This window comes from Henckelia pumila, chromosome 2 (assembly GCF_033568475.1).
Source record: "Henckelia pumila isolate YLH828 chromosome 2, ASM3356847v2, whole genome shotgun sequence".
NCBI classification, from domain to species: Eukaryota; Viridiplantae; Streptophyta; class Magnoliopsida; order Lamiales; family Gesneriaceae; genus Henckelia; species Henckelia pumila.
Genome location: NC_133121.1, coordinates 113689966 through 113748282, shown reverse-complemented (window position 1 = coordinate 113748282; position 58317 = coordinate 113689966). Strand labels below are relative to the sequence as shown.

Genomic DNA, 58317 nt, shown 5'->3' with positions numbered 1-58317 from the left:
ATTTAAACTTTAAATCTTGATGATTTATCACAAATAAATGGTATGATATATAATTATTTTTAACTAATTATGTTTTCAATTGAAAAAAATTACACTAATATCCTTAATTTACTTCCCAAATAAAAATAATATATGAAAACCCCATTTAAAAAATTATATAACATGGATATAAATTTTAAATACTTTAATATATATTAATACATTTCATTTGATTTTATCCTTATTCATGAGAAAATTTTTTAACTCAATTTATTTATTTTTGTTTTAAAACATAAATAATACTTATACTTAATAATTTTGGTCAATTAAAATAATTTAAATGTGAATTAATAATATTTTACATTCTTCAATAAAAATCACAATCTCAATTTTACAAATAAAAACTAAAAATAAGATAATATATTATAAACAAAGAGTAAAATTGTAACTCGTCACTTAATCATATCAATCACAAAATTGATCCATCAAAATAAACATGTTATTATTTATGCATCATTATTCAACATACTATAAAATTAGTTTAATATTCTTAATATTATTTATCTCAGTGTTGTAAATGGCGGAAAGTGGTGGCGGGGCGGTCCGTGACCGCTGCCTAGGCGGTTGCATTTTTTTTTAGCATTTTTTATATGTAATCATATATAGTAATCATATTTATTACACAACATGCACCTCATAATCCCAAACATGCAATATCATTAGACTTTGACTTAAATTATGTAAAAATATTTTAAATATACAAAACCTAACATAAAGGCTCGTCGGCGGGCAGTGGGCCTAGTGGTTGATGGTGATAAGACTTGAAGCAAAAGTGAAAAACAAAAGAAAGTGAGTAGTGTTTTCAAATAACTAGGGTTTTAAAATTGATATACTTTGATTAGGTTTTTAAAATTGGTAGACTTTGACTAGGTTTTTAAATTTAGTTGACTCTGACTTTTGACTAAAATTTAAAATTTGTTGACCGTCCTGGCTCCTCACCCGCCTGAGCGCCTGCCACCGCCGCCTCGCCTACCTTGCCGCCCGCCTCGCCTGCCGGACAGCTTGAGGCAGCCTAAAGAGGCCACCTGATGCCAAGGCAGGGTAGTCGAGGGCCGCCTACCGCCTAGGTGGCCACCATTTAGGCCATCTCCAACTCATTACACTATCTTGGTATAACACTAACTTCAAGATGGTGTAATTTTCACACCAAATACAAAACTCATCTCCAACCCATTTACTCTAAAATTTACACTAAAAAAATATTCTCTATTATTTTATTCACAACAATTAATTTATTTCACCAAATATTTTTATATACAATAATTAAATATCATTAATATCTAAAATAATAATTTCTATATAAATATTTATTAGAAATATTAATAAATTAAAAGGTAAATATATTTTAATAATTATTTCAAAATATTTAGTTTTATTTATTTTATTATTTAAACATATTATTTATTTAACGATTTGTAATTTTATTTTAAATAATTAAACTTTACAAACTATCACACATAAATAATGTTTTGTTATGTTTTTTTATTTAATTTCATATCGTTTTTTTGGGTTCCATAAATTTTGGGTTTTTTTAATTTTAATTTTTTTTCTCAAAAATTTAATTACTGTTTTCATTGTAAATTAATTAAATCAGATTTTAATAATTTAAAAAATTTAAATTATTGTTAGATACATTACACATAAAAATAATATTAAGATAAACACAATTACACATAAAAAACATAATAATTACGAAATTAAAAATATGCAATTAAATGAATTGATAATATGATTTATAACCACAATAATATTATTAAAATATATCATATTATAAATAATCTTAATAAATATTACAAATTACAAGCAAAAAAAAAAAAGAAGACAACAACATAGTGTAGTGCTACAGTGTTGCACCAATTTTGGTGCAACACTGTAGCAACACACCAACCTAACACAGAAAATTAATAGCGTTAGGTTGGAGTGAAAAAGGCACACCAACATAGCGTTGCATTGGAAATGTTCTTAGAACACTGATTTATCTATATATAATTAATTTTATTAAGTAAACACAACTATAATGAATCTCAAACTATCTCGTGTTTTGCTTAGCTAGGCAGCATTAATATTGGAGCATCATCATATGAAATAAATTATAACAATGATTATCATCAATAAGAACATTATTTTATTAATTTGCATTATATATTATTAGAAAACGTGTCGTGCAAATAACAATTAACAGCTGCCAAAAGGAAATAGTACTGAAACTGAGCCATACAGCTTCATCAGCCATGCATGAAAGGAATTAACGAAGGTGGCTTAAAATAAATACGACAAAAATTTATTCAATACACATATAATAATTATTTAAAAACTTATTTCCCAAAAAAAAAAAATTATTTAAAAACTTTAGTTTTGTTGTGAAAAAGTAAAAATGTATGGTAAAAAGTAAAAACTCCAAAACTCAAAATATATCAAACTCTACACTTTATAATATTTTTCTCTCAACTCAATTATATTTTTCATCACAAATGAAGACTTATTTATAGATCCACATTTGAGATTAGTCCAAAAATAAATACATCATACACTAATTTTCCACATTTTACAACTCAATATTCAACATTCAACATTCAATATTCAATATTCAACATAATAATAATAATAATAATAATAATAATATATTTTTCAGCACTCCCCCTTGTGATGATGATCGTGATATGATGACTGTCTTCATTACGTATTTTATACTGCCTCGTTAAAAATCTTACTAGGAAAAACTCAGTGGGATAAAAACCATAGTAAGGAAAAAAGAGTGCAGCCACGTAAACTCTCCCTCATGTTAACATGAGTGGTTCTTCACATATTCCGCAAATTGCGCATCCCAATGTTGTATATATGTTTTATGAATATCGTCGTGAAAAGTGCCTTTGTGAAGAGATCTGATGAGTTCTCACTTGATTGAATATAACAGATATCAATATCTTTATTCTTCTCAAGCTCTTGAATGTAGGCAAAGAACTTGGGGGTATATGTTTTGTTCTGTCATTTTTTATGTATCCTTCTTTCATTTGAGGAATACATGCAGCATTGTCTTCATACAACGTCACAGGCTTCTTGTCTACTGATAATCCACAAGAAGTTGGGATATGTTGTGTCATTGATTTTAGCCAAACACATTCACGGCTTGCTTCATGTAGCGCAATAATCTCAGGGTGATTTGATGAAGTTGTTACGAGTGTTTGTTTCTGTGAACGCCAAGAAATTGCGGTGCCTCCACGAGTAAATACATATCTGGTTTGGGAACGTGCGTTATGTGGATCAGATAAATATCCAGCATCGGCATAACCAATGATACTTTGATTGGTGTCTTTTGAGTACAAAAGTCCCAAATCTGTCGTTCCTCGTAGATACGAAATATATGTTTAATTTCGTTCCAGTGCCTCTTTGTTGGATATGAACTGAATCTTGCCAATAAATTTACAGCAAAATATATATCTGGTCTAGTGCAATTTGCAAGATACATAAGGGCACCAATGACACTTAGATATGGTACTTCTGGACCAAGAATAACTTCATCATCTTCACATGGACGGAATGGATCATTTTCTATGTTTAATGATCTTACAACCATTGGAGTACTTAATGGATTTGATTTATCCATATCAAAACGTTTAAGGATCTTTTCTGTATAATTTTTCTGGTGAACAAAAATTCCACATTCTTTTTGTTCTATTTGCAAACCCAGACAGTACTTGGTTTTTCCAAGATCCTTTATTTCGAATTCTTCCTTCAAGTACATCATAACCTCTTGAATTTCTTTATTCATTCCAATGATGTTTAAATCATCAACATATACAGCAATAATTACACATCCGGATGTTGTTTTCTTGATGAAAATACAAGGGCATATTGGATCATTTACATATTCATTTTTCATTAAGTGCTCACTTAGCCGATTATACCACATTCGGCCGGATTGTTTCAACCCATATAATGATCTTTGCAATTTTACAGAATAAAATTCTCTGGGTTTTGAACTTTGTGCTTTAGGCATCTTAAATCCTTAAGGGATTTTCATGTATATATCACTATCAAGTGATCCGTATAAGTAAGCTGTAACAACATCCATAAGATACATTTCCAAATTTTCAGACACTGCCAAATTAATCAAATATCGAAACGTAATTGCATCCATAACAGGAAAATACGTTTTTTCATAATCAATTCCAGACCTTTGAGAAAAATCGTGTGCAACAAGTCTAACTTTATATCTGACTATTTCATTTTTCTCATTTCGCTTTCGAATAAAAACTCATTTGTATTCAACAGGTTTTACACCTTCAGGTGTGGGGACTATAGGTCCAAAAACATTACGTTTATTTAGCGAATCCAATTCAACCTGGATGACATCTTTCCATTTTGCCCAATCATGACGAGTTTTACATTCACCAAAGGATTTTGGTTCATGATCCTCGTTTTCATTTATGATGTCACATGCCACATTATAAGAAAATATCTCATCAATATCTTCTATATCTTTTCGTTTCCATATTTTTCCAGTATTAATATAATTGATAGAGATTTCACGATTTTCGTCAGTTTGTGGTTCTGACAGAATATTTTCATCATCGGGTGTTTCTTCTGGAACACCATTTTCTATTTTATGATCATCGTGTTTCTCTATGCCTTTTATTTTCCGAGGATTTTTATCCTTGGAACCGACTGGTCTTCCACGCTTCAAGCATTTTATGACATCATGAGTGTCTTCAATTTATTTCTTTAGAATTTCAATTCGAGCAGGGGCATTTACAACATGTATATATGATTTTGTTACCCCTTTTGTGTCTGCAAATGCATTTGACATTTGATTTGCAATTTTTTGCAAGTGCACAATTTGCTGTACATCTTTCTCACATTGTTTGGTCCTTGGATCCAAATGTAACAATGATGGTACATACCATGTGATTTCTTTTTCGATGTGTTTCTTTTCTCCCCCTAACATTGGGAAGATTTCTTTATTAAAATGACAATCAGCAAAACGTGCTGTAAACACATCGCCTGTCTGAGGCTCAAGATATCGAATGATTGATGGACTATCATAACCGATATAAAATACCGATTTTTCTGTGAGGACCCCATTTTTTATCGTTGAGGTGGTGCAACAGGCACATACACCATACATCCAAAAATTTTCAGATGAGAATTATTTGGTTCTTTACCAAATGCAAGCTGCAATGGGGAGAATTTATGATATGCACTTGGTCTGATGCGAATTAATGCCGCAGCATGTAAAATTACATGTCCCCGTATAGAAATAGGAAGTTTTGTTCTCATAATCATTGATCTAGCAATCAGTTGTAGACGTTTAATCAATGATTCAGCTAATACATTCTGTGTATGAACATGAGCAACATGATTTCAACAGTAATTCTCATTGACATACAATAATCATTGAAAGTTTGGGAAGTAAATTCTCCAGCATTTTCAAGTCTTATTTTCTTGATTGTATAATCGGGAAATTGATTCCGCAATTTTATTATTGGAGCCATTAATCTTGCAAATGTCACATTCCGAGTTGACAATAAGCATACATGTGACCATCTGTTAGAGGCATCGATCAATACCATAAAATATCGAAATGGTCCACATGGTGGATGAATTGGCCCACAAATATCACCCTGAATGCGTTCAAGAAATATGAGTGATTCTGTTTGGATTTTAGCTGGCGATGGTCTTATAATAAGTTTTCCAAGAGAACATGATTTACATTGAAACTTATTATTCTGAAAGATCCTCTGGTCTTTCAATGGATGACCATGCGTATTTTCAATAATTATTCGCATCATTATTGAACCAGGATGTCCCAATCGATCATGCCAATTTGTTAATATTGAAGAACTATTAACCACCATATTTGATTCGATTGGACTTATATGTGTATAATGCAACCCAGTAGGAAACATTGATAATTTTTCAACCACATATTTCTTTCCTGATTTATATGTGGTAAGACACATATATTTTTGATTTCCATCAGTTATCGTCTCAGTATCATGTCCATGAGAATATATGTCAATAAAACTCAACAAATTTCTTTTCGATTGTGGTGAATAAAAAACATCATTTATCAGAAATTTTGTACCATTTGATAACAAAAATTGTGCTTTACCACAACCTTCGATCAAGTCTACAGGACCTGATATTGTATTCACCATTGTTTTTGTTGGTTTTATTTCCAAAAAATATCTTTCATCTCGCAGAATAGTGTGCGTTGTACCACTATCCGGTATGCAAATTTTCATGGTATTATTTCCATGTTTTCTCATAGCATTTTCCATATCAAATTTCACAAAAATGCAATAAAAAAAAATTAAGTACAATACAAATGCAAAATATAACTTGCTTTATAATACAAGAATGCATGAAAAATACAAATTTGTTACAATATAGTTCCACCAATCGTTAATCAATGTCTTCGAAATCATTCATAAAATCTGCAGCATTGAAACCAGTTAAACCAATTAAATGGTCACTATTTTCAACAAAATTGGTCTCTTTTCCTTTCCCCTTTGTCGATTCTTTATAGAGCTTACATAGGTGCTCAGGGGTTCGACAAATATGTGACCAATGTCCTAGAGTGCCACATCTATAACAAACACTCTCAGTTCTTTTTGAGTGATTTTCATTTTTACTCGTATTTTCATGCTGCCTTTTTGGTGGGTGGTTCGTGACGTTCTTTTGAGATGAGTTATTGAAGTAACTATCTCGATTATTTTCATATCCACGGCCGAGACCACGACCGCGATCATTTTTACGTCCACGTCCACGTCCACGCCCTCGACCTCGTCCACGACCAAAATCTGGTCTATGCCTTTGATTTTGATTTGCATTTTTCATTACGACATTTGCTTCAGGAAATGCCGTTGATCCAGTGGGTCGGAATTGATGATTTCTTATTAACAATTCGCTGTTCTTTTCCGCCACAAGAAGACATGCAATGAGTTCAGAATATCTCGTAAAACCACGCACTCTATACTGTTGCTGTAGAGTTATATTTGATGCGTGAAAAAATGGAAAATTTTTTCTCAAGCATTTTCATCTCTGTGACGTCAAGTCCACATAATTTTAATTGCGATACTATTCGATACATCGCAGAATTATAATCACTGACTTTTTTAAAGTCTTTGAATCTCAACGTATTCCATTCATCACGGGCGGTCGGGGGTATCACTTCTCTTATATGCTCAAATCTTTCTTTCAACCTTTTTTTATAAAATTATTGGGTCTTTTTTCTGTGAGATACTCATATTTCAACCCTTCATCAAGATGTCGGCATAAGAAAATCATTGCCTTTGCTTTATCTTATGAGGTTGATATATTAATTTCTTTGATGGTATCACTTAGACCCAATGACTCAAGATGCATCTCAACATCAAGAGTCCATGACATATAATTTTTTTCAGTGATATCGAGTGCAACGAATTCAAGCTTTGCCAAGTTTGACATGGTGGTACTAGAAAAATAACAATGCATTTTATTAGTTAATTTTCATTAATATGACAATACAAAATAATGGAAAAATGAAAATTACAAGTGCGTATACAAATAGATAAAAAGTATGTGGTGAAAAATCGCTGGTGTGTACAAGACTTGTGAGCATGATGATCATAATCGTTATGAAAAATAGCCTTATAAATGCCATCATCTCCATCTTCGAAAAATCGAGTAAAAATATTTTGAGAGAAAGAATGAATTTTGGTGTGATTGAAAATAAGTTTGAGTGAACATATTTATAGGCAAAAAACTAGCCGTTTGTGACCGTTGAGGGTAAAGAAAAAATCGAGTATATGTTGAATAAAAATTCGTGATAATGATGCAATGCATATAATGATAATCATAATTAAATAATTATGTATATCATATCACATTATTATAAGGTCAGTGTCGTAGACAACCTTTTATATAATATTATGAAATTATACCAATATAGTTAGTATAAAGTCAAGTATAATATATCATATCACATTATTATAAGACCGATGTCATATACAACTTTTTATATAATAACATGAAATTATACAAATATGATTATATTGTTTAAGAACCTTAGAGGCTTTTATACTTGTCGTATCCCTTACCGGGAGTGTGAGATGTCATCTTAATATCCTCCCAGGATTTATAACAAGTTTTGAAAAAAACTTATTTTTTTTTCATAACATGATATTATATATTAATATATACACAATAAAAATATATAAACAGTAAAATAAAAATTCTTACTTGTTGAATATTTTTGACTTCTTCTTGTATTTTGGAGCGTCGAAAATTATAGAGAACCTTCGAGCGATCGTGCTGATAACGTGTTGTAAAAAAATAAAAATTTATGGTAAAAAGTAAAAACTCCAAAACTCAAAATATATCAAACTCTACACTTTATAATATTTTTTTCTCAACTCAATTGTATTTTTCATCACAAATGAAGACCTATTTATAGATCCACATTTGAGATTAGTCCAAAAATAAATACATCATCATCTACATCATCACACACTAATTTTTCATATTTTACAACTCAATATTCAACATTCAACATTCAACATTCAATATTCAATATTCAACATAATAATAATAATATATTTTTCAACAAGTTTTATTTTTTTAACAGCAAAATACTTTTGATTATTTTATTATTCCTATTGGTCTTGTCATAATAATTAAATAATTGAACAAGCCAATTTGGGCAGGTGTTTTCGCACATGAAGCCCAAGTTGCAGGTCAAAATTAAATGATGCGAAAAATATATATATATAAAAAAGAATAAAGGCAGTAAACGGTGTCGTTTGATTGGCTCAGCACCGGAGAGAATTTGATTTTGAACCCGCCGTTACCCTGCAAAGACGATACTGAACTCAGGTACCGTGGAAAGGTTCTACAATCGCTTCTGAAATATGTCTTCATTCGATTAAGGATTTTATTTTTTTTATTTACATATCAGATTTGAGATTTATACTTGCTAGTTACTGTTCACTTTGCGTGTTCTTGATTCAGGCTTAGTTGGAATCATCAGAGGATAGTTTTATTTTACTCATATTGGTTTCAAGATGTAAATCATTTGGTTATTCGCATGCGCTGTAAAATTATTGTTTTCTTTGCGGTTTTTAGTAACAATTAACCATTTGGAAGAAAATGACCATGGTGATGTGCGGAAACCTTCATTGGTTTATTATTCGTTAGCTGCATTCTTATTGTAAACATTGAATCTGAGTAATTAAATTATCTTAAAAAGGAACGGCTAAATAAGTTGATTGGGCGAAGTTAGTGTGTTTTAGTGTAACAAAGTAATTTGGGATTTGGGATTTGGTTGCTGCCTTCAGAATTGTAAAAATGAATTAAAGACACATGGCATTAAAGCATGGTGAAATTCTTCGATCTCAGACAGCTCCACTTTTGTCTTTTTTGGAAATGCATCTGTTGAAGGTGTTTAATTCAGGTCACAAAAGTTTCAAAAATTTATTTGTGCTTCATTCTACTAATCATGCGACTGCTTCATTGATTAATTTACAATTTTGATCCATCTAACCTTTTAGCATTGAGCGTGAGTGCTCACGATTATTTTGCAAGTTATAGAACGAGCACGCCTAGATTTCTATTTCCTTTTCTAACATCAGTAAACATTGTGGTGCTTTCTTAAATAGGACAGGCTTTATTCTAAAAATAATAATATATGCTGGACTTTAATAGGTGCAACGTTTATTCTGTGAAATGTCCAATCTAGTACGTGAACATTTATTCATTGGCAATATTGGAGATGCTGCTGACATTCTTCAGAATGGAGGCAATGAAATCACACATATACTATCAGTTCTTAGTTCCGCGTCCATATCTTTCTTCTCGGAATGGCGCAGTGGGATTTCTATTCCAAGCAAAGAAATTAAAAAGGTTTATGTTGGGGGATCAGGATCTGAAGATGTTTCAGGTGATGGGTCAAAGAGTTCGCTGTCACCAGACAAACTCCTATACGCACTGGAGTATGCAGGCAAGGATTTGAAGTTTGTGAGGATGGCAGTGCCTCTAAGAGACATGGAGAGCGAAAATTTGCTTGACTATTTGGAAGTTTGCTTGGATTTTATCGAAGACAGTAGGGAACAGGGATCTGTTTTGGTGCACTGCTTTGCTGGTGTGTCAAGGAGGTATATTTTAATATCTTTTTGCTAGTTTATGAATCTGTGCTTGGGTCGTGCGTACATTTTGTGTGAAACTGTCTTATGTCATTATAGAAATGATGTTAACTTTCCGGCAGATGGGATGATCTTGATTTTGCTACCCAAGTTCAATGGGAAAACAAATTCTTGCCTGGTGTTGAGTAAATGATTTTAAATGTATCTACTGGGATGAAATGAGCAGCTTCAGTGCCTGCAATTTCGAAGCTTTACTCAATTAATGAACATAGATGGCCTGCTATTATGTTCTTTATCTTTTCTCACCTTTCATTTACTTTTTCGTTGTACTGTGAGAGAATTAATTCTGGTAATTAATGAAATAAGCTATAAATGTTAGTCTATCACTTACATGTCAAATACATTGTAGGTCTCAATATATATTTTCCTTGAACTTGAGTATCACATGTACTCTAGGAAGTTCAATTTTCAACAATAATTTGCATTCCCTGAGGACTTGCATGTTTCTGGACTTGTCCAAAAATGTCCCTTCTTTCATTCTCTTGTCTCTAAGATTGACCATGATTGTTAGCCTTGGGCTGGGATACATTTGTTGCGGGATAAAGGCCGAGATTTAATTACACCAAGTAAACCTGGGTATTTTTTGAGAACTCGACTCAAAAGTATATTCAATGAGTTTTGGACGAATCCTATGTATTTAAGTACTTTTCTTTTCTTTTTTCATGGTTTTCAAATGTCTCTTTCTCCGTCACAGGACTCTAAATCACTTGCTGACTTGGCAAGTATTCAAGAAGTCTATGAAATTATAAATAAAGTGACAAAATATAAACAAATAGTCATTGTTGGCTTCTCATGATTGAAGTTGCTCTGGTGACTAGCTTGCTTGTGAAAGAATGAGTTGGATTCTTTCTTTATCATTAAAAATTTTGAGGACTCTCCCCTGATATGTACTAACTCGCGGTTTTGATCGTACTATTCATCTATATCATTTCAATTTTCTATTGTCAAAAGCCCATGTCGTTTACTCCTGATTATTTTCATGTTTCCTGTCAATTCATATCCAGCTTTTATTCAGAGAAGGCATTCATTTTAATTGATTTTGTTCTCTGATTTGTCAAGCCCTAGGGGTTTACACCCTTCTTTGCATGTGTTCGTTGCAGTGCAGCTATTATTACAGCATACCTGATGAGAAGTGAGCAACTATCACAAGAAGGTGAGCAACTGCATGCCATATGTTTTAGTAATTCAGTTCTTGAAATTGAGACGTGCAATTTCATGACAAGACATAAATGTCTTTTTTGATAAGTTAACATTTAATATTAATAATTATGTATATTCTTGATATTTTCTTTAACTTATTGTTTATGTTGCATCGATCTCCAGATGCCATTGAATCGCTACGGCGAAGCTGTGAATTTGTATGTCCGAATGATGGTTTTCTGGAGCAGGTGATATAAGATTGAATGGTTCTATACATACATTGATCCTTCAAAGATTATTCTTACTTTATGTCCCTTATGTTTATTTGAGGTTAACTCTCTCTCTTTTTCCAACACTTGCAGTTGAAAATGTTCGAACAAATGGGTTTTAAGGTTGATCATGCTAGCCCCACATACAAGCGCTTCCGCTTAAAAATTTTAGGTTGATTTTTTTTACCTGGACAAGATTATCTTTCAATTGATTCTTGATATGTGCTAGATGATCTAGATCAGTGTGTGCTACTAGTCGTTTATGTGTTCAACTGAATTACATTATTTGAAGGCAACGATGCAATGCTCAGAGGATAGTAGCATCCACAGAAAGTGTGATTTGTCAGTGAATGTTTATGCTTCCTGATTTATGCTTATTAATGCTTAGTGTCTGAATGCTGATGGGTTAAAAAATTCAGGAATGGAATTTATGGGAAGAAGAAAAGAAAGAGCAACATAAATTATGTATCAATGTCCTTTTTACTGATAGAAATGATAAGTAATAGCCTTCTTGCATTAAGGGAGACAGAGAAGCGGCATTTTTTATTATTATTATCACGTAATTATGATGCAAGTAGCTAGGAACACTCTCTCAGACAATACGTTCAAAAAATTATTCTAAATTTTATTGTTGCCGTCTCTTTCCGCTCCAAAAGAAAATAATATAGGTTGCAAAATGTGCTCATTATTAATCTACTATGATACGATTGGAAGACCCACCCTCTCTGTGAATGAGTGAATGAACAAAGCTTATGATCATTGGTGGCATGAATTACTTCTTTAGTCTCCCCTCTATGTGGGTACTTCTACTCTATGCGTTGTTGTTAGTTATTTATTTGTTTTGATCAGCAATGATAATATTATACAAATATAATGAGATGATGATTACAAAAAGCGGACCAGTGGTCCATGCATAGATGTTATTACATCTGGACGTCTCACATTTTGCACATCGCAACAGGTGAATCCTATAATCGTGGAGAAAATTTAGATGTTTCTAAGTTCAGTGCAGATCCTGGTTTGCGAGCTGAAAATGCCTCTTTAGAGGTGGAACAATCACTTGATAAGGAAGTGAAACCTACTCCTGCTTATCGCTGCACGAAATGCCGTAGAGTAGTTGCATTAAAGGACCATGTTGTGGATCACATTCCAGGAGAGGGCGAGACGTGCTTTGAATGGCATAAAAGGAGAAGTGGAAACCCTTTTAACAAATCTGATGAGGATGAATGTTCCTCTATCTTTGTCGAGCCACTACGTTGGATGACAACAGGTAAGATGGATCAGAACTTGTGATGCATATGTTAAGTTTATGTGTCAAGCTATTAGTCGTTTCAGCCCTGAATATGATTGTTTAAGCTTCCTATCGCAAGTGTGTGTCACTGACAAATTTTCAAAATAATAACTGAGTTTTTTGATCTGGGATTACACAGTTGTGGAAGGTGGACTTGAGGGTAAGCTGTTATGTGCCCACTGCGAAGCTCGTTTAGGTTACTTTAACTGGTCTGGAATTCAGTGCAGTTGTGGGAGCTGGATTACTCCGGCCTTTCAGCTTCACAAAAGCAAAGTCGACATCAGTAGCATCTAAACTTCCCTCCTCACAAACCATTTAAATTTCTGAGATATATGGTGCACATACTACATCTTTTTTTTATATATATATACATCTGACGGATCGATGTCGCTGAACTTAACAGCTTTTCTTGAGATATTGAGGTTGACATGATTTGTTGAATATGGGGGAGTCTGTTCGATCTCGTTGATGATGCGACACCAAATATTATGATAGTTAGATTCTAAAGGAGCTAGGTACACAACCCAAAGGGCGATATTTAGAAAAACATGTGCAATTATACCATCTCAATGATATTTTGGTTCCTGACAAATGGATGAATTACTTATTTATGCCTTGTAATTTAAAATGTTCACGTCTCATCAATAGTGTAATGATAATTGTTTTTAGATGAAAAAAATTCGCATTTAATAAATAATGTGCCAATGTGATTACCAATCTATCATCAATTAAAGATATTCTTAATTAATCGAACATGCATGGGTTCTACTGATAATATTTTCTTGAATGGAAGCCCAAATTTGTTTCAAATTGCAAGAATGTGTCATTCTTCCCAATGGTTTAATCTATCTAAAAATAGTTTTCACACCATTCTCACTTTCAAACTTCTTCTGAAATTTGCATCACTCAGTTTTTCTCCTATTCGGCCTCAAGCCTTGAGAGCATGTAAGGTTACATTGCATTAGAACGAATAATTTCTCGATACCACATTCTTCCACGGACAAATAAATGATCGATATCTTGAAAAAATAATAATTAAAAATAACATGAAATTGTTCATTCAGTCATTTTGATCGACTTGTGTCACTCTCTTTTTTATTGAAAAAAAAAATCGCCTTTTTCTATATTCAATATTAGCATGGTATCCATTATTTATACCACTCTAAGTGGCCCATTGGTTATGAAATTTAGCACAAGAAAACAAATGGAAATTAGGCCTGCGGAAAGGGTTTATTACAAAAACAAAATAAAGAAAGTGGAGGTGATGATGGTTAAGTGGATCTCCTCCCCAAAAAAGTAGAGAAAGATCAGGAAATATAGATAAAATATGACAGTTTTCACACCTAATTTATGCAAAGTCGACAGGTAATTTAATTAAACAAAGACAAAGAAAGAATACTAGTGGGTATCGACTGTCCATGACTCACTCGTGATCGATGATCATATATATATCATCAAACTTTTTTTTTCTGTGAAATAAAAACTTTTCCCTCGTGTACAATTTGAGTATAGAATCTTAGAAAGTGATATATCATCAGAAAAAGCGAAGATAAAATTATATTAATGAGATATTGTGTCTGAATCGTACGTATAGTAGCTAGCTAGCTAGCTAACATCCCACCCAAACATTTCGAACTTGTTTTGCCCTTATAAATATTGGGCGATATTGCAAACACAAAATCGTAATTAATAATATTACAATATGGGTGGCTTCTTCAGGCTGTTTTCAACTTTCTTGCTCGTGCTGATGCTCCTCGGGCCAGCTGGTACGTACTTCAATTTTACTAGTCTTAATTTCAATTCTGATCTTCTCTCTCATATTTTCTAATTCGTAATTATATTCCTGCATATATATCAAATCTTATGTTCCATATATAATGATGATCATGAATTCATGATAAAAGAATGTTTAATTTCTCGGACACTTTTCAAGATTTTAATAATTAGATTAGAATAGTCGTATCGACTTATATATCTTCTTTAACTTCCATTTTACAACCCTTTTCTCTTTGCATCTTGATCTTCTTCTTTGAAATAATATTGAAGATATAAATAAAGTAAAGATTTATTATTTGCATGCATGTTTAAAAGATTTTTGTTGAGTGTCGTGATTTTGATCATTACAGAAAAGCTGGTAGCAGAAGCAAGAACATGTGAGTCCAAGAGTCATAGGTTCAAGGGACCTTGTGTGAGCAAAACCAACTGTGCTTCTGTGTGCATAACTGAAGGGTTTCATGGTGGCCATTGCCGCGGCTTTCGCCGTCGATGTTTCTGCACAAAGCATTGTTAATTAAACAAGCCCACAGATCGATCTTTTTTTTTTTTTTTTTTTTACGACGGATGCATATGTTATCAATAATGTTTAAGTTGGAATCTTGTACTTGGAATTTATTTGTGTGATTGTTCTGCATGCGTGGAGTCAATGTGTTCTTGGCTTTCCACTTGGTACTAATTTTCATATATAAATAATACCCTTGGTCACTTTTTGGGAATCGGATTGTAATTAATTCACACATATATGCATTCGTTTTTGGTTATCTGATATTAACGACTGTTGAGAATATATAATAAAAATAATTTCATTCTTCTCATGAATAAATTAACTAACTAAATTTTCCCAACATATTTCCTAAGATGTCGATCTCATGCATGCAGCCAAGTTCAATTCTTAGGCTCATATAAAAATACTTCTTCACTTACTATTTACATAAATGATTATATATTTTTTATTTTTGGATATGAAGCACAAAATTTTATAAGAATTAAATCGTTTCACAACTATAATTTTGTCACAAGACACGATCCATAATCTAAACCAACCAGTAGGGTAAAAATGTAAAAGTATAATTTTATATTATATTTGGATAATAAATATATATATATATATATATATATATATATATATAGTTTTGCTATTTTGCCCACCCACCGTGCCCACCTAATTTGTCCACCATGAGTTGGCATTCAACTATTGGACGGACAATTCATCACATCTAATAGTTGAGTGTCACCTCATGGTGGGCACATTAGATGGGCACGGTGAATGGGCAGGATAGCAAAATTGTATATATATATATATATATAATAAGAGACAGGTTGACTTGTACAGTGACAATAATACGCAATGGAACAACACAGCACGGCCATGAAAAACTCCTATGACGGCCAAGAACCACCGCCTCCCGCCGGCGTCGAAAACCCAGAAACAACAAGGAAGAAGAGAAAAAGTTCCCACAATTTTGAAGCCATCAACAAGAAGAAGACGACGTTGAATTCCGAGTTTTCGTTCAGCCTCGACTGCGGCGTTTCAGAGTTTGTAAATACTACACCTGAATTGACTCCCAAATTTGGGTCCTTCGAAAACAGAAGGCCATAGCATAGCAGCGAATTCGAAGAACAAGCTAAGTAATTGGAATTAATTTGGACTTTGGAAATGGAAGAAATTAAAGAAGAAACCGAAGGAGTTTCTTGTAAATAATTTGTGCAACCAACTTTGGAGGTTAAATTTCTTCAGAAATGTATTGAAGACTTGTATATATTTTACAATAATAATAATAATAATAAATGGCTTAAAATTTGCTGCAATTACATACAGTAGCATAAGATAAATTCATGTACAGTCCAATTGAAAAAAGGAAATCTCCACCTTCTAAACTATATATGATAGGATGAAAAGGAAACTTGCAAAAACAGGAGAGGGGAGGAAAGGATGTCTTGTTGCCTATCACTTTTCCTCCCACATAACAAACTTGTATTGTATCTACAACATATTCTATGGTGTTAGTATACATGGTTACTACTTACACTTGATTCTTGATCTTCGGATTATCTCTTCAAAACTCACAAGAAGATCCCAATCTTTGCTTAGACAAGCACATAGACCTTCCCTCGAATGCCTCGGGCAAAAGTCTTTCAAAACTCTCCAAGAACAACAGCCATTCCTCCTCGTTCATTTCCTCGAAAGAAATGACCTGAACATCATGGCTATAGTTTGGTACAGCGCAACTCAGACTCCGCATCAATCCACTGGATTTGAGATTGTCGTCCTGCTGGTAGTCTTCATCTCCATTCAAAGAACTATTATCCGAATACGTGTTCTTCTCCAGAACTTTGTCGTGATCGTCGCTCTTGTTCAAATGAAACGATGAAGGAACATCTAATCCACTCATCGATGAGAATTTTGGAATTAGCGGTGGCGGCTTACCTTTTTGGGGGGATTTATGTAACATTTGGGGGATGCCTGAATCTTTGTTGAGGTCGTCATCTTTCGTTTCAACTTCATCATCGTCGAATTGGAACATCTCATTAACTTCTTCTACATTTTGATCATCACTGGTGTTATCATCGCAATTTCTATCAATCAGGTTGACTTTAGCATTTAAACATAGAATCTCCAACGTGCTCCAGTTCTCTTCTCCTCCATCAAATTCTCGAGTCATCATTTCACCTATATCAGCAAGACATAGCCCGAATTTGGTTGCTTGCTTCAGAAAGATCGTACAGAGCACAAGAACTCGGATGGAAGACTCTCGAATTAATGGAAGCTCAGTTCTTAGCAGCTCTGCATCTTTAAACGGATCGAGACCAGATATGTACTCAAGTTCGGACTCAGAAAATGGTATTGAGGATTGAGGCCAGTGCAGCCACTCGAAATATGGATCTTCGAGTGACTCGGGCAAGCAAAACCCATGGTCGATGGGAACTAACTCGGCTTTACCCCCAGCATAATTCTGTTTCTCTTGCTTCACCAGGATATTCCCCGCGTGTCTGTCAAGATTCATCAGCCTCACATCTAATATACCAATATGATGTACAGAAGTGACTGAGAAGCTGGAAGGGCCCAAATCTCCTGCATCAGAATGGTGCTTTACAAAACATTGAAGTGATGCAAATTTAAGGGGCGGGGACAAATCTGTTTCCACGTTATTCATGTTGAATCTGACATGAGAAAATTTAACCAATGCTGTTGGCGGGACACCGGAAAAACCATCATGATCAAGAAGATAAGCTGCTGCTTCACGAAGACCTGCTTCACCGATCCTAATGGAGTGTTTCATGCCAGGTTGGCCTAACATCCGTCCACCAAAGCATTTTGGATTGTTGAATGCTAGAGGTTCCTCGTCCATAGGCTTTGCAACAGCAATAATATCACCTTCTCGAGAGCGCATAAAGTAGGCACCGCCAAGCCCGTTAGATGCTGGCTCTGGATTGACACCAGAAGCTATGGCTATTGCAACTTCAACAACCAGAGAACGTACTCTTGGTGCATTGTGGCCACCGATTATTTCGATTCTGGCATTGGGACCAAAGTCGTCTTCTACCGTGGAAGAATTAGGAAGGCATGGGGTGGAAAAGCTTTTGTAGATGTTGGTAGACTGGAAGGCATGTTTCAAAGATTGTGCGAGTTTGGATTGACTAAAGTCGAGCATTTTGAAGTCGAGCTGAGTGAAGGATTGGAGTTTGTATCTTGGGGGTCGGGCGAATGGCTTGAATCCATGACCTTGATCAACGGCTACAGCCATTTTTACAAATACCATGCAGGCGATAATGGCTATTATACATGCTAAAGGTTGCTTGCTTCTTAAAGGATTTCTAGAGGGTTTGTCTTCCCTGGGAGATTAGACATCACATGCCTGTTTGAAAAAAAAAAAAGAAAAAAAAAGGGCAAAATTTAAGATCTCAAGATTCGTTCAAGAGTTGAATGAACTTATAATACTACTGTTTCATATAATTTGTTTAAAATCATTTTGCTACCGCCTTGATGGATTGAACATCATCGATTGCTATTCGTGGGAATAATCTATGTTACAGAGCCAATAATCATTCGATGGCTAACAGTAGTTATTTCAAACACAAACACAAACACAAACACAAACACAAATCAAAATTTGATGGAAGAAAGATCTCTCATAAGGATGTCTTACTTGAAATTCGGATAGCAAAAATCAACAACTCGAACCATGGTGCTAATCTCCGGACACCTACAAAAACATGAATCAATATCAATAATTCATAGATATAAAATGGATTAGGAATCAAAATCTCGCAAGAAAATGTTGAGATACATATATATAAATGAATTTTACACGTACCATCGTATTATTCCCTCGCTCCTCCGCTTAAAAGTCGCCAAAATAGACTGCAATATTGGAATAACAAAATTTTTAAACAAATCACAATCAATCAATGGAACGAAAACATAGAAATCATGAAAAAAGGATTGAAAAAACAGAGCATAAAAAAAAACGTGCGAACCCTGAACACTGGTGAGGCATTCAGGGAGACGAAACGGCAACGGCAAAGCGATTAATCCCGTCACCGAAATACTCTTAAGAAAATATGAAATGCCTTTTTTTTTTCGTCGGAAAAAACATAAACCAGTGGCTTCTTCCCTTTTTAAATTCTCTCTCTCCGCTTTTTTCGAGCCAAACAACCCAACTTTGTACCATTGCCTTAAAATAGGAAACCAAATCCTTTTTTTTTTAATTTATTTATTATCATTATTATACAATTGTTTGACACCAATTTATTTTCATTTTTTTGGTTCGACACCATTTTTTTAAAAAAATATATATATATTTATCAATCAGTGTATGAAAGTCATTATTATTATTATTATTAGTTATAAAATGACTCAATTTTTTTTTTGAGGTCGACTTAAAATGATATTAAAGATCGACAAATGACGTAAAACTTATTTTCAAAGGAAACATGTTACACCTGAAAATGAATGAAAATTGAAAACAGAGCTAAAGGATCGTTTCTAAACACTATAAAATCATATAAAAAGATATTAAAATAGATTTGTTTTTTAATTCGAATATTAAAGAGATTGAAATCCAAAAGTTTCTAAAATTTTATAACATATTGGAGAACAAAATCTTGTATTGGTTTTTGTCAGAAATAATCGAGTGTGTCCTCTTCACGATCGACTTTATTTTTCTTGTGATCTTTCTTCCTTAACTGCTAACCTTGTTACGATCTATTAATATTATCTATTTATCTAATGAGATTATCATTTTTTTAATTATTTATTACTCGTATATATAACCACACACATGGTTTGTGTATATAAAATAATATAATATATTTATCATTATATGCTATATAAAAACCATATACATTCATTAATTAGTTTAATTACATTTTTTATTTATGTTTTTTATTTATACTAGTAAAATTCAGTGCGATATGTGGGAATATATTTTGTTGTCGATAAAATTTTTAAATAAATTAATTGAGATTAGTCTTAGAAGATATTAACACACAGTTAATAAATTATTTTCATGGTAATAATATATAATTTTTTTTAAAAAAAACTATTACATGGCTTAGCGGTGTAATCTGTAACTAAAAAAAATATTTACAACATTTTCGACAATGTAACACTTGCAGTTTCAATGTTTGTATTATTTACGGTATTGATTATTTTACATTCAAATTAACAATTTAGAATAAGACATTATCATTAATTCATGTAAGCTTATAAATATTCCTTCATTTATTGTAACACTATCTCATAAAATAATTGTTATAGTTTTTAGATTTTTTGAGGAGAAAAAATAGTTAATTTTTAAAATTTTAACTTTTACATATATGATATTTGTGTGTTGGTTTGTTTTTTATTTATTACTTTGGATTAAAACTTGACTCTATATGAATTGATTTATTTCAATATCGATGTGTAATTTAATTTATATATATATATATATATATTAATAACATATAAAAATATGATATTTTGTTATATTTATGAACTTATGATATAATTATTTAATTCAATAGGTCATTACACAAATTAAAATATACATAAGATTTTTTGTTAAAAAACTATTTCATTTCATATACTAACGTATAAAAACTAAAGTATATTTATGTTTCAATCTTTTAGAAAACTTTATAAATATTTAATTTAATTAAATTTTTTGTGGAAAAATTATGTTTAATTTATCTAAAAAAATAAAAACTAAAGTATTTTAGTATTTCAATCTTTTTGCAAATTGGAACCTTATATAATATGCACACATTTTCAATTCTGACATTATCATAATATAAAATATCCTCATAAAATTTATCAAGTGTGACCAAAGACAACGTTGAAAATACACAATGAAAACTTTGACTTTGGTTTACACTTTTATAATTGGTATAGATAAGTAATATAATATATTATTTTCATGTCTTAGCTAATATTTAACTTTTACATTTATATCCTTATATGTATTTATTTAATTTGTTACATAAATTTGTGTAGAGTAAAAATGCAAAATTGTAGATTCATAATTGTAAAATTTTACCATTTTATTCACACTTTTAGATAGGTAATGTAATAGAGTAATAGAATATCCAATATTTAACTTTTATATTTATATTCTTATATATATTTATTTTTACATAACTTAAGTGTATAATAAAAGAACAAAGTTGTAGATTCACAACCGTAAAACTTTATCCTTATATTCACACTTTTATTTTTAATAAAATTAATATAAATAATATAATTTCATCTTTATGACAGATATCCAATACTGTCATGAAATCTTTATAATGTTATTCTAATGTCCTTGAGTAAATTAATATATTATCTACATTGACACAACAAAAATATACATATGATTTAAATGATTCATCCATATATCTTTGAAAGATACATGATGCTTGTTTAAACCCAAAAAGTAACATTGTTTGATATTGTCATTTCGGACAACTAAATGCTGTGAATAATTGTGTTTGTGGATCTAGCTGGATCTGCCAAAATCTTGATTTACAGCAGCTGGAGAAATATTTCATTACTCATAAAGTAATGTGATCTTCAAATTTCGTAAATGAAAATTATTGTCTTAAAAAATTATTCTCTATTATAATATACATTTCTGATTTTATTTGGTATATGATTGGTATTATAAATTTTGTTTCTTCAATTTCTATTCTTAATTTTTTGCCACTATATCAAAAATAATAATTGATACATCTCTTATTCGAACTTTTAATCCTTTATCATATTTCTTTCAATAATGATTTAAAAATATATGTTTATATGTAAGACATATACTTGATTTTGCATCAACATACACATATATATAATATAGTTTATGTTTTTTTATTTTTATTTAAAATTATATATAAATAATGTTTGGATTAGTTTTATTTTTTAAATTTTCATTCATTTTTTTTTCAATGAAAATGGTCTATTTTCAATATCTGAGAAAAGCAGAGGTTATTTATCTAATTTGTAAATAGGAAAGTGGGAATTGTAGTAAGAGGGTTAGTTTTGAAATATGGATTTGTAAAGTGCGGGCAAAATTCCGGTTCAGTTCTAAATATTTGGACACATTTCCGGTTCAGTTCTAAATATTTGGACGTTTCCGGTTTGGTCATAAATATTTCCTAAAAGTTTCCGGTTCAGTCCTAAATGTTTATACGTTTCCGGTTTGAACCTAAATGTTTCCTAAAAGTTTTTGATTCAGTCTTAAATATTTTTACATTGCCGATTTTGTGCCAAATATTTCTCAAAATTTTCCGGTTTGATCCTTCCCTCTACTCGTGTGTTAAAACTAACACCGCGTAGTGTTATATTATTTATGATTGAGTTTTATATTATTTATTATATATTTAACATTAAATAAGTTGTAAATAAAACACAAATTTATTAGAGTTTTTATCCAAATTTAAATCAATTTTACACATTGTTCAAAATAAAAATATTAAATTCATGATGCTACAAAATAAAAACTTAAATAAAATAAACAAAACTTGAGGAATTAAAATTTAATGATGTTATTTCACATTTTTATTAATTTTGTTATATTCTCATTCATGATGCTTGCACATTTAAGAAAAAATTTGGAGGATGGAAAAAGATATATATCTTTTTAAAACTTTTTTTTATAATTTAAATAATTAGTATTTGAGAAAAATTTAATATTAAATAAAACTTAATTTCATATCACTACTTTAACGGTGGTCAAATAATTCATTATATTTTCTTAATTGTTAACCATAAGTATTCTTCTCTTGAAAAATTTATTGAAAATTTCAAATATTTTGTGAAATAAGTAATACTAGTTATTTGTTAAAACATTTGTTTATTTGTTTGTGATTGATAATATTTTTAACTATAAGATTGCACCGTTCAATTATTTTTTTATTCCATAATTTTATTTTGCATAATTTATTATTATTATTATTACTTTTTATTTTATTTAATTTTTTTTTATTTGTAAGTTTTTTTTATCACGCTTTGTTTGTAGATGGAAGGACCAAACCAAAAAATTTTGAAAAATATTTAGGACAAAATCTGGAACATAAAACATTTAAGATTGAAATGAAAACTTTTTAAAACATTTGGGACCAAACCAAAAACATAAAAACATTTAGAACTGAACCGAAATTTTTTTAAAAACATTTAGTACCAAACCAATAACGTTCAAACATTTAGGACTGAATGTATATTCTGAATCGCTATTTTGTCTTTTGTCCTGTAAAGTGCTATATACCTCCGTATCCCCAAATCTTCCTCTAGGGTTTTCTTTTAGCTTTACACAGGAGTTTAATTGGGATGGCCGGGAACACAGTTATCTCCGACGACGAAGGTACATTCTCTCCCCCGGGAATTACTCTCAATTTCTGCTTAAATACTTTATATTAGAATAAATATTTGATCTATCTTCTTTTCCGTTCGAAATTTTTATACGGGAAGATGAGATTGGTGTTGAGGAAGAAGAAGTTGATGAAGAGCCTTACGGAGACCGAGCCCGTGACGACGAAGACGATGAGGATGATGAAGACGACGGTGCGTGTCTTACCTCATCTTCAAAGTTTTTCATACGTATAATTTTTTAAATAATTATTTAGATTTAATTGTTCATTTTCGTACTTTAATAGTAATTGGATTTCAAAGTTTCCATTTTTAGTTCAATAATTTGTATAAGTATTTACATTATTTTATTTTTGAGAAAAAGTAGTTTTTATCAAGCAATGAAAGACAGGATGAATATGAGAAAGATGGACAGGATGAAAACAGAATGAAATCTGTCGGTGTTTTGATACAGAAGGACATGATGAATATGAGAAAGATGGGTTCATTGTGGATGACGTTGAGGAAGAAGAGGGGGAGGAAGAAGAAAACAGAGCTGATAGTGATGAGGAGAGGCAAAAGAAGAAGAAAAGGAAGAAAAGGTTGATTGTTATTTCATCACTCACCTGAATACTTTTCTTTACAATATTCACTCTGCTTCTCTGTTTTCCGACGAAGAAAACATGATTCTCTTGATAAAAATTCTTTCATTGACTGTAGGGACTCTGAGAGGAACTATGTGCTTGATGAAGATGATTATGAACTTCTTCAGGAGAGCAACATCTCCGTTCCTCGCCCAAAACTTGTAAGTTTGATTTCTTACCTTGTTTGCACGGAGAGAAAATTAATTTTGCCTTATTCTTATATATATATATATATATATATATAAATATATACATTCATACATGTATATGTATGTATGTTTGTATGTATATAGATCAGTCATTAATGGTGGAACTTCTTTTTACATGATTAGGAAAATAAGAAGTTCAAACGATTGAAGAAGGCTCGGAGAGATGTGGAAGAAGGTTCGTCTGGGTTTTCTGATGAAGAGGAGTTCGATGGAAATGGAATAGGAGTGCGTACAGCTGAGGAGAAGCTCAAACGTAGCTTGTTTGGTGATGACGATGGTAAATCTCGCCTGAACAATGCTCTCTCTTCTGCAGAAAAATTAGCACCTTCTCATTGCTTATTCTTTCTCAAATATTCTAGGACAACCTCTTGAGGATATTGCCGAGGAGGATTTGCAGGGAGAAGAGGAGGAGGATGTAGACATTGGTGAAGAAGAAGATGAAATGGCTGATTTTATTGTCGATGAAGAAGAAGTTGATGAACACGGAGCTCCTGTGAGGTACAGTTTATTTGCCTCATTTTTGTGGAATCTGGCTGTACACTGTGTTTCTTGTGAGCATGTATCTTCTTATCCTAATGCAGGAGGAAGAAGCCGAAAAAGAGCAGGCAACGGCCTGGTATAACATCACATGCACTCCAAGAAGCACATGAAATATTTGGAGATGTTGAAGATCTTCTGAGGATACGCAAATTGGAAGTGAGAGACAGATATGGTGAAACTGGTGAAAGAAACCTCGAAGATCAATTCGATCCCAGTGTTCTTTCTGAGAAGTATATGACTGAAAAGGATGATCGAATTAGAGAAATAGACATTCCTGAAAGAATGCAGGTTTGTTTAGTGTCTTTAAGAATATCTGTCTTTGCTTCCCCATGACGAGGCTTCTGTTTTTGGTAAAGCTTCTAGTATTATCTGTAGATATATGAGGAAAGTACCGGCCAGCCTGCAATAGATGAGCTGAGCGTTGAGTTGGAGAGAGAGTGGATATTTAATCAGCTTGTCGGGGGTGTAGGGCCTTTCATGAACAAAAGAGGTTCTGCAGCTGAAGATTTAAATGAAGTCAAGAACCATATTGCAAGATTTTTGGAATTAATGCATGGTCAGAAGTTAGATGTATGTAATATTTATAAATTGGTGTTTTTGTTTTTGACGTGCTTGTTTATATCAGAATACTGTATCGATGGTTCAAATTCACTTTATTTTTGTGTTTTAACATTTCATCATAATCTTCCTAGCTTGAAGCACAATATGATCTGTGCTTTAGCATGAGAGGATATTAAGAGTTGCTATGATTTTCTGAATGTTTATTTAATTGTTCATCGATGTCATTAGATACCATTCATTGCTATGTACCGGAAAGAGGAGATTTTCAGCCTGTTGCAAGAACCAGATGAGCCTGAAGCTGACATTCAAAATGACCCTAACTGGAGACCAACACTAAAATGGCACAAGGTTAGTATTCAAAATCTGTCTCATTTGTGACTATGTTGAAATATCTGTTACACTCATATAATTTGTTGAAGACGTTGGACTGTTTTATGAACTGAAGGTTTTTTAACATGATCAATATGTCTAGTACTCTAGTTATGGAGAAAAACTAGCATGGTGAGATGGAGCTCCCTTTATATATTACTGTTTGGAAACAATTGTATAATTCCAAGAGAGGATTTACTTTTGAAAAGATATATTTACTTTTACAAACTAAATTTTATTCAGTCTTATGTGGAGGGGGGTTACATAGGAAGGTTTAGCAAGATATTCAAACAGTGGTGTGCTGCAGGTGCTTTGGACAATCCATGACTTGGATAAGAAGTGGCTTCTTCTTCAGAAAAGAAAGAGTGCACTACAGTTACACTACAATAAGCGATTCGAGGAAGAGTCACGAAGAGTATATGATGAGACACGGCTCACTCTAAACCAACAACTCTTTGAATCAGTTTCCAAGTTACTCAAAGCTGCTGATTCAGAAAGAGAATTGGATGACGTTGACTCTAAATTTAATTTGCACTTCCCTCCTTGTGAAGTTGTCCTAGATGAAGGGCAGTTTAAAAGACCAAAGAGGAAGTCACAGTACAGCATTTGCAGTAAAGCTGGCTTATGGGAGGTTGCAAACAAGTTTGGTTACAGTTCTGAGCAGTTTGGATTGCAGATCTCTTTGGAGAAAATGGTAGGTTTGTTTTGTTTTCTGGTTTCCCTTGTTTTTAACTGCAACATTTAGTGGGATTTTGTTGACATCTTTGTAGAGAATGGATGAATTAGAAGATGCAAAGGAAACACCTGAAGAAATGGCCTCTAATTTTACGTGTGCTATGTTTGAAACATCTCAAGCTGTTCTCAAAGGTGCAAGGCATATGGTATGCAGATTTTCTTTATTTTGAAGCATAAATGTACCTTCAGTGATTTCCATGGGTCTTACTAAAGTTCGCTATCTTGCACTACTCTCCAGGCAGCTGTTGAGATTAGCTGTGAGCCATGTGTCCGGAGGCATGTCCGTAGCATCTTTATGGAAAATGCTGTAGTGTCAACCAGTCCTACATCTGATGGGAACATGGCTATTGATTCTTTTCACCAGTTTTCTGGAGTGAAGTGGTTACGAGACAAGCCACTTACGAGATTCGAGGATGCATCTTGGCTCTTAGTTCAGAAGGCTGAAGAGGAGAAGCTCCTTCAAGTAACCATCAAGCTACCAGAAGTAGTTCTCGATAAATTGATAAGCGACTCAAACGATTATTATCTAAGTGACGGAGTTAGCAGATCCGCTCAATTATGGAATGAACAGAGAAAATTAATTCTTCATGATGCGTTTTACAATTTTCTTCTACCTTCAATGGAAAAGGAAGCTAGATCACTTCTGACTACTAGAGCAAAAACCTGGTTGCTATGGCAATTTGGAAAGCTCTTGTGGGACAAAGTTTCCGTGGCACCATTTCAGCGAAAAGAAAATGATGTCAATACAGACGAAGAAGCAGCACCCAGGGTCATGGCTTGCTGCTGGGGCCCTGGTAAGCCAGCTACAACTTTTGTGATGCTGGATGCAGCTGGAGAGATTTTAGATGTGCTGAACGCTCCATCACTCAGTCTTAGCAATCAGAATGCTAATGCTCAGCAGCGTAAGAGAAATGATCAACAGCGTGTGCAGAAATTTATGATGGACCACCAACCACATGTTGTCTCTCTAGGGGCAGCTAATTTGTCTTGTACTCGGCTGAAGGAAGATATTTATGAGGTAACATGGTCAAACAATTTCTTATGTTTGTCTTCTGTTTTATATATTTGAAATAGTTACGCACCTCCTTGAATTCACCATTCATATGTTGAGCTTATTCTTTATGGTTGTGCTGCTTTTATGATTAGATTATATTCAAAATGGTGGAGGATAATCCGAGAGATGTTGGTCACGATATGGATAATCTGAATATTTTCTATGGTGATGAATCTCTTCCGCACTTATATGAAAATTCCCGCATATCTGTGGATCAGCTTCCCTCCCAGGAAGGTAATAACCTTTTTCCATTTTTTTTTTTTAGATATTTTCATATGTTAAGGTTGAGAAATATCCTGTTATTCTTAAAGGTTATGGGCATGTTGTGGCTGTTACCCATGTTTCTAACATTTATGTTGAGGTAAATTGTACGATGAGTAGAACTGTAGGAGATGTAGAAATAGTTATGATCTCTTCCCTTCTTCAGGTATCATCAGACGTGCTGTGGCTCTGGGACGCTCTCTTCAGAATCCATTAGCCATGGTTGCAACATTATGTGGGCCAGGTAGGGAGATATTATCTTGGAAACTGCATCCTCTGGAAAATTTTCTGACCCCCGATGAGAAGTATGGGATGTTTGAACAAGTTATGGTGGATGTAACTAACCAAGTTGGTCTTGACATTAACTTGGCTTCCAGTCACGAATGGTTGTTTGCTCCTCTGCAGTTTATTTCTGGGCTTGGACCCAGAAAAGCAGCTTCTCTCCAAAGATCTTTAGTAAGAGCTGGAGCCATTTTCACTAGGAAAGACCTGTTGACACATCATGGTCTTGGTAAAAAGGTTTTCATTAATGCAGTTGGATTCCTTCGAGTACGCCGTAGCGGATTGACTTCTAGTAGTACTCAATTTATTGATTTGTTAGATGATACAAGAATTCATCCAGAGTTTTACGGCCTTGCTCAAGAACTGGCCAAAGATATTTACCGGGAGGATGTCAACGATGATGTCAATGATGATGATGATATGCTCGAAATGGCCATTGAACATGTCAGGGAAAAGCCTCAGTTATTGAGGGCTGTTGATGTTCATGAATATGCCGATCAGAAAAACCGTTTGAACCGAAAAGAAACCCTCAATGATATAAGATTGGAGTTAATTGAAGGATTCCAAGATCGTCGCAGACCATATATGGAACCAAGTCAGGATGATGAATTTTATATGATTTCAGGAGAAACTGAAGAAACTTTATCAGAAGGAAGAATCGTACAAGCGACAGTGCGAAGGATTCAACCTCAAAGAGCCATTTGTGTCCTTGAATCTGGATTGACTGGCATGCTTAGCAAGGAAGATTGTGCTGATGATTGGCGAGATATTAATGAATTATCTGATAAACTCCATGAAGGTGATATTATAACATGCAAAATCAAATCAATTCAAAAGAATCGTTATCAGGTGTTCTTAACTTGTAGAGAAAGTGAAATGAGGAATAATCGCTTACAGAACCATCGAAGTATGGATCCTTACTATCATGAAGAACGCAGCACCACACACACTGAGCAGGAAAAAGCTCGTAAAGAAAAGGAGCTTGGAAAAAAGCATTTTAAGCCAAGGATGATTGTCCATCCTCGATTCCAAAATATTACTGCTGATGAGGCAGTAGAGGTGTGTTCTCAATTTCCAAGTATCTTATCATGATATATTATTTGTGCTTCTTGCATTTCAACTGCTGATATGTAATGCTTCAATGATCAGTTCACTTCATTAATAATGTGATTTTTCTTATGATTTTCGATTGTGGATGCTGCTAAGAAAAGAATGTGATTGCAATTCAAATTGTGGAAGCATCTATTATACTTCTTAGTTTGCGCAAGTTAGAATTCATTTATAGAATGATCAGTGCTCCTGTCATGTATTGCATTGACTTGGATGCCAAAACATGATCGTGCGATCTTTACGCATGTATCCCTGTGCATACATCAGATTATTCTACGATAGTAGACGGTACACATTTTGTCAAATGCCTCATGATTTTGTTTACAACCAGTCAACCACTTTGTGGCATTTCAATGAGATTTCAAGCACAGTTGATTAAGAATACTTCATTTTTCTGCTTTACGGTAAAGGTGTAGGTAGATTTTTCATAAAAAGTCTGTAGCTCTCTACAGGTTTTCCTCATGTTTTCCATACAATTAGAAATTTGGGACAATAATTTCCTTGACTATGCTTGTCAGCTTCTTTCTATTGTGTGTTCATCGTTTATTTTTCCAATTGTGGACAGTTTCTTTCAGACAAGGTTCCTGGTGAAAGCGTCATCCGTCCAAACGCTCGTGGTCCTTCATATTTGACTCTAACATTAAAAATCTATGATGGGGTTTATGCAAACAAGGACATAGTTGAAGGTGGAAAGGAACTTAAGGATATTACGAGTGTTCTTCGAATAGGTAAAACATTGAAAATTGGAGAGGACACCTTTGAGGATCTTGATGAGGTAATCAACCTTGACATTTTTATTTGAGGATCTTGATGATATAATTGACAAATAATTGATTTGGCCAATGTACCCCAAATGATTCAAATGATGATGTCTCAGGATGGTTGTAAGTTTAAATTTTGGGTTTCCCATTCATTAAATTTTCTTTTTTATCGCGCTGAATTTAAATATTTGGGAACTAATTGACTTTTCATTGGGTTTTAAAAGAAGCAACTCTTCCTTTCTGCTGTGGTAGTAACATAGGCAGTTTTAGCTGTTGTTTGTGAAGATGTGGATTTTCTTGCTGGAGTAGACCCTTCTTGCTTGTGTGTCTGGTCCCTTATCAGCCAATTGATTTTTAATAAAAAAACTCTTGTACCTCAAAACTCAATCAGATCTGAAATTTACTTTTCTTCTCAGTATTCAACATCGAATTTTTGGCTTGTGAATTATTCAACTTTTGTCTCTTAAGTTTGCATTTTGTGTATTCTAGTTAATGGCCCTCTCTCTCTCTCTCTCATTTGAATTTGCGTGAGCACCTACAAGTGCATGTTGTTTATCATGGTATGTATTTCTCATTCAGGTAATGGATCGTTACGTGGATCCATTGGTAGCTCATTTGAAGGCAATGCTTAATTACAGAAAGTTTAGGAGGGGCACTAAGTATGAAGTCGATGAGCTCCTTAGAATTGAGAAATCTGAGAATCCAATGAGAATCGTCTATTGCTTTGGTATATCCCATGAACATCCTGGCACATTTATCCTAACTTACGTCAGAGGTTCAAATCCACATCACGAATACATAGGTCTCTATCCGAAGGGATTTAAATTCCGGAAGCGAATGTTCGAAGACATAGACCGTCTTGTGGCATATTTTCAGAGGCACATTGATGATCCGCTTGATTCTGCACCATCAATTCGATCTGTCGCTGCTATGGTTCCAATGAGAAGTCCTGCAACTGGCGGCTCATCAGGTTTTGGTGGCGGTTGGGGTGGTTCAGCACAGGGTGACGAGTGGAGAGGTGGCCAATCTACGGACAAAGATAGGACTTCTCGAACGGGTAAGCCTGAATGTTAAGCTTTGGTCTCATTGCATTTATTTATGGTGTATTTAAATTTGGAGATGAGACGTTTTTCTTCGAAGATAACTAATGCACGTGACGAATTATTTTGTTAAACGGCTTTCGTATGGACATGCGATTTTCTGATGAAGAGTTTTTTTTTGGCAGGGAGAGGTGAGTATAAAAATGGTGGTGGGCAGGAGGGTCACCCCAGCGGGGCTCCTAGACCGTATGGTAACCGAGGACGTATGCGTGAGCGAGACTCCTATGGTGGTAGCAGGGGAGACAGGTAGGAGTAACAAAGGTGGTGATGGTAGAGAGATTGCAAGTTATGGTGTGATCGATTTTTTTACTGTAATTTTCAAACGTCGGTCACTATCTCTATTTAGCTATTGAACGGAAACATCATGTCTTCACCTCTTCTCTTTTGTGATCGATTTTTCTGTCTCTAATTAGCGTTTTTTTAGTTTATCACATGTTTTATACTTTGAGATTGATTTATTTTTTAACCAACAACTTTGAACAATAAAATTTTTTTATATATTTATTTTTTAACTAACCTCCTTTAATACATGATCATATGCTTTTTTGGAACTCATTTTCCCTCTAATTTTTTTTAGTCTTGCTTCTTTTTCGTTAAATTTATAACACGTTATCAGCACGAAGGTTATATATTTTAAGTTCTCTTGATGAGCACACCATATTATTGAAAATATCATATTTATAATATATAAACATTGATGTTTTAGAAATAGCTCAATTTATAGTTTTGTGTTGATATTCTTGAAAGAACACAACTTTTTGTTTGTGTAATTGTTTTTGAAATTGCACAAATTTTTAATTTCATGTTGATATTTATAGCATACCATAATTTTATATTGATTATCTAGTTAAATATATGATTTAAGATCTGAAATTTAAAAACCTTCATTATTCTTCAAAAATATTGATCAAAAATCTAAAATGATTCTCTAAGATCTATAATCAAGTATCTTTCAATGTTCATGATGAATTATAATTATTTTTGAAAATATTGATATTAGACTTAATATATGAAAATATTGGTGGAGAATATAAATTTGATTATACATATATATTTCTTGATTATCGTTCTCGAAAAAGCATTATATATTATTTATCTATATTTTTAAAAAGTATTGTTATATATATATATATTATATACATATATATTTCTTGATTATCGTTCTCGAAAAAGCATTATATATTATTTATCTATATTTTAAAAAAGTATTGTTATATATATATATATATATATATGAATTTTCAGCTATCCAACCATGTTTTTTCACTTGGTCCGCGACCACTATGGGTTTTAGTGATGCGAATAAAAAACCACTAAAACCCACTATCGGATTTTAGTGGTCGCGAACCAAGTGAAAAAACATAGTTGGATAGCTGAAAATTTCTCATATATTTATATATATATATATATAAGATCTGTAAATATTTCAGAAGATTATGGATATAAGATCTATGAGCATTCGTGAAGAATACTTATAAAAAAATCGAAGATATATCAATAATTCTGAAAAATATTGATTTTACATCTATCAACATTCATGGTATTATTAGAAATAAAATTTAAAGATCTAATACTGATTTAACAAAATTCTATATATATATATATATTGATTTAAATATTATCAATTTCCTGAAAAATAATGATTAACATTTGTATTGGTAAACTAATATATCGTCTAAAGATTATCAATATTTTAAAGATTATTGATTTAAATATTTGTAAATGATATTAATGCACAATAAAATATTTATCGATATTCTTATAATTATTAATATATATATAATATATAAAATTTGTTAATTTTTTTTGAAAAAAATTAAAATAACATACAAATCTGTTTATATTTTTGAATAACATTGATTTATTGTGAATATAAATATATTTTTATGTTGATTTTTCGAACAACACGTATTATTATAAATATGATTTGAACGAATTAAACATACAACAATAACTCACATCCTACAGATAGACCCCATTAAAATGTCAACATCATCAAAATTTTTTTAAATCATCATTATCTGATCTGCCATTACTAATGAGATTATATTACCATGGATGTAAATTTTTCCCCGCAAGAAACCCGAAATGGGATGAGTTCGGGAGAGATTATTCGGCTTTTATTTCGAGTTCGTAGATTTTTAAAATTCATATATATATATATATATATATATATATTTAAGATTTTGTTTCCATGTGCACCTTGTGATGTTAATTATAACGTGAATATCATGCTAGCTTTTATTTTATTTTATTTTTTTGAGATGTTTGCATGGGCATCTCGTCAAATAGCTAATGTGACAACTTGTACATCCAATGAATGATTGCCACGTAAGTTATTTTTCACGTAGTTGTCTATGATGATTGTTCATGTAATTGATACACACACACACACGAAAACTTGTACGTGCGTTGCACGTGAAGAACATATGATGAAATAATTAAAATTTGAAACAATACTAAAGCAAAAACTCCACTAAGACAGTTTCACAATCAACTTTGTGAGATTGATTTCTTATTTAGATCATAAATGGAAATTTATTAATTTTTATGTCAAAAATATTATTTTTTATTTGTAAATACGAGTAAGATTAACATGTGTCAAGGATAAAGATCTGTGAGACTATCATAAAAGATACCTACGTTAAAATTAATTAACTGAACAAAAGATAAAGATAATAGTATTAAATTTTAACAATTCATGTTAATTACTCATATTAAGTTATTAACCAATTTGAAAAAAAGCATGTTTTTTTTTAAATTTTTTTAAAATATAATTTTGGTTGCAAAAAATTTAAATTTAAATTTAAATACATAAGTTAAAATAGACGTGAAATTTTTATGTGTAAGTGCATACAACAGAGTTTCCTGAGTTATTCAGTCTATATTTGAGTGTTTGTCTAGCAAAGGGTAATTTGCTAATGACGTCATAACGAAATTGTGCTCCGTTGCGGGGCTCTCGACTTCTACGGATTAACGACAGATGAAAGATAATCTCGGATACTTAATAGTTATTGGAAGTACTTATTGGATTAATAAAAACTTTTAGATTAAAAAAAATAATATGATATTCACTTATCTTTAGGCTGAGATTTTATAGACTCTGTGCTACTAAACCATTTTTTTAAAGATACGTAAGTATTGACTGAGATATCTAGATGAGTATGCATTTTTATATATTACAGTATTATCTGTCATATATATGATGCATGATTATCCTGTAATATATTTATAAACAGGTGCTGATCACGTTAAACCTGATATCCCTTGAGATTGTCAGTTCAGTAAGGTCGCCCAGCTCTTCTTTATTGTAATTGTGTGACACACAGTGAATCTATAGGGTAGCGTGTATGGTTTATCCAGGACAGTGTATATCCAAGATCACAGTCAGTATTTGTGACATCCAATGGATTTTCGAAACATCGAGCTCATATTGGGGTTCCTACACTCTAAGCATAAATTTTAATTTTTTAATCCCGATTTACCAAAGTATTCCTGCTTTATACATTGTATATAAACATTTGTACTCATACATTGCGTACTTGACAATTTCACTTACGTTTTTTGCTTCTATCATGAATACCACATTCGATGGTACAACTTGCAAGTTGTTCAGGAGTTGAATCATGATATAGAAAATAAAACAAATTTATGGTACGAAACATATCATAAACTATCAAGATTAATAAACAAAATAATAGAAAATCTTTGCCTAAAATTCAATATATATTAATATTGTGTCAAGATAAAATTACATTAAATGATTAAATATTACATGATTTAAGCTAACTTGAGTCATGATAATGTTTTTTTTTTTAATTTTTAATGTAAATATAGAATAATGATGATCGTAAATGATGAACATTGAAACTGTAAGGGTTACATACTTACATTAATGTTTGAAAATATTAAAAATATTTTTATTAGTTTCAACGATAAAGAGTACATTGATTCTATTAATAAGACATGTAAATTGTTTTTTCTTCAAGGAGTATCTATTATTACCATGTATTGAAAATATAATTTATTTCAAGGACGATAACTCTTTAATACACTACGAGTTTTTAGAGATATCAAACAAAAAAATATATATATTTTCTCAAAATGGACAAAACAATTGAAATAAAAGAAGAAATATTATAAGCATTTGTAATTGAAAACATTCAAAATGCAAGGACCAATTTTATTATATTTGTATTATTATATTTTCTCAAATTTTTAAGTCAAAAAAAATGTATTCGCATTAGTTCTGTAATTTTCTCAATGTTTAATTTATATAAAAATATAATATTTATTACAACTATGATTTTTAATAATTATAGATTCGATTAGATCTGTAACACATAAAATTTTTTAACAAAGATTATTTGCATTCATTTTAAATATATTTTGTGCATATTATATTGTATTAAAATTTATTATTGACTAAAATATCATGAAAATTATTAATTAACTACACATTATTATCTTCTCATTTCAACTCATTTATTTAACCACACTTATCGACAATGAAAATGTGCTTCCACATGAATTGCATATGTCTTTTAACTGGCGTATATAAAAATAATTTAGAAATATGAAGCAAATTTTATTTTTGTATTTGTTTTTTGTTTTCTAAATCCCTTTAGTCGTATGAATATGCTTTATTCAAGTGTCCATGGAGCTAGCATTCCTAATCTGTCACTTCAAAGTTCAAATCAAAGATTTTATTGATCGATTTGATTTAGCGTGGATTGCCCATTAAGGGAAACATGAAAAACGAGGCTGCAGACAATATGATGATTAGAAACAAAAATCATTTAAAAAAACACAGGTATTTTGTTACTACCTATGCTTAGAAAAGCAAAGCATGTTGAGAGCCAAACAACACTAAAATTGTACAAGTCACGGAACAAATCGCAGCAAATTATCATTATATCCCGACATATTTTCATAGGTTTAATCCCCCCAAACGTCCATGTCTTTTGTACAATCCCAAGTTCCAAAACCATAACAGAACAAAGACAAAACTTGAGAACAATTCTATGAAAACTTCCCATGTTAAACAAAGCCCCCAACATGATAAAAACTGAAACTTGACAAAAGAGAGGCAAAGATGACAAAATTTTCAACAAGAAAAGTGGAGTTATCCACCACTATAAACACCTGAGACCAACTTGGGTTGGCCCCTTACATTATCCATAGTCAAATCCTTATAGCAACTGCACTCGTGCAGTTTTTGAAGCTGCATCTGTTCTTGCATTGTGATGAATATTTTGATATAGAAATTCATTTGTTTGCTCGTATATGAAGTTGCATTATCTTTCATCCTGAACAAAGAAAAATGTCGTCATCTTTTCAAAAAGTGCTGATTATCCAAGATGCATCACGGGATCTCACCGTTTCACTAAGACATCTCTTGGGTCAGGTGATAGTGTCAAGCTTCTTGGAATCATTCATGCTTTCAGGAAAGACAGAAAAATGTACTCTAAAATTTGTATATCATATTCGAGTAAGTATTCATAAGAGATTATTGGGTTATGACATTATTCCTTTGATGCATGATATAGAGCTAGCCACAAGTCACACAAATTAATATATCTCAATTATTCATCTACGTTGGATTGTGATATGCATGAGATGCATTTTTTTGCAGATCGTAAAACCAAGTTGCATTCAAGTGCAACGATTAACAAGCACAAACAAAATATTTTGGAAGAAGTTCAGAAAAAGAAAGACGAATACTCAACATGTGCTGAGGTTGAAGAGATAAAGAAGCTAACTGATAGCTTACAGGTTCTCTGATTTCCAACTAAACAGTGACATGGAGTTTTAATGTTTTGGCATGATTCTTTAAAAACTAAGCCGCGGATACATTGGAAGGAAGATAAAAGTTAACAGATAGAATTCTATGAAAAGTAAAGTCAGTTGAGAGACAAAATAATGAAGTTTTTGATTCTGTACATAGGTTCAGTTTGAGGTAGCGGTGGAAACAGGCAACCTGAGTGAAGTTGCTGTTGATTATGCCAAGAACTTTCAAGCAACACATGTTATTCTTCCTGGGTACTCGATCCGTCTTATTATACCTCATAAATTACAACAAGAAATCGGAGTTGCTAAGAGGAAATTTGATATAGATACTATTGTGGTACAACAATTGTCTCTAGCATATCATATGACTGACTCGCAGTGGTTAGGTGCTACATAATTTAAAGATTTCACGCGTTTACTATCTTATAGCTGTAGATAGAGCAACAAACATTTGGTTCATAAGATGCAAATTTGATCTCATATACTTGCCAGGTGATATCAAGTTAATAAAGTTAAACATGATGTTAGACTGGTTAAAGATATTTTTATAAATGTACTTCCTATTTCATTCAAAGCTCCAACCTGACTGATACGATGTTGTTGCAATCTGGTACCGGCAGGCAACTAAAAAAAAACTAAATTACTTCAAAGAGAACCTAGCATGTGGAATATCTAGGATAAGACAAGATAACAGCATTGAGATAATAAAAGCACCTCAGCAGGTAGCTGAATTTGGCACAACGCCATCAGGCACCGGGCAAGAGACAACCTATAACCAGGAAAACTGTAAGAGATTAAATTCCCTCGAAGTTTCATCAATAAATACTGATAATAATTACATCATGATAGCTATTAACTTTCAATATCTGAATGGGCAGGGAACCTACGGAGTGATACATTACCTGGTTCTGCATGTTCGTCGTGCATGAATAGGACTTGGATTGGTCAAACAAGGCAATTCACTTGTACTGAACTCCACTCTGCGACAGAAGGATTTTCTCAAAACAATTTGTTATCCAATCATGAAAGGAAATTGTACAAAGCATCATTAAATGATGGAAGTAATGTTTTGATTTGGGAGCAACCTTCAGTCTCAGTCAAAGGAGAGGAATTTGATAGGGAAGTTATGATTCTTGGAAAAGTCAGACATGAAAATGTGGCCACGATTGTAGGATATTGTTCTGAAGGACAACAAAGGATGCTGGTCTATGAATATTTGTGTAATGGTTCTTTGAACTGGCATTTATCGAGTAAGTAAACAATAGGCTTATTTGGCTAAACCTCCAGTCAAATAGAATCAAAGTTTCTGTTTAGTTTTTACTCAATATATAATGTACATCTTCAGACAAAAGCAGAGACTTAACATGGGAAAAAAGAATGAGTATAGCATGTGGAGCAGCTAAAGGGTTAGAACGTTTGCACAGATAAAGTATATATGGAAGAGTGAGGCCTAGCAACATTCTCCTTACGCACGACTATAAGCCACTGGTAAGATTAATTGGTTCACTATAAGTACATAATGCACAGATGTAAGGCAAAAACATTGGTGTATCTTATCAAACATTGGTGTATCTAATCCTATCTACCATGGAAAATGTATCAGCTTTCTTGCTATGGACTTGCAATGAATCAATACAAGGACTTGAGACAATCATCTGAATCTTTGGCACTAAAGACTTTCGAACATTTGGCACCAGAATACGGGAAAACTGGAATAGATTTGAGCAAAGCTGATGTATTTTCCTTTGGGGTTGTTCTTTTGGAGCTGGTGACTGGGAGAAAAAGCTTAGAAGAGACAGATGGGGAAAGCTTCTTGAGATGGGTGGGTAACAACTTCGAAATTTGATTCTCATATCTTTACATGCTCGCGTGAATAAAAACAAGGGGCTGTTGCATGTGAATGATTAAATCTATTTTCTTGCAGGGAAGACCACTTCTAAGGCACAAGAAGTACATGGAATTGATAGATCCCATGTTACAAGATCAGTCGATGTTTTTCAGCTCTACTGGATGGTTCACTTGACAGATAAATGCCTTAGCTGGGATCCCAACAATCGTACTCGATGAAGAAGGTAGGACTCCTCTCCTCCATCTTTAATCATAGGGTTAATTACATACATTAGCCTTTTGAAATCTGGAGATTGCTAAATCCCTCCATGAAAAAATAATAATCTATTATATTTTCAAATCTAGAGCCCTCAATCATATAAATTTGATCGCTCACCAGTTTTGATCAACCAAATTCCTTGAAGAAGCTGCTTAAAACTCTCTCTTAGTAGCTGGCATCGGGTGAAATCTCCGGTCCTCATAGTACTCCAGAATCTCAATGGTGCAGGCCATACATGAAAAACACGATTCCCAGTTATAAAAAACATTCACAACACTTGAGTAATTGCATACACATACACTACCGATGCCTTTCTCTGGTGTAACATATCCTCTAGGCATTCGCTCCTGATCAAAAGCCAAATATTTGGACATTTTGCTATAAAGTCGGAATCTTAAGATCAAAGCAATCGTTTCTATCGTAAAGTTCAAATTTTTTGTATAACCTTCAATCAACTATTTCAACAATATCTGGATGAAGGTTGCAGCGGATTTGTGTGGCATTGTTAGTGGTGATGGTGTTGAAGATTTCTCACCCACTGAATCTGAACTAGCGATACGGATCCGACGGTAGAGAATGATATTGTTTGAATATCATGAGGACCAGCATTCAAGGGATATTCAGAATTCGAATTTGCTATTCTGAGTGTTTGTTTGTTTGTTTTTTTTTCTGTGATCTGTTGGTCCAAAAAATTAGTGAGGCGGCGTCAGCCATCGCAAGCAAGCTTGTGTACTTATTTGCACTTGTGGGTGTTTTGTGTATGAACAATATAATATATATCTTCACAAATATATTTCAATTCGGATGAAGGAATCATTGCTTTTGAAAGTAGTGGAGATGATCAAAATTGGACCTTTTGTGGAATAAAGAAATTAGAGGCAAATCTAATTTGGTTGCCACAATTCTTGTTGATAAAAAAATCGAATAAATTGTCCGATGACCAGCGTCTAGCTAGCTAGGAATCCATGGAATCCACTATTTCTTTCCATTCCTTCTCCCCCATTCATGAATCGTCTGATCTCGTTCCACGAATTTCGATATCTTTGCTCCTAAATTTCCTGCTCTTGTCAAAAAATGGCGAGCAAGAAACCTAACGACCGCCATTTTTCTTCTCTCTTAAGGTAGAGTTTTGGTTTTGGCATGAGAATCTTACACTTCTCTCCATTTCCCCGCGGTCCCTTCTCAGCCACTATCCAAATTCGCTTCAAGAAGCATGCCAACACAGCCCAGACCCGACTAGAGACTCGAACCCTCGATTCGAAGCTCGATTCCCTGGCCTTCCACCACCACCGCCTGGATCTCGTCCTTAGGATTCACGCTCTCTTCTTAGCCAAGAAACGTTTCCCCTTTGTCTCTGTACAGATCCTCTCTCGATGTTCCAATCACGCCGGAATCGATACCCTTTCAGCTGGTGATCTTTTGCGGAAATATCCCCATGTTTTTCAGGTATTTACTCACCCTGTCCATCAAAATGCTTGCTTTAAATTTACACACAAATTTGTGGAATTTCTCCGGAATGAGGATGAGGTTGTTTGTGGAATGAATGATGTCAACGTGATTAAGATAAAGAAGATATTGAGCATGTCTGTGATTGGGAGAGTTCATTTACATGCGATAAGATTGATGAGAAGAGAGTTGGGGTTGCCTGAAAATTTTAAGGATTCGATAATTGAACTTCATAGTCAAATTTTCAGAATGGTGGATTTGGAGATAGTGGAATTGGTTGATATCAATGGCAGTGAAGGAAAATTAGATTTTGTAGCAGAGATTGAGAAATGGAGAGAGATAGAGTATAAAGAGAAATGGTTTAGTGAGTTCGAGATCAAATATTCTTTTCCAATTCACTTCCCAACTGGATTTAGGATCGCTCCTGGGTTCAAGGAGAAACTGAGAAATTGGCAGCGCCTTTCGTATGTTAAACCTTATGAGAGGATGGAAAATGTCCGGATCCGTTCATATGGGGGATTAGAAAGGTATGAGAAGCGAGCAGTGGGGATTATTCACGAGCTTTTATGCTTGACAGTGGAGAAAATGGTTGCCGTTGAACGATTGGTGCATTTCAGGAAGGATCTAGGAATTGTGGTTAACTTGCGTGAGCTTCTTTTGAAGCATCCTGGGATATTCTATGTGTCTACCCAAGGGAATGCACAAACAGTTTTTTTGAGGGAAGCTTATAGTAAAGGCTGTTTGGTTGAACCAAACCCAATATATGATGTGCGGAGGAAAATGTTGGAGCTTATATTGTTGGGTTCCCGTAATTCCAGAGAACTGAAGACGCAGATAGAGGCTGAGGAAGAGAGAAAAGATGCAAGGAACAATAAGAACAGCAGTGAGACACGAAATGGTGATTTTTTTATTCCAATTTTGGAGTTGTTCAGACAGTAGTACAATAAAGTCGTTATTGATTTTTCCACGTTGTCTCCGCTGGAAGGGTTTGAACAAATGAAGCCTTTTAAATTGTGACACAGATGTTCAGGGACAGTTTGTTTCGTCACGGGATGGTTCATTTTTCAACCACTGTGCCTCATGAACTCCAGTGCCGGAGATGTTGACCCACTGAAACTTCATATAATTTAAGTGCTTGGTAATATTAAAATTTTGAAAGTTTCAAGCTTTAATTGAACTATTGAATTATAAATTTTGTAACTTGAGAAAGTTTATATATTGTTTTCAGGGTTTGGAACAACACCATCGTTCTGTGGTCAAAATCACGTGTTGAGTGCAGGATTCAGGTTTCTTTCCTTGTGAATAGCAGAAGCGCATGGATTGTTAAGGCATCTGCAGTTGCTGATGGAGTAGTCCCCAATGCTTCCGCGTCTCCTGTTCCTGAGGCAGCAATGAGAAGAGTGTTGCTGTTGACAAAACTCCCTTCGGGATCCAAGCTTCAGCTTCATTTTGAACAAAAAATGAGAATGAAGGTGGCAAAGGAGGTTAGACTGAGGAGAAAGGGGCTTGTGATGAAGCACCATCTAAGGAAGAAAGGGTGATGGTCACATTCGAAGTTGAAGAATAAGAATATGTAGTTGAAGCTGAAAGTATGTCTACAGGTGTAATTTTGATTATGTTACCTGAATGTGTTTTATATTGATATGGTTTTGACACAAATAATGCAAGAATTAGTTGTATTTATTCCCATCATCTGCTTTTCTTGGAAGAATAATGGTGGGATTTTACATATGAATATAACTCCTTCAGTTGACACCTTACAGCTGTTGATGCATGCGGAGTAAGCAGTGTCTTTTCTGTGGTATGTGTGGCCGCATCGTTGATCAGCCGTGGAGGAAATTGAACAATTTTTGAGCTTTAGTGCATCAGTTGTGCACGATTGTCTCAAATCATTGTCATCTTTTAGGATGTAGTCTACTGGTTTTGGGACAACTTTGACGTCCAGCGTGATAGTGGACCGGGGACATGACATTAATGCAATAATTCGGTAACCATTGCTTAATAATAACTATCGTTTAATCTTTTAGAGGTAGATCCGTCTGAGTTTGGTCTTATACTGAAAGTGAATTAATACGAATTCAAATGACTCAAGTCACATCATAAGTAGCCCAACAATACATTTCAGATGCTGGAGACCCGAACTCTTAATGTATCAATGTATTCTCAATGCTAAGATTTGTTCACAGAATTCTCAAATCCTAAAATATGGGTAATGTCTGAATTAGTAGCCAAGTCGAAGGATGTGAAAGAAAATGGATAAAGAAAAGCATTCATGTTGTTTCCTGCATTCTCCAATGGCTTACCAACCGGCACCACCTACACAGAAACAGAGGATCTGTTAGGTTTTGAAAGTTATATGCTTTATCAATAGATGCATGGGTGAATAGTAGAATGTTAAAGCTAAAAAATGTGATGAAAAATCTAAAAGCCTTTTGCTCAGTGTTGATATTAAAAACTCCACGCATGTTAAATGTGCAGGAGTCTCAGATGAATTTATTTATAAATATTTTGTGAAATGACTAAACTGAATTCACATGATGGATAGTAGTACTGTTATATATATGTTTGATTTCTTCACTTCGGCCTCTAAAAATAGAAAATGTTTAGAACTACTTGCCTCAAACATACTCGAACCTGTAATATTTTTGAGATTTTAGTGTTGAATTGAAAACGTAGGAACCCGATATCACTTTCTTGATGGAGCAAAATGCAATATATATCAAGGCAGTTCATTTTACCTTCTTGGGCTCTCGGAAAGAATTTTCATCCATTAGATTACTAGATTTTAGTTCAGTTTTTGTTGATCCTGATAACTTTAACGAGTTTGGCTCCAGTCCATTGATAGAGATCTGAAGTGTAACATTGTTGCTTCCAAAATTAACCACCTGGATTGGACATATGATGTATCACACAGTCAGTTAACATGAGAAAGAAAATGCGTGGTAAGAATAATTTGTACTTCTATGAAAGTGGCCCCTTGAGCGAGATGGTAGATTGGACGATAGGATAAATTTTGATACATCCTCTTATTCTTGCAATGGCATGCCGAGGGAAACTTAAGTTCGACTATTAAGTCAATGATCTTTACGGTGTACATGTTTTTATAGTGTTTTAAAGTATTATCGTGGTTCACTTGGTGCCTCTTGATGTAGGCAGGAAAGAAGAGGCTTTAGCAGTTTTCTTCGTACATGGAGTCCTGTGGCCAGACTGACCATCCATGCTCAGAAAGAAAAGAGGTAGAAAGTAGGAAAATCTATTGGTAAATGACGGAGAAGTAGGAAAAAATTGCATGTATCCACGCAGAACTAATAGAGCAGGTACGAACCTTTATTCTCAGGTATGACTGGCTACTCTTTAAATCTTTCCAAAGAATAGCAGAGGTAATAAGTGAACTTGAATCATTAGCTAGAAGAGTCGAACTGACAAGTGTCGCTCCATTAGTATCCTTGAATAACTGCTGCATCCAGTAGCTAGGAGTGCCATACGTACGTGATGAGTCAAAAACAATCGCATCTGGCATCCACCTGATCAAGCAACATCATTTAGAAGAAGAAAATTTCAAGTGAAAAAGAAGAGATAAGGAGGGATTTCAAGAATATACGTTTTGTCGTTGACGTTGACGAATAAAGGTGCATAGCTTGCCATTTCAACTGCATCACTGTATAGGATAACATTGAGACGATATGATTGGATTGAAATAACTAATTTGCTCCATCGTCAGGTTATCATGTGTAAATATGGAAGAATGGTACCAGTTCCTTTCGAGGCCAATCAAGAATCCAGCTTCAGCTATGGCAGCCTGAAGACTACCACTACCAGCATCTGTTCCCCTCACGGCATATTCACTCACAAAAGCCTGCAGAATCATTTGTAGCGTCACCAGTAGGAGCACAATAATTAGTGCTTGATCCTCGAGGGGTGGTCAACTTATTGTTATTATTTTTTAATAGATAACGAAGTATCAAGTGAAACACAGCAAACCTTTGGACCATTGCGGTTTACTTGATCAAATTTATGTGCCTTGGAAAACATGTCTTTGGCAGTGCTGTATATCTGATATATGAACGAAGCATAACTGTGAGTAGTTCCTCCTCGTTTGGAGCAAATTTCCGTGAGTTGATATGATTGTGGAAGTTCTTACATGATAATCATATAAATCGGCAGGATGATCCAAGGGTTTAGAGGAGGCATCACAATTTGAGATGATCTTGATATCGGGGTATACACTTTTTATTGCAGAATGGAATTTAAGGTAGTTTCCTGAATAACAGGAGTTGGTAGAAAATCTCAAGTATGTATTTGGTAATTTTAATTATGAAACATCAAACTTGAAGGAAGATTCATATGCTGGACCCGAAGAAGCTTAGATGAAAGTTTCCTACCTATGTAATATTCCTTCCCGCAGTCCTCATTCCCAACAGCAACATATCTCAAATCAAAGGGTTCCGGATGTCCCAATCTCGCCCTGACAAAGCCCCATCTCGAGCGAGGATCACCTCTCGCAAACTCGATCCCATCTAGAATTTCCTGCAATTAACACCAGGATTCATTTCAGAAGTGGCAAAAAATAACACTGGGAAATTAGGTGGGTCAGTCTGAAACAAGCTCAGTGTAGGACATTTGAGATATCAATAGGAATATTCGCATTTCCAGATTCTTGAACTGTCAAAAAACAAGATTCATGTTATGTGCAGAAAAACCAAGAGACTTACTTGGACGAAAGGTGATATGCTTGAAGTGTTGACTTCATCTCGATGGCTGATCCCTGAGAGCATTATTTGAGTGAAAAAGGGAGACAATGTGTAAAAAAGAAACGAGTAAAGAGATGGCCTAGTTAAATGCCGAGACTGTAAAAAGTACCATTATTGAACACCCACACTGGTAATGCACCCAAGTTTTCTGCTAGCTGCAGACGCAGAAGACAGGAACTCAGGAATCAGGATCCAGATGAGATACAATAGAGTTACACACAAGTTTAGTCATCATCGATTTTAGTGGAAAATCCAACTGACTCTTATTCAACTCGAGTGGAGTTCGATCATGTAGTGAATTTTACTGGCTATCTGCGAACTATTGCTTAAGACTATTAGGAAATTACCAGGAGAAACTCAAAATGACCAAGTCCATCATCAGTCCAGTACTGCCAGAAATCACCAAAATGGCCAGGCCTCTCCTCCCAAGCTCCAATTGTTTCTTTCCAACGAAAGGCGTTCCTTAACCAATCTCCTTCAACAAAGCAACCACCTAGTAGTCGCCAAGTTAAATATGGATACAAGAACAAACGTGAATGCTTCCAAAAATGTATCAGGAGTACCAGGAAATCTGAGAAACCCCGGTCTCAAATCTTTTACCATTTTGAAAAGATCATTGCGAAAACCAAGTCCCTGAGCCAACATTAGTAAATCTAAAGTGTTATCCATTGAATGTCGAAGGTTTAGATTAGAATTATGACCCATTCAAATCCTGCACCGCATACACACCTTATATGTATCTGTAGGCATCAAGGACACTTGATCAAACCACATTACACCTCTCGATTGTGTGGTTAGTTGAAGTTTTGAATTTGAATCAGTTCCACTAGATTTCAATGCAAACTCCATCCTTCTCCAGCGTGGAATAGCAAGACTTCTGCCAGGAAAACAATGATAAGTGGACTTAATAAATACAAAACTGAGATAAATTCAAATACCGAGTGGCAGCTATCCATAAACTGTGGATACACACATGATATTAGCCGTGGCTAACGTCTGCGACCCATTCATGCTGGTCAGTGACGCAGACAGATTAATCGGACCTATAGAACGAATATAGAATACCAATTTATATGTCTTCCCTTCTTCAATATTCTGCAAGAGAAGAACAGAGTGTCAATTTGCAAGACAGATGTTTAAAAGTTAGCATCATACAAGAATTTTCTGTGCAGGATTAGTTTTCATGGTTGCGCATGTTTACTGGTATATATCAGCAATCATCTAAGCCTGCCCACATATCATTCGGTCGGTGCATAAACCGACTCTTGAGGATTTTATTATCTTCGTATGAAATACATCATAACAATGTATCTTGACTTTATAAAGTCAAGAATCAATCATGACACCAGCTGCAGTGAGATTACTCAGAGCTTGAACCGTCATGAAACTCGAACAGCTTGAAACCTTTAGACGTGAACATTCATAAAAGCTCAAATTGAGCTCGACTTTTTAATATCCCTGGATGAGACAGATGAAGTCTCGCTAGAGAATTGTAGCAAGAGTAATTGAGTACTTTGTTAGCAGGCATGATAGGAAAACTAGGACAAGGGAATGATAAGGAATTAGTTGTTACCATTCCCCAGAAACCAGGGTTGTATAAACCAACTCCTCCAGATGGACAAATATTCGTGCCCATAATGTCACAAAGCACGACCATCCTCAGAGCCATTATATTTCGTGGGAACAATGACTCGGGATGCGTTGATACTTGTATTGATGATTCTTCCCCGATGACTGACCACGGATGAATGTTTGAAGGTGAAGTTCTGCCACCAGCTTCAAAACCTGGAATTCATTCATATAGAGCTATACTCATCTTTGCTTTATATTTTAACCTCAACAAAATCACCTCTACTTTCATGAAAATACACGCTTCTTGAAGTACTAGGCGAATAATTATGATAAAGAAAAATACTCATTCAGATCTCATATTTGACCTCTATTGCTAACAAGCTCTGCCCACAAGCCTCCTGCACCAGCATGATTAATCTCCTGCAATATTTAAAATTAATTCAGATGACATATGTGATATTCTTGCATGATTTCATCATAAATTATGATTCTCACTTCAAAAAATACACCAAACAAAGTTCCAGGTATCTTCTTCGCTGATGCCTTGGACACATTCACCAGAAGCTGTGCTGTTACTTCTGTTCTGATCTCAGTTGCAGAAGAATGACACAAACCACTCAGCCCAAAGAAAAAACAAAGCAGAGTGCTGTAATAATATGGAGTACCATTTGCACCCATAATTCTTCCTTGATATGTTCAATGCTCTTGAATCCTGTCCAAGAAGATACTAGCTCAAAAAGCTGGCAGACACATAAAGATTTCAATGAACGATTATACTATCCAACTGATTATCTTCAGTATCAACAGCCGAAAGTCATTGAAACAGATACGACACATACAAAAACATCAACTTTGCTACTCTTAGATCATTTTCTTTGATGAGAACTAGTTAACCCACAAACAACCGAGCCATCTATACTCTATAGTTGAAGAAACATATACATTGTCAGACGAGTATAAATTTAGCAGAAGCGATACCAGCAGATAAGCAAGTCTTGGTCAGAGACTTTTGTGCGTTTTGTAGAGAATAATAATGTAGGCTTTTATAGTGAGCTAAATGTGTTTGGTATATATTTTTCTTTGGCTGTTACCAAATACTGAAGGCTTAAATGTGCTGTGTCCGGGTTTAATACTTGAAATGAGGGAAGCATGAAAAGCCACTGTGTTTTTTGTGTGTGCACTGTTTGTTCAAATGTGCAAATTGTGCCTGATATAATCAGAAACAAGCCATTTGACTCCACCCTCTTACATGTCTTACGTTATGTACGTGAATAGTAATGTATAATGACATGCGGAGCATTTATGTAATAAATTATAATTTTAAGCACCATACTTTTGCTATAAAATCAAGTAATGAATTCACATTTATATATCAAGTTATGTTTTTTTTAATAAAAAAAACAGTAAAATCAATTTGGACAATGAAATAATTACAAAGTAAATTATAATTTTTTTTCTGACTATTCAAACACGTATTTATGTTACATAAATTTTTTTTATAAAAAAAAAAAGACACAAAAGATGTAACATGTACAATGCACATATCTTCACAATATTTAGGAAAATGGCATTCACCTCTTCTATCACTTTTAAGGCATTTAATCTTAGAGTCACAAAAATTTTCAACTTCAGCCTTATATACTTTAAATTTATCCAACACTTCATTCTTAATCTAATATATCTATTTCTTTTCTACTATAAAAATATGAATGTTGGACAAACTTTTTGCATTGTGCATTTACTACATTACCCAAAAGTTATGAATATATGTATTAATTGCATGAGCATTGTGTGGAAAAAATGGTGTAAAAATTAGGGCAAATTTGGGATATTCAATTTGTGGAGAATAAATGTGTTGCTTATTCATTAAATTGGTGCATTTATTTTTTGAATCATTGAATACAATATTTTAATTGAATTCTTTATATTCTTAAAGTCATTCTAAAGAAAACATGAGAAAAAAAATTTATAAATATATATAAAATGTTTATAACATCTTTTTTTTCAACTAAATCATTTAATTTGTGCATTTATATTTTGATTCATTGAATACAATATTTTAATTTATTTTTCATCATATTGCTAAAGTTATCAAAAAAACATGAGAAAAAAACTATAGATATAAATATTTCTACCATCTATTTTTTTTTATAAATCATTTACCTGTTGTATTTAGTTTTTGACTCATTGAATATTACAACATTTTAATTGATTTTTATCATATTTTTAAAGTCATTCTAAAGAAAATACGAGTAGAAAATTATAGATATAAAATATTTCTACTATCTGTTTTTTAAAATTATAGTTGAATTTTTTAAATAAATTAATATTATTTTAATAGTTACTTGGTGGCGTGCACACGCATTGTACATGTGTGCAAGATAAAAAAAATAATAACATGTAGGAATGTCATGAAATTACAGTATAATTAGTTAGTTTTCACAATGTCGACATATTTTTCGTATTTTTGATTAGAATATTTGTTACATTTATAATCTAAAACTAAAAAAATTTAAATTGAACACAAAATTTACCCCTACCATAAAAAAGGTGGATTGAAGAAGATTGTTGCTGTTAAAAGAATGGGTTGAAAATTACCTAAATAAATAAGGTGAAAGAATTAGTGAAATTCCAGTATATTTCGTTAGTTTTCTCTTCTCTTTCATTATTTTAAAGGTTATTTCTGGAATTGCACATAGTAATACCAAAATTAGTATATGTCGAGCATTATACGTGATATTTTTTTTTTATCATGAAATATGTAGAAATATGAAGTTAATTAAGAGGCAAAAAAAGCTCATGTGATTATGTTTTTAGTTTTATATAAATCATATTGAATTTATAAAGCTAACCATATATAATATTGTAGCATAAGTACAATCAATGAATAAAATATTTCGATATATTTTATTTATTATTATTGAAATTATTAACAGCATTTCTCGCTATCACAATAAAAATAATTAATCATTTAAATTTTTATCAATATTTACATTTATACAAAAATTTTGTTTAAGATAATATGTAGATAGAGAGAATCGTCTCACTCTCTCACTCACACTCACACACACATATATAAGAATAAGTTACACAATTTACTATAATAATAAAAGCAAACTATATTTGTAAAAAAATAAAAACAATATTTTATTTTTAATGCATTAAACACAATATTTTAGTTGGTTTTCAAAATTGCATTTGTAAAGATAACCTCATATATTATTGTAATATAAGTGCAAAATTAATAAACTATTTTGATATGGTTTTTTTATTATTGAAATTATCAACCTCATTTCGCACTATCACAATAAAATATACTCATCATTGAAATTTTTTTAACAATATTTACACTTCTACAAAATTTTTATTTAAGATAATATATGGATTAAGAATCTTAAGATCATCATCATATATGTTATTAAGAATAAATTTCATAAATTTAATATACTAATAAAAACACATGTATTAGAGAGAAAAAAAATAATATGCTATTTTTTAACTCATTACAGATAAAATTTTAATTGATTTTCAAAACATCATATTGTATCATAAAGTTAACCTCAGATACTATTGTAACATAAGTGCAATTAATAAATAAACTATTTTGATATAGTTTTTTTACTATGAAAATAATGTATCAATTCACCTCTTATTTTATTACACAAATTTACTTTAAATTACTTGATTCATTTGAAGTATTTTCTATGAATTAAAGACAACAAAATCAAAACATGTGAAGAACAAAGTATTTATAGAAAAATAACATTTGGTTATAAAATTATTATAAAAAATTTTGAAAACAATGTGTTGAATCCGACGTTTTGGTGATAACAAACAACAACTCATTGTATAGGTATGTGCTGCCGATCTTTGTATTTCAGGAATCTACTACAACTCCTACCGCAACCTCCTAAAGCTTGTCAACCGCCTTTGTCTTTCGACCGGTTGCAGTCACAAGCCTATCGACTGGTTACTCCAGAAGCTTGTCAACCGCCTTTGTCTCTCGACCGGTTGCAGTCACAAGCCTATCGACTGGTTACTCCAGAAGCTTGTCAACCGCCCTTGTCTCTCGACCGGTTGCAGTCACAAGTTTATCGACTGGTTATTCAAACCAGCAGAGGATAAATCTATCTACCAGTAGAATGCCAACTGCTTATCAAGATATCTCAAGACAAGTACTTGTGACAAGACGTTCTTTGCAAGATCTTTTATTAAAAGCAGAACCGAAGTATCAGAAGATCTGATTGACTCTTGCATCGAGACAACAGGTTGCACTAAAATAGCAAAAACGCAGAATGGCTACAGATAAAGCATTCGACCGTTTATACCAGTTTTGGACTCTGGAAGTTGTCTGCATTTAAAGAAGTGTACGATCTTCATGCAGAATCATCAATACATTTATGAAGCATTAATTGTGCATTCAATGCAGCACCAGATCGTTCAAAATAAAGACGTTGATGATTGACCTATATAAAGGGAATATTGCTCAAGAAGAGACCAAGAAGAAGCAACTCGAAAAATCTCAATCATTTGTATACTATCAAAAATCCTCATCTGATATACTGAAGCAATACTTGAGCACACTTACAAGATCATTCACTTGCTGCTCAAATAAACCCTCGCCTACAATTTACATATCTGATCGTCAAGGATCATCCTAGGGTTTCCAAGCCTCTCGACCGCTCTGCAGTTTGAGAAGCTCAACTCAACTATACTCATTATTGAAGAGACTTGAAGCTACTCTGAAAGCTTTCACCAGTCTGATAAGAACTGAGAATCTTATCTGTGTAAATCTAGGAGTTTCGGATTAGGCATTGGATAAGTCCTAAGTCTGAAGTGGGTGTATTACAAGACGTTGTAATAACCAAAGTCTTCTAGTGAATTCCTTCCTAAGTGGAAGAAGGGGAGACGTAGAAGGATTAAGCCTTCGAACTTCCATAAAATCGTGCCTTAGTCTTTATTGTTATTTATCTTACATATTACTCATACACTGTGCTCTAAACTTTGCATCACTAAAACCTCTGAACTATTTCCGCACTATTTAAGTTGTTCAAACAGTTTTAGAAGTTGAGAAAACAGATTAAGTGAACTAAACTTCACTTGATCATTTTGAAAAGAAAGAAGAAAAGTTTCAGAGTGTATTCACCCCCCCCTCTACCCTCTGAACCGATCCCAACAAGTGGTATCAAAGCAGGTTCCTTTCTCAACTGCTGATCTAAAGTTTTAAAATCATGACTTCTTTCAACAAAATTCCTATGTTTTCTAAAGAAGATTATGATGACTGGAAAATTCGCATGCAGGCACATCTTGCAGCACAGGACGATGACATGCTATATGTCATAACAGACGGTCCCATCAAAATCATGAAGGTCAACCCAGCTCTAACCGATGGTGCATGACAAATGATTGAGAAACCAAGAGCTGAGTGGACTACTGAGGACAAAAAGAAGGCCAATCTTGACAATGTGGCCCGAGACATCTTATACAAAACACTGGACAAGAACATGTTCAGTAAAATCAAGTCTTGCTCCACAGCAAAGGAGATTTGGGAGAAGCTCACTCAGCTGTGTGAAGGAAATGACCAGACTAAGGAAAACAAGCTCACCATGGCCATTCAAAAATATGACAATGCCAAAATGAAGCCAGGGGAAACCATGGCTGAATTTGATGAACGGTTCAGTAGTATCATTTGTGATCTTATTGCCTTAGGAAAAACTTATACTAACCGTGAAATTGCTGTGAAGGTTATGAGAGCTTTGCCCAAAGAATGGGAGATCAAGACAGTGGCCATGAGGGAGTCAAAAGACTTAAGCAAGGTTGAACTGCATGATCTCTTTGCAGATCTCAAAGCCTACGAGTTTGAGCTCAACATGAGGACAGAGGATGAACCATCTACCTCTCAACCAACCAAGGCCTTAACCTCAACGGTGATGCGTTCACCGGTCGAGGAAGCTCCAAAGAGATCAGCTGAGCAAATCAGCAACGAAGCTATGACACTCTTTGTCAAAACATTTGGTAGATTTATGCGTAAAAACAATTCTAAGTTTAAAAATTTTCATAAATCGGACCATACAGACGATGGTCCTACTTGTTTTAACTGTGGCAAGCCAGGCCATTTCATTGCAGATTGCACCAAGCCTAAGAGCAATGATCAGAAGCAATTCTTTGAAAGAAGAAGAGGCAAGGAGGACAAGAGGACGGTTAGAAAAGGAAGAGACCAAAGGGTTCTAGTAGCAGACGAAAGCAAAAGCAAGTGGGCTGAATCTGACTCTGACAACCCCAATACCGGAAGCTCTTCAGATGACAGTGATGATGAAAAGGTGGAATGCCTTATGGCTGACATCGAAGAAGAAGCTGAGGAGGTATTTGACTTTGGTTCACCTGAATTTACTCACAGTGATCTAGTTACTGCTTTACACGAAATGGCTAATGAATACAAAGCATTATCCAAGAAATTCGAGGAGGTAAAGGCAGAAAGAGCTGACCTAAAAGATAAGTCAAGCGAATCAAGCTGCATGCAACGAAAAGAGCTTGATGGTCTTAAGGTCAAGCTAAGTATGCTGGCTACTGAGAATGACACCTTGAAAAGAGTGTTCCAAGCAACCTTGACTGAGAACAAAAAACTACTTGAAATAATTAAGGCTTGGAATAAATCTTCTGTAACCATTGACAAGATTCAAAAAATCCAAAGACCGGCACATGATAAAACCGGTCTAGGGTTTGGAACAAATGAACAGTCTATGGAATCTTGTATTCAGTCAAGCCTGGACAAAGGCAATCTTAACAAAATAAGATTTGTCAGGTCCAGCACGATATATGAACACGATGAGTGCAGCTTTGACAAAAATCAGAAAGTATTTAACGAACGAAGATCTAAGCATAGAGGGCTGGGATATGTGGATCCCCAGATCTCTAATCAAAGAGGAACTTGGATTAAACCAAAACCTAATGAAAGAAGAAAGGGAAACCAATCTAATTTCAAAAGGTCATGGAATGAGTCTAACTACTCTAAGAGAAGATGGTCAAAAGAGAAGCCTTACCAGTACTTTAATTGCAGGCCAGTTCAAAAGAGATACAGGCTAACTGATAAAGATCAAAAAGGCAAACAGCACATAGCAACCTCACAAGCACACACATTTACTGCTTATCGACCGCACATATTTCTGGACACACACACGGGCAAACCTGTAAGGGTGTTCCAGGTGTGGGTCCCAAAAGAGCTAATCCGACCTGGACCCTACTAGATGTGGGTACCAAAAGTTCTTCACTTTTTGCAGGTACTAAAAGTCCAAACGGGCGAGAAGACCACTTCTATCAAGGACACTACCTGGTACTTGGATAGTGGTTGCTCACGGCACATGACAGGGAATCCAGAACTTCTAACAGAAGTGGTGTTGTGCAAACGACCAAAGATCAGCTTTGGAGACAACTCCAAAGGTAAAACCGTGGGTAAGGGTAAGATTATCCATGGTAACATCATTATTAAAGATGTATTGCTTGTTGACAAACTGTGCTATAATTTGATAAGTATTAGTCAACTATGTGACAATGATCATTCGGTCGAGTTTCACAAACACACTTGCATCATCAAAAATGACAAAGGTGAGACTCTTATGACCGGTGTAAGAGACCTAAACACCTACAAGGTAAACTGGTCTTGCTCACATATTTCTTCACCTACTTGTCTTACTGCTCATCATGATAAACATTGGTTGTGGCATAAGCGATTAAATCATCTAAATTTTAAGTCCATCTCTAACTTGAGGAAGCATGATTTGGTTTCTGGTCTGCCTGAAGGAGATTTCATAAAAGACAAAGTTTGTCCTGCTTGTCAACTAGGAAAGCAGGTGAGAGCAACCTTTAAAAATAAAGGGTGTATGTCTTCTTCCAAATGCTTAGATTTACTTCACATGGACCTATTTGATCCTATACCAGTAAGAAGCATAGGGGAAATGAGATATGCTCTTGTTGTTATAGATGACTTTTCTCGATTTACTTGGGTCATCTTTCTCTCTTCAAAAGATCAAACTGCACCTCACCTGATTAAGCTTTTTAAACGCTTGCAAAATGAACAATCTATTGTGATAAACAGAATCAGGAGTGATAGAGGGACTGAATTTTTAAACACCACTCTTTTGACTTATCTAGATGATTAGGGAATCAAGCATGAGTTGTCAGCTGCTAGATCCCCACAGCAAAATGGGGTGGCTGAAAGAAGGAACCGTACTTGAAAAGAAGCAGCTAGAACTATGATTGCTGATTCAAATGTTTCTCAAAGGCTTTGGGCAGAGCAGTTAACACAGCTTGCTATACTCAAAACAGATCTATGATTAATAAACGATTTAACAAAACTCCATATGAGATCTGGAATGGCACAAAACCTGATATTTCTTACTTCAAAATTTTTGGGTGCAAATGCTTCATCCACAACAATGGCAAAAATCATTTGACAGCCTTCGATACCAAAGCAGACGAAGGAACATTTATTGGTTACTCAGCCGTTAGCAGAGCTTATCGAATGTTCAATCAAAGATCGCTAACGGTCGAGGAAACCATTCATGTTGTTTTTGATGAATCTACTCTTTGTACAGAACAAACTCAAGGGAGCATAAATGATCTGAGTCATAGACTGGAAAACACAAATCTACAGGAAGAGAGTGACAGTGATCCATATCTTCCAAAGAAGGATGATCTAGCTCCCTCTACCGTGTGTGATCAAACAAGGCCAGAAGAGGATCCACCGGTTGATAACGATCCTCCTGTCAATGATGATTCAGTAAACGAGGACGTTCGTCAACCAATTAATGACAACCCTTTAGGGAATTATTTTAGGTGGAACAAAGATCATCCACCTGGGTTGGTCATAGGTGACCCTTCTGCTCCTCGAAAAACACGTGGTCAAATGATTAATGAATTCTTGTATGCAACTTTTATATCTCAGGCAGAGCCCAAGAAGATAGATGAAGCTCTATCAGATGCCAGCTGGATTGAAGCTATGTAAGAATAGTTAAATCAATTCACCCGCAACAATGTTTGGCATCTAGTTCCTTGATCGGAAAATCAAAATGTGATTGGAACTAGATGGGTGTTTCGTAACAAGCTCAATGAACATGGCACTGTTGTGCGTAACAAAGCCCGACTCGTTGCCCAAGGATTCAGACAAGAAGAAGGCATAGACTTTGAGGAATCCTTCGCGCCAGTTGCAAGACTAGAAGCAATCCGCATTTTTCTTGCCTATGCAGCTTTCAAGGACTTTAAAGTTTATCAAATGGATGTCAAGTCTGCATTCCTCAATGGTCTACTTCAAGAAGAGGTGTACGTTGAACAACCACCAGGTTTTGTCAATCCTACTCATCCTCAATATATCTATAAACTTGACAAAGCCCTCTATGGATTAAAACAAGCACCGCGTGCATGGTATGATACACTACTAAAATTTTTACTGGAACATGATTTCCAAATTGGAACGGTCGATAAGACCTTGTTTAAATTTGTAAAAGGTGATCATGTGTTACTAGTACAAATTTATGTTGATGACATTATATTTGGGTCAACTAACCCCAAGTTGTGCTCAAAGTTCTCTAAGATGATACAGGAGAAATTTGAAATGAGCATGATGGGCGAGCTAAACTTCTTTCTTGGACTTCAAGTAAAGCAACTTGAAACTGAAATATTTATCAATCAATCCAAGTATGCCAAGGAATGGTAAAGAAGTTTGGAATGGAACAGTGCTCAACTGTATCTACCCCCATGAGTACATCAATCAAGCTTGATAAAGATGAAGGGGGGGTTCCGGTCGAGGTAACAATGTATCGAGGCCTTATTGGCTCATTGCTTTATTTGACTGCCAGTCGACCGGATATCATGTATTCAGTTTGTTTATGTGCTAGATTTCAAGCAGCACCTAAGCAATCTCATTTCATTGCCGCCAAACGAATAATTAAATATATTAAAGGAACTACTAATGTGGGTCTTTGGTATCCCAAAGATTCAAATCTTAATCTTATTGGCTATTCAGATGCAGATTATGCAGGTTGTAGGATTGATCGCAAAAGTACAAGTGGCACATGTCAATTCCTTGGAGATAGACTAATTTCGTGGTCAAGTAAGAAGCAGACATCAATTGCTACCTCGACCGCCGAAGCACAATACCTTGCTGCTGGCAGCTGTTGTGCTCAAATACTCTGGATTCGACATCAGCTTAATGATTATGGAATTCGGTCGAGTGAAGCTCCAATCTACTGTGACAATACAAGTGCCATAGCCATCACTCACAATCCAGTGATGCACTCTAGGACAAAGCACATTGATGTCAGGCATCACTTTATCCGAGATCATGTCTTAAAGAAGGAAATCAGGCTGGAATACATCTCTACCGATCAGCAAGCAGTAGACATATTCACCAAGCCTCTACCGGACGCTAAGTTTTCATACTTTCGAAATATTCTTGGCTTAGTAGATCTATGTTAGTATGCATGTTTTTAGGGGGAATGATTGCTAGTATGACGTTAAATAGCTTAGCTGTTACATTGCCATAAATGTTGGCATATCATCCGCCTTTAACTAGTCTCTGACAGGCTCCGTACTAGCAGCTTTGTGCTTTGAACCAGATGACATTAATTGGGCGCGGTGATTATACTCTTCAAAACTTTTTGAATTTCAAAAATACTTTCATGACGTCACCCTATGGCCCATAGGTTCCTATATATACTTCTTTACACTCGTATATCAACCTTTCACCGTTGCTAAAGCTTTCATATTGCATTAAAAGTTCTATCGTATTACTATCAAGTTCTTGCTTATTCTCTGCTCGAGTTCTTATCTACAGCTATCATGTCGATCCAGAAGACTTGCCTTGCAATCAACTTTGATTCCGTTATTAAGGCAAACAATGCAGGAATCACTGAGGTCTTCACCATGCTTGAAGCCTCTGGACTAAAGAAATTTTTGGAATGTAGTGCCATCTGCGATCTGCCTGTTTTGAAGGAGTTCTTTGCAACCGCTCAAATCGAGCATGGGACTGTCAAATGCTTGATCCGGACAGAGTCCTACTCCTTCAATCAAAAGTTCTTCGCCAGCACATTTGATCTGCCCTCCAGGGGTTTGACAAAATGCGCAGATCTTCCTGATGGTAACTGCTCATACTGGTTGAAGGAGTTCTCAACCACTGATGCTCCGATCAAACTGCCGGCTCAGAAGACATCTCTTAAAGCTCCATTCAGGCTTTTGACCAACATCGTGGCCAAGAATCTTCTGGCCAAGGCTGGATCATACGACAAGGTGACGATGGAGAAATTCCAATACATGGCTTGTATTGCCTCCAAAATCAACATCAACTGGTCAGATATACTGTTCACTACCTTATGTGAAATGATCAGAGGAAAAGGGAAATCCGAGGGATTTGCTCTGCAAATTTGCCACATCTTGAGCGTCCTTGGAGTGGACTTCTCCAAGACTGAACCTCTGCATCCCACCAAATGGCTCAACAAGTCTACAATCCTCAAATTTCTGAACAAGAAAGAGACTGCG

The 58317-nt window shown here is 34.0% G+C and overlaps 7 protein-coding genes and 1 long non-coding RNA gene across 9 annotated transcripts; 5 read left to right on the top strand and 3 right to left on the bottom strand.

Annotated features, from left to right (window-relative positions):
- Window positions 1–8789: 8789 nt before the first annotated feature.
- Window positions 8790–13541, top strand: LOC140881956 (uncharacterized). Its single transcript, XM_073287645.1, has 7 exons — window positions 8790–8895; window positions 9724–10172; window positions 11321–11373; window positions 11544–11608; window positions 11723–11801; window positions 12591–12899; window positions 13060–13541. Exons 2-7 carry the CDS (start codon window positions 9745–9747, stop codon window positions 13212–13214), a joined length of 1089 nt encoding a protein of 362 aa, XP_073143746.1. The 5' UTR covers window positions 8790–8895; window positions 9724–9744; the 3' UTR covers window positions 13215–13541.
- Window positions 13542–14535: 994 nt separating this feature from the next.
- LOC140884526 (defensin Ec-AMP-D2-like) lies at window positions 14536–15425 on the top strand. Its single transcript, XM_073291303.1, has 2 exons — window positions 14536–14686; window positions 15047–15425. The coding sequence occupies exons 1-2, from the start codon at window positions 14623–14625 to the stop codon at window positions 15208–15210; spliced, it is 228 nt and encodes a 75-aa protein (XP_073147404.1). The 5' UTR covers window positions 14536–14622; the 3' UTR covers window positions 15211–15425.
- A 605-nt stretch (window positions 15426–16030) lies between these two features.
- LOC140882879 (phosphatidylinositol 4-kinase gamma 8-like) lies at window positions 16031–19284 on the bottom strand. The gene is given in 5 exon segments (XM_073289111.1): window positions 16031–18505; window positions 18508–18553; window positions 18845–18901; window positions 19013–19059; window positions 19176–19284. Coding segments are annotated over 3 exon segments (1836 nt in total). The 5' UTR covers window positions 18883–18901; window positions 19013–19059; window positions 19176–19284; the 3' UTR covers window positions 16031–16753.
- A 4098-nt stretch (window positions 19285–23382) lies between these two features.
- Window positions 23383–31620, top strand: LOC140880372 (transcription elongation factor SPT6 homolog). Its single transcript, XM_073284742.1, has 17 exons — window positions 23383–23512; window positions 23620–23712; window positions 23972–24098; window positions 24217–24301; window positions 24473–24626; window positions 24709–24847; window positions 24931–25177; window positions 25265–25459; window positions 25679–25798; window positions 26127–26513; window positions 26590–26700; window positions 26793–27572; window positions 27701–27842; window positions 28036–29210; window positions 29827–30036; window positions 30602–31079; window positions 31248–31620. Exons 1-17 carry the CDS (start codon window positions 23479–23481, stop codon window positions 31370–31372), a joined length of 4602 nt encoding a protein of 1533 aa, XP_073140843.1. The 5' UTR covers window positions 23383–23478; the 3' UTR covers window positions 31373–31620.
- A 4499-nt stretch (window positions 31621–36119) lies between these two features.
- On the bottom strand, window positions 36120–37886 carry LOC140877138 (uncharacterized). Its single transcript, XR_012149248.1, has 3 exons — window positions 37815–37886; window positions 37627–37681; window positions 36120–36431 (listed from the first exon to the last, which is right to left on the bottom strand). It is a non-coding gene; the product is annotated as an uncharacterized lncRNA (long non-coding RNA).
- Window positions 37887–38506: 620 nt separating this feature from the next.
- Window positions 38507–38979, top strand: LOC140878197 (receptor-like serine/threonine-protein kinase At1g78530). Its single transcript, XM_073281808.1, has 2 exons — window positions 38507–38738; window positions 38837–38979. The coding sequence occupies exons 1-2, from the start codon at window positions 38507–38509 to the stop codon at window positions 38977–38979; spliced, it is 375 nt and encodes a 124-aa protein (XP_073137909.1).
- A 558-nt stretch (window positions 38980–39537) lies between these two features.
- On the top strand, window positions 39538–43784 carry LOC140880292 (protein ROOT PRIMORDIUM DEFECTIVE 1). The gene is made up of 4 exons (XM_073284612.1): window positions 39538–41363; window positions 41488–41603; window positions 41694–42066; window positions 43618–43784. The coding sequence occupies exons 1-2, from the start codon at window positions 40160–40162 to the stop codon at window positions 41547–41549; spliced, it is 1266 nt and encodes a 421-aa protein (XP_073140713.1). The 5' UTR covers window positions 39538–40159; the 3' UTR covers window positions 41550–41603; window positions 41694–42066; window positions 43618–43784.
- LOC140880291 (alpha-L-arabinofuranosidase 1-like) lies at window positions 42128–47920 on the bottom strand. Of its 2 annotated transcripts, none has more exons than XM_073284609.1 (18): window positions 47767–47920; window positions 47284–47500; window positions 47154–47208; window positions 46790–47001; window positions 46190–46311; window positions 45946–46093; window positions 45780–45849; window positions 45564–45709; window positions 45326–45371; window positions 45178–45230; window positions 44848–44992; window positions 44607–44725; window positions 44447–44518; window positions 44218–44321; window positions 44067–44123; window positions 43791–43989; window positions 43204–43350; window positions 42128–42781 (listed from the first exon to the last, which is right to left on the bottom strand). In XM_073284609.1, the coding sequence occupies exons 2-18, from the start codon at window positions 47464–47466 to the stop codon at window positions 42635–42637; spliced, it is 2025 nt and encodes a 674-aa protein (XP_073140710.1). In that variant the 5' UTR covers window positions 47467–47500; window positions 47767–47920; the 3' UTR covers window positions 42128–42634. The 2 variants fall into 2 exon arrangements, with proteins under 2 accessions (XP_073140710.1, XP_073140712.1); XM_073284611.1 differs by lacking the exon at window positions 47767–47920 and adding an exon at window positions 47628–47649.
- Window positions 47921–58317: the final 10397 nt, after the last annotated feature.

Bases quoted from the DNA above. Each gene is read 5' to 3' on its own strand.
- LOC140881956 (XM_073287645.1), top strand. From the start codon at position 9,745: ATGTCCAATCTAGTACGTGAACATTTATTCATTGGCAATATTGGAGAT. The intron at 10,173-11,320 runs GTATATTTTAAT...TGTTCGTTGCAG, and splicing joins TTTGCTGGTGTGTCAAGGAG to TGCAGCTATTATTACAGCAT. The intron at 11,802-12,590 runs GTTGATTTTTTT...ACATCGCAACAG, and splicing joins CTTCCGCTTAAAAATTTTAG to GTGAATCCTATAATCGTGGA.
- LOC140884526 (XM_073291303.1), top strand. From the start codon at position 14,623: ATGGGTGGCTTCTTCAGGCTGTTTTCAACTTTCTTGCTCGTGCTGATG. The intron at 14,687-15,046 runs GTACGTACTTCA...TGATCATTACAG, and splicing joins GATGCTCCTCGGGCCAGCTG to AAAAGCTGGTAGCAGAAGCA.
- LOC140880372 (XM_073284742.1), top strand. From the start codon at position 23,479: ATGGCCGGGAACACAGTTATCTCCGACGACGAAG. The intron at 24,302-24,472 runs GTAAGTTTGATT...TTACATGATTAG, and splicing joins CCGTTCCTCGCCCAAAACTT to GAAAATAAGAAGTTCAAACG. The intron at 25,460-25,678 runs GTATGTAATATT...CGATGTCATTAG, and splicing joins TGCATGGTCAGAAGTTAGAT to ATACCATTCATTGCTATGTA.
- LOC140878197 (XM_073281808.1), top strand. From the start codon at position 38,507: ATGTATCAGCTTTCTTGCTATGGACTTGCAATGAATCAATACAAGGAC. The intron at 38,739-38,836 runs GTAACAACTTCG...ATTTTCTTGCAG, and splicing joins AAGCTTCTTGAGATGGGTGG to GGAAGACCACTTCTAAGGCA.
- LOC140880292 (XM_073284612.1), top strand. From the start codon at position 40,160: ATGAGAATCTTACACTTCTCTCCATTTCCCCGCGGTCCCTTCTCAGCC. The intron at 41,364-41,487 runs GTGATTTTTTTA...ATTGTGACACAG, and splicing joins CAGCAGTGAGACACGAAATG to ATGTTCAGGGACAGTTTGTT.
- LOC140880291 (XM_073284609.1), bottom strand. From the start codon at position 47,466: ATGGGTGCAAATGGTACTCCATATTATTACAGCACTCTGCTTTGTTTT. The intron at 47,002-47,153 runs GTCAAATATGAG...AATGAATTCCAG, and splicing joins AGAGCTTGTTAGCAATAGAG to GTTTTGAAGCTGGTGGCAGA. The intron at 44,726-44,847 runs GTAGGAAACTTT...CCTGTTATTCAG, and splicing joins CGGGAAGGAATATTACATAG to GAAACTACCTTAAATTCCAT.